The sequence below is a fragment of the Loxodonta africana genome, chromosome 8 (assembly GCF_030014295.1).
Source record: "Loxodonta africana isolate mLoxAfr1 chromosome 8, mLoxAfr1.hap2, whole genome shotgun sequence".
NCBI classification, from domain to species: domain Eukaryota; kingdom Metazoa; phylum Chordata; class Mammalia; order Proboscidea; family Elephantidae; genus Loxodonta; species Loxodonta africana.
The window spans coordinates 7,948,091-8,009,038 of NC_087349.1; the positions used below are offsets into that span (position 1 = coordinate 7,948,091).

The window sequence follows — 60,948 nt, forward strand, 5'->3', positions numbered from 1 at the left end:
AAGGAGGAAGCACCCTTCAGTGGATGTAGAGGGGGATCCAGGAGGATCAGGCCGCAGCCCCTAGCGCAGGGGGCACCTCACCCAGTTGGGGGCCAGGTCTGATATGGAGCTGACCCTTACACGGGGGCTGCAAGAGAGTAACAAGAGGCCCCTGGGGGCATAAGCCAAAAGGACTGTTGGGGAACTGAGTGTGGAGTGGACTTCAGTGTCCTGAGTTGGCCACATGCACCTCCTGACTTCGAGGGGCAAACCTGAGGCGCCCCCACACCCCACCCACCTGCCTCTCCCAGCCACGGCTCGCGCCTCCGACAGCAGCCTCCGGCTTCAGCAGAGTCACAGCTCCCCCTGCCGGCCAAATGGGCGCATTGAGCAGACCTGACCCCAGGCCTCCTGCTACAGCAGTGAAAACCACACACACACACACACACACACACACACAAAAAAAAAAAAAAAAAAAAAACCACGTCCTGGAGTCAATTCGGACTCACAGCGGCTCTATAGGACAGAGGAGAACTGCCCCGTAGGGTTTCCAAGGCTTTAAGGAAGCAAACTGCCACATCTTTCTCCCTAAGAGCATATATAAAGGGATTCCACAGGAAAGGGTAAGTTACCCGAGACCTTGACTCACAGCGCCCTCATGTGGATCAGAATGGACCTGTGCCCCACAAGGTTTTTCAGTGGCTGATTTTTCAAAAGTAAATCCCCAGGCCTTTCTTTTAGGCATCTCTGGGGAGACTCGAACCGCCAACTTTTGAGTTAGCAGCTCAGCATGTTCACTCTAAAACAGCACGAGCCAATCAGGGTAGATCACTCCAGAGGTTCCCTAGGCTGAGGCATGGGGACCTCCCAGCGTTCCTTACTCTTATCACAATGCTTAACACTCAGTCCTTGGGACTGAACACACGCTTGCTGAATTAACGAAACAATAAATGAATGGAGTGGAAAAGAGTAACAGACCACATATAACAGGTGAGTTACATTAAAACAGGGTGTCTCAAATGTGCCGTTGTAGACATCGGCGTATTTATTTCCATTGTGGCTTTACAAAAGTTAGGGGTAGCGTCTCAGAATACCGGCTGAATATAACTGATAAAAATAAATTTTCCTGGCATGTGGTGAAATTTTAAAGGAGAGTTGTAGGGTAATTTAGCCTGTGAAGACCTATGGGGCAGTTTTGCTCTGTCCTATAGGGAATTTACCCGACAGCACACAACAAGAACACAGGTTAACCATTTTTTGAAGTCTATTAAGCATTGTCCAAAGGATGTATAGGAATAGAGGAAAAGTTTTCCTTCCGAGCAAGACCTTCTGTTCAGAGATTCAGCTTCTCCGTGTCTGAAATCGGCTGCCGTTGAACTCGGTTCTCTTCCAATTGTTGGTATTTGCTCCGTTAACCATATCAAGCAGACTTCCAGTAGGTATGATTCATATTTTATTTCTCAATTGGAAATTAAACCTTTTCTGTGCTGGACCAAGCAGTCCTATTTGTGCATCTTTAGCAACTGCTCTGTGCTCTCCATCTGCCCACGCGATCACGCTTCTCCTGTGCTCTGTCCCCACCAACCGCGTCTCCTTCCTCCGGAGAAACACCCAAGGCTGAGTGTGCGCGTCCTAGCGGCTGTGGGGGCACAAGGCCCATTTTCCAAACAGTGCAGCTGGGACCAGGTAAGGCAGCCTGCTCCCAGCCTCTTGCTCTCCACCTTTATGAGCTGTTCTTACTTTTTTATCATTTATCTTTGGGATCTTATCTGTTGACTTAAAATCCTTTAGTAATTTATCAATCATCAGTGCTTAATCTAGAAAAAAAGTGAAATTCAAGTGTGAAAAAGAAAAAGTAACAAAATGATAATATATGCAGGCACATATATATATGGATGCATATTTAATATTGAGTATTTTTTTAATGTGAAGCCCTGTTGGTGCAGTGGTTAAAAGCTATGGCTGCTAACCAAAAGGTTGGCAGTTCAAATCCACCAGCTGCTCCTTGGAAGCTCTATGGGGCAGTTCTACTCTGTCCTATAGGGTCACTATTAGTTGGAATTGACTCTATGGCAAGAGGTTTGGTTTCGGTTTATTTTTTTAATGTAAAGAGGACTCACAGCTGTGAGGGAGGGCGTGGGGAGACTGCTTTCCAAGATTCTCCATGCCTGAAGCTGGAATTTTGTAACCTAAAAAAAAATTTTTTTTTTAGTGTTAAGGACTGTGCTTTTTTAGAAGAATGTTCTACTTAAGAAAAGTTTGCTGGGGTCTATAGATTTCAGCTTTAGGCCCCTGGGTGGTACAAATAGTTTGCACTTGACTACTAACCTACAGGCTGGCAATCAAACCCACCCCACAGCACCAAGAAAAAAAGCCTGTTGATCTATTTCCATAAAGATTACAGCCAAGTAAACCCTATGGTGCACAGTTCTACTCTGTGGTACATGGGATCATCATGAGTGGAAAGCAATCTGACAGCAGCGGGTTTGGTTTTGGTTTATAGGTTTCAACAGATTTTTCAAAATTGCCCAGAGTGCAGAAAAAGAGCAGTGAACTTGGGTTAGAATCTACACAAAGAAAGTTGAATGTCTTCCCCCTCCAGTTGTCACTCCAGGGAGTTCCTCACCCTTCACGGCAGATTCCTGAATTCCAGAGGTCACATCTGCAGCCTGCAGGCCAAGCCTGGTCCCTTGACTTAACGGGACTCACCCTTTTGCTTATGTATGGTCTGTGGTTGCTGTCCTGCGCCAGCGACAGGGGTGAGGTGTTGCAATAGACACCCTACAGCCAGTAAATCCTAAACTACTTGCCATCTGTCCCTTTACAGAAATTACCCTGCCAACTGCTGCTTTATTCCCTTCTTAGATGAACCCCCAACACCAGTCCTCATGGACAAGTTAGCAGTTACAGGGTTAAAGCCATCTGGCTGGACTTTCAGTAAGAAAATTATTCCAGAGTGAAAGTCTGAGATGCAAGAGAAAAGAATGAACAAAGAAATTGATAAACTTCAAGATAAATCAAGACAAATATTGCTTGTAAAAATCATTACTGTCACCATCACCATCATCATCATCATCAAAAGTAGAACTGAAAAACTGAACAACAGTAGCATGTAAGCCAGGGTGGAAGTGATTGTGTTCAAAGGTAATACTTGGCAAGGAGTCGAGAGGTTAACTTAAGACTTAAACTCTGGTTAAAAACAGAAATTGTCAGATTGATTAGAATAAAACATGAAGTCCAACTCTATGCTGTTACAATAAAAACCCAGAAAACCAAACCCGTTGCCACCAAGTTGATTCCGACTCATAGCGAGCCTGTAGGACAGAGTAGAACTGCCCCATAGGTTTCCAAGGAGCAGCTGGTGGATTGGAACTGCTGACCTTTTGGTTAGCAAACCAAAACCAAACCCAGTGCTGTCGAGTCAATTCCGACTCATAGCATCCCTATATAGCCAAGCTCTTAACCACTGCACCACCAGGGCTCCATGATATTACAATTAAAAAAAGGACAATCTTAAAAACAAGGATATTAAAAGGGCTGCAAAAAGAAACGCTAGGCAAATACTAACCCAAGAAAAGCTGGCATAACTACATTTTATCAGTCAGAATACACATTAAGAAGAAAAAGCCCTATATTAGGCATAAAAAAGATTCAATTTGCCTGGAAAATATAAAAATTAAAACATATGGATCAAATAAAGTAGCTCACGAAAAAGCAGAATTGAAAAATTATAAAATGCAATTGAAACATTAACCATGATTTAAAAAATGAATATAGTTGTCAGTTACTAAAAGACCAAGCAAACAAGCAAATCAAAAAAAGACTAAAGATATAAAGAATCTAAACAACATAATTAACAAATTTCATCTACCAAATTGTATAAAACCCTATAGCTCACATTTATGCAATACACATTTTTAAGCACACTTGATACATTTACCAAAACTGAGTACAAACCAAACCACCAAGCCAGACTCAACATATTTCAACAAATTGGCGTGACGCTGTTAAGAATAAGGAAATTCAGGCCCAGACTGACACAATGATTAAGGCTTCAAAAGCCCTCTTTGTGATAAGAAGTAGTCTTGGCCCTTGTTTCCTGAGAACATAATTCTAAGTCTTTGGAATTTCCTGAGCAGTTGAGGTATTTTTATCATTTTAAAACCTCTCCAGTACACCAAGATTTGTGCAAATGAATGCCCCTCCCCATCCAGGGAGAGATCACCTAGTAACCGGATGCCAACTGATCTCAATAAGGGGGGAACAGAGTCAATTGATCACATTCAGATTAGCCAATAGTTGACTTTCTCTTCTATTTCCTCCTCTTCTCCATAAAAACCCCATTGTAACTAGCCTGCTTTAAGCCATTTACTTTTTCAGAAACAAAATGGTCTCCCTTTTTTCATATGGATTAACTGCTCAAATAAACCCCATATGTTTTCATTTCTTTGTGCTTTATTTATTTAACCATACAGACCATAGATATTCTATGAATCTGTTTTTAAAATCAATAATAAATATTGATTTATGTAGGAGTAATAAAAGCATAAAAGTAAAACTCCATACATTTGAAAATTAACATATTTTAAGAGGCCCATTGTAGAATCAATGTATTATGGAAATTTAAGAAACACTCAGCACAAAATAGTAACAAAAATTCTAAACATTAAAACTTGAGATTCTGCAAAAGTGGTCACATGAGGAAAATCTATAGCTCTGATTAAAAATTGCTCACATTAAAAGGAAGAAAGAAAATAACGGACAAGGCACACACCTTACAATTTCAGGAAAAAAGAAACGAAGAAGAAAAAGGCTGCTAGTGATTGGTCTGGAGGTCAGTGGTGCGGATGCACAGTGTTGCTGTGCGGGGCACACTCAATTCTCAACAAGGCACCTGGGTTCTTAAAGCCCACCCCAGTAAAGACGGCTACTGCACAAGTTGCAAAGAAACCGCGCTAGTTCAGTCTTCTGACAGCTAGTTATTTCACTTCACAGTGTGTTTACTGTATAATTTGCAGCACCTAGCAGACGGCGGTCACCCATGGACGCAGCAGTAAATCAAACGACGCATTTGCGTTGGGCAAATCTGCTGCAAAAGACCTCTTTAAAGTGTTAAAAAACAAAGATGTCACTTTAAGGACTAAGGTGAGCCTGACCCAAGTCATGGCATTTTCAATCGCCTCCTAAACATGTGAAAACTGACAAAAAATAAGGAAGACCAAAGAAGAATTGATGCCTTTGAATTGTGGTGTTGGAGAAGAATATTGAATATACCATGGATGCAAGAATATGAATACATCTGTCTTGAAAGAAGTACAACCAGAATGCTCCTTAGAAATGAGGATGGAGGGACTTTATCTCACTTACTTTGGACATGTTATCAGGAGGGACCAGCCCCTGGAGGACATTCTCCTTGGTAAGGTAGAGGGTCAGTGAAAAAGAAGAAGACTCTCAATGAGATGGATTGACACAGTGGCTACAACAATGGGCTTAAACATAGCAATGATTGTGAGGATGGCACAGGACTGGGCAGTGTTTAGTTCTATTGCACATAGGGTAGCTATGAGCCAAAACCAACTCCATGGCACCTAACAACAGCAGGAGGTGGAGGTGTGGTAGGTGTTTCAGAAATTGGCCTCAATGTCTCCTATATAGGAGTCCCTGGGTGGTGCAAATGGCTTACACTCTGAGCTGCTAACCGAAAGGTTGGCAGTTCTAATCCACCCAGCAGTGTCCTGGAAGACAGGCATGGAAATCTGCTTCTGAAAGGTCAGAGCCATGAAAACCATATGGAGCAGATCTACTCTGCACACAGAGGTTGCCATGAGCCAGAATAAACTCGATGGCAACTGGTTTGGTTTTTTGGTTTGGTCTCCCACATGCTCTAGCAGATCTCCCCATATACAGAGTGATGGTTGCAGCCACTGAGCAGGCATTTGATTTGGCTGAGTGCCTCTGAGCAATTTGCAACTCTCTTTTCTTTTTCACCCTGTCCTCTGGGAATCGATGTCAAATTCTCAGTCTTGAAGGCCCTAGACTTTCCACCCCCTTCCTCCCATACTATCACTTTATTACTGTGTGCGCTTGACTCCCCTCCCAGGTGGTATCTCATTAGGGTCACAGGCTGTATCTTAATCAAGCTCTTTCTCTCCCATCCTAGCACAGCCCCTTCTCACCTGCCAGACTTTGCATAGCACCTCTTAGGCCCACACCCCCTGCCAGAAACACAGCTGTCCTGATAGCCCAGGCCATGCCTCTCACACTTGGTCCCTTCAAAGTGGAAGCTGGGGTGCCTCCCAATATACCCAGGTGAGCAAACACTCTAATCACCATTCATTCATCTTTCTGGGACTACAGGCCTTAGAACTACCACCAGATGGTTTCTTCTCAGCGTTTGAGGTCCTGCCCTGAAGTCTCGGGCTCTCCCATACTGGTCCCACTCAATGTCTGTTCACCAAACACCATTCATTCCATTGACCACGTCTCTATAGATGCACCTGCTTGCAGTGCACCCTGTCTGGAAGGGGGAAATAAAACAATAAAAATAAAAAAACATAGAATCTTTTTATTTGTGTGGATGAATATTCTAGATGGCTAATATTTATTCCATTGATGGTGAATCTATAGAAGCACCTGGTTGCAGGGGGCACCGTGTAGGAGGAGGAAATAAAACAACAAAAATGCAAAACCATGGGATACACATCTGTGTTTTTGGTGTGTGTGAATATTCTAGATGGTGAGACACAGTCAATATCAACATGAGGCAACTGAAAAAAATTTGACTAATCACAAAATAATGGGGTAAAACTGTATTCATCAGTATTGGAGGGATACGTAAAAAACCAATTATAACTTAGGGATTGTCACAGTTGGATTATGCACATTGAATACACCATGGACTGCCAGAAGAAGGAACAAACCTGTCTTGGAAGAAGTACAGCCAGAATGCTCCTTAAAAGCAAGGATGGCGCAACTTTGTCTCAAGTACTTCCGGCATGTTACCTGGAGGGACCAGTCCCTGGAGAAGGACATCATGCTTGGTAAAGCAGACGATCAATGAAAAAGAGACTCTCAATGAGATGGATTGACACAGTGGTTGCCACAACAGGCTCAAACATAGCAACAATTGTGAGGTTGGTGCAGGACTTGGCAATATTTCGTTCTGTTGTACATAGGGCTGCTATGAGTCGGAACCGACTCAGCAGAACCTAACAACGTGAATTGGAACCAGCTGACAGCACCTAACAGCACAACAGCGACACAGATGGAGAAGGCTTTTCATAGGAAAGGAGTTTAAGTTAGGTCTTAGAGCAATCAATTAGACCTGTAACAACTCATTCCTTCCAAGAATTGTTTCTGCTAAGTTTTCTACCAAGGACCCAGCATCTTACTTCATCTAGAATCTGGCGTGTCATTTTCCAGTAAGGTGAAGAACTAAGCCTGCCTTTCAAGATTTGTTCCTGCAAAACAGTCTCTGTTGGGCTGAAGTCTTGGCTCATCTTGACTCTCCTGACTACCATTTCACAACCCACAATCTCCCACCAACTTTGGCCTCTGGCGTTCTTACTCTGGCTATCCTGATCCTGTGTTTCTAAGGGACAGGACTAAGAATTGATGGTTAGAAACACTAGAGAGGTGTTTTTCTCATTCAACATAGGGAAGGATTTTCTAGCAGGATGATCTAGAAGGCACTTTGGTGTCCTCTTCAAATAGAGACTGGCCAACCTTTGTGAGGATGTTGCTCAAGCATTTGATGGGACGAAGGGGAGCTGAAACATTGAAGGGCTCCTTAACCCTTGTAAGACCCACCAGGGATTTTTCATTTAACCAATAACCATAGACTGAGCACATACCCAGAAGAGCCCTTGTGGTACAGTGGTTAAGAGCTCGGCTGCTAACCAAAAGATTGGTGGTTCGAACCCACCAGCTGTTCCACAGGAAAAGATGTGGCAGTATGCTTCCACAAAAATTATAGTTTTGGAAACCCTATGGGGGAACTTCTATTCTGTCCTATAGGGTTGCTATGAGTCAGAATTGACTCAACAGCCATGTTTGTTTGTTTGGTTTAAGCACCTAATCTATTCCAGAGGTATTGTTACAAACTGGAGATTTAAACGTAAAAACTCTTGCTTTGGAGGATCATAACCTAGTTGAAGAAACAGACAAGGAAATCGAAACTTGCAACAAAATAGAAAAGCTGAAATAGGGATATAGACAGGGCACTGAGAGAGTGCAGAGAGGCATCGGAGAAGGCCAGGCAACTAGCTCATCACGGCAGCAAGAGGTGGCATCAGCTTAATGTCACAGGCTAATGCTCAACAGAGGTGATGCCTAAGGCGAATTTTACTGAGTGAGCAGAAGTCTGCTGGACAAAGAAGTGAGGAAAGTAATCCCATTAATGTATTCTTCAATTATTGACTGACTAATTACTAAGTCTAGGTAGATGCTAACTTTGGGGTGTAATGGTGATCAAATTAGACGTTATTTGTGTCCTCAGGAATTTTAAACCACCTGGAAAACAGACTTTAGGCAGATATCCATACAATCGATATGTTACTAGAAATAAATGTAATGACCACCACCGTCTGTCAGTTTATCATACTGCAATGGCTTGCATGTTGCTGTGATGCTGGAAGCTATGCCACCAGTATTAATACCACTAGGGTCACCCATGGTGGACAGGTTTCGGAGGAGCTTCCAGACTAAGACATACTAGGAAGAAAGGCCTGGTGATCTATTTCCAAAAAAATGGTTGTTGTCATCAATAAAATACAGGTAAATATTAGCCAATGAAAACCTTATGGATCACAACAGAATATAGTCTAATATAGTGCTGGAAGAGGAGCCCACTACCTTAGAAGGCACTTAAAATACATAGTGGCTGAAATAATGTTCTCAAAGATACTAATGATCATGAAGATAGATGCTCTTGCCATCCTTGCATCTAAGGAGCATTCTGTCTGTGCTTCCTCCAAGAGAGATTGTTCGCTCTTCCAGCAGTCCACGGTATAGTCAATATTATTTGCCAACATCATAATTTTAAGGTGTCAATTCTTCTTTGGGTTTCCTTATTCATTGTTCAGCTTTCACATGAGTAGGCAGCAGTTGAAAACACCATGGCTTGGGTCAGGCTCACCTTAGTCCTTCAAGTGATATCTTTGCTTTTTAACACTTTAAAGAGGTGTTTGGCAGGAGATTTGTCCAATCCAAGTGCCCTTTGATTTCTTGCTGTGGGTATTCGTTGGGAATCCAAGCAAAATAAAATCCTTGACAACTTCAATCTTTTCTCTGTTTATCATGATGCTGTTTATTGGTTCAGTTTTGAGGATTTTTGTTTTCTCTGTGTTGAGGTGTAATCCTTACTGAAGGCTGTGGTCTTTGATCTTCATCAGTAAATTCTTCAAGTCGTCTTCACTTTTAGCAAGCAGGGTTGTGTCATCTGCATAATGCAGGTTGTTAATGAGTCTTCCTTCAATCCTGATGCTCCATACTTCTTCATCTAATCCAGCTTCTTGGATTATTTGCTCAGCATACAGATTGAATAGGTTTGTTGAAAGGATACAATCCTCACCACACCTTTCCTGATTTTAAACTACACAGTATCCCCTTGTCCTATTGCAACGACTGTCTCTTGATCCGTGTACAGGTTCCTCATGAGTACAATTAGATGTTCTGGGATTCACATTCTTTAAAATGTTATCCATAATTTGTTATGATCCACACAGTTGAGTGCCTTTGCATAGTCAATAAAACACAGGTAAACATCTTTCTGGTATTCTCTGCTTTCAGCAAGAATCCATCTGACATCAGAAATGATATCCCTGGTTCCACCTCCTCTTCTGGATCCAGCTTGAATTTCTGGCAGTTCCCTGTCAATACACTGCTGCAGCTGCTTTTGAATGATCTTCAGCAAAATTTTACTTCTGTGTGATACTCATGATATTGTTTGATAATTTCCACATTCTGTTGGGTGTCTGTCAGTTTGTCATACTGTGGGGGCTTGCGTGTTGCTGTGATGCTGGAAGCCATGCCACTGGTATTCAGATACCAGCAGGGTCATCCATGGAGGACAGGTTTCAGCGGAGCTTCCAGACTAAGACAGACTAGGAAGAAGGACCTGGCAGTCTACTTCTGGAAAGTGTTAGCCAGTGAAAACCTTATGAATAGCAGCAGAACATTGTCTGATATAGTGCTGGAAGATGAGCCCCCCCAGGTTGGAAGGCACTCAAAAGATGACTGGGGAAGAGCTGCCCCCCTCAAAGAAGAGTCGACCTTAATGACATAGATGGAGTAAAGCTTTCGGGGCCTTCATTTGCTGATGTGGCACGACTCAAAATGAGAAGAAACAGCTGCAAATGTCCGTTAATAATTGGAACCTGGAATGTACGAAGTATAAACCTAGGAAAATTAGAAATCATCAAAAATGAAAAGGAACACATAAACATAGATATCCTAGGCATTAGTGAACTGAAATGGACTGCTATTGGCCATTTTGAATTGGACAATCATATAGTCTACTGTGCTGGGAATGACAACTTGAAGAGGAATGGTGTTGCATTCATTGTCAAAAAGAACATTTCAAGATCTATCCTGAAGTACAATGCTGTCAGTGATAGGATAATATCCATACGCCTACAAGGAAGACCAGTTAATATGACTATTATTCAAATATACCCACCAACCGCAAGGGCCAAAGATGAAGAAATAGAAGATTTTTTTCAGCTGCTGCAGTCAAGATGAATTGATTATTACTGGTGATTTTAATGTGAAAGTTGGAAACAAAGAAGAAGGATCAGTAGATGGAAAATATGGCCTCGGTGATAGAAACAATGCTGGAGATCGAATGATAGAATTTTGCAAGACCAACGACTTCTTCATTGCAAATACCTTCTTTCACCAACATAAACGGTGACTATACACATGGACCTCACCAGATGGAGCACACAGAAATCAAATAAACTACCTCTGTGGAAAGAGACGTTGGAAAAGCTCAATATCACCAGTCAGAGCAAGGCCAGGGGCCAACTGTGGAACAGACCATCAATTGCTCATATGCAAGTTCAAGTTGAAACTGAAGAAAATCAGAACAAATCCACAGGACCCAAAATATGACCTTGAGCATATCCCACCTGAATTTAGAGACCACATGAGAATAGATTTGATGCATTGAACACTGGTGACCGAAGACTAGATGAGTTGTGGAATGACATCAAGGACATCATCCATGAAGAAAGCAAGAGGTCACTGAAAAGACAGAAAAGAAAGAAAAGACCAAGATGGATGTCAGAAGAGACTCTGAAACTTGCAGCTGAAGCAAAAGGAAGAATTGATGAAGTAAAAGAACTGAACAGAAGATTTCAAAGGGTGGCTCAAGAAGACAAAGTATAGTATTATAATGACGTGTAAAGAGCTAGAAATGAAAAACCAAAAGGGAAGGACATGCTAGGCATTTCTCAAGCTGAAAGAACTAAAGAAGAAATTCAAGCCTCGTATTGCAATAGTGAAGGATTCTTTGGGGAAAATAATAAACGACACAGGAAGCATCAAAAAAAGATGGAAGGTATACACAGCGTCATTATACCAAAAAGAATTAGTAGATGTTCAGCCATTTCAGGAAGTAGCATATGATCAGGAACTGACGGTACTGAAGGAAGAAGTCCAAGCTGCTCTGAACGCATTGGTGAAAAACAAGGCTCCAGGAATTGATGGAATATCAATTGAGATGTTTCAACAAGCAGATGCAGTGCTGGAGGTGCTCATTTGTCTATGCCAACTGACTGGAAGAGATCCATATTTATGCCTATTCCCAAAAAAGGTGATCAAACCGAATGTGAAAATTATGGAACGATATCATTAATATCACACGCAAGCAAAATTTTGCTGAAGATCATTCAGAAATGGCTGCAGCAGTATACCGAGAGGGAACTGCCAGAAATTCAGGCCAATTTCAGAGAGGACGTGGAACCAGGAATATCATTGCTGATGTCAGATGGATCCTGGCTGAAAACAGAGAATACCAGAAGGATGTTTACCTGTGTTTTATTGACTATGCAAAGGCATTCGACTGTGTGGATCATAACAAATTATGGATAACGTTGCAAAGAATAGGAATTCTAGAACACTTAATTGTGCTCATGAGGAACCTTTACATAGATGAAGAGGCAGTTGTTCAGACAGAACAAAGGGATACTGATTGGTTTAAAGTCGGGAAAGGTGTGTGCCAGGGTCATATTATTTCACCATACCTATTCAATCTGTATGCTGAACAAATAATCCGAGAAGCTGGACTATATGAAGAAGAACGGGGCATCAGGATTGGAGGAAGACTCATTAACAACCTGCGTTATGCAGCTGACACAACCTTGCTTGCTGAAAGTGGAAAGGACTTGAAGCACTTACTAACGAAGATCAAAGATCACTATGGATTGTACCTCAACATAAAGAAAACAAAAATCCTCAAAAATGGACCAATGAGCAACATCATGATAAACAGAGAAAAGATTGAAGTTGTCAAGGATTTCATTTTACTTAGATCCACAATCAACAACCATGGAAGCAGCAGTCAAGAAATCAGAAGATGCTTGCATTGGGTAAATCTGCTGCAAAGGACCTCTTTAAAGTGTTGAAGAGCAAAGATGTCACCTTGAAGACTAAGGTGCACATCACCCAAGCCATGATATTTTCAATCATATCATATGCACATGAAAGCTGGACAATGAATAAGGAAGACCGAAGAAGAATTGATGCCTTTGAATTGCGGTGTTGGCAAAGAATATTGAATATATCATGGACTGTCAGAAGAACGAACAAATCTGTCTTGGAAGAAGTACAACCAGAATGCTCCTTAGAAGCAAGGATGGAGAGACTGCATCTTAAATACTTTGGATATGTTGTCAGGAGGGATCAGTCTCTGGAGAAGGACATTATGCTTGGCAGAGTACAGAGTCGGTGGAAAAGGAGAAGACCCTCAACGAGGTGGATTGACACAGTGGTTGCAACAATGAGCTCAAGCATAACAATGATTGTAAGGATGGCGCAGGACCAGGGAGTGTTTTGTTCTGTTGTGCATAGTGTCGCTATGAGTCAGAGCCAACTCGACAGCACCTAACAACAACAACACCATTCATTGAAGTGTACACAAACATGAATCTCTTCCAGTTGGTTGGCCAGGTAGCTCCCTTCCAAATTTCTTGGTGTAGACGAGTGAGCACATCCTGCACTGCATCCATTTGTTGAAACATCTCAATTGGTATTCTGTCAATTCCTAGAGCCTTGTTTTTCGCCAGTGCCCTCAGTGGAGCTTGAACCTCTTTTTTCAGTACCACTGGTTCTTGATCATATACTATCTTCTGAAATGATTGAGCAATGACCAAATCTTTTTGGTACAGTGCCTCTGTGTATTCCTTCCGTCTTCTTTTGATGCTTCCTGTGTTATTTAATATTGCAACTTGAGACTTCAATTTTTTCTTCAGTTCTTTGAGCTTCAGAAATGCTGCCTGTGTTCTTCTCTTTTGGTTTTCTATCTCCAGGTCTTTGATGATCTACTTCCAAAAAGTCAGTCACTGAAGACCCTATGGAGCCCAGTTCTACTCTGACACACATGGGGCCACCATGAGTGTGGGTCAATTCCACAGCAACTGGCTTGTTTCTGCCCCTGGGGGCACATGGCCCCTCTGGGGAGTTTGGAGGAAAGGGGCACTGGGAGACGTGAAGAAGTCCATCTTTGTGGAAGGGGTGTCACTCAGCGTGTGTGGATGACAACTATCACCGTGTCCTCTGCTGAGGAGTGGGATTCCCCACCGAATATGGAGGTGAGAGAGAAAAAGGGCTGGAGCCAGGCTCCCCACCTCCCTGTAGTGCCTGGAGGCCCCCGTGCTCCCTGATGGCATCTGCCGCCAAGTCTACCCCGCCTGATCAAGGCCAGCATGATCTGCCTGAGTTTCCTGGAGGTGGCAAGGAAGCTGCCAGGTGAGTGTGCCTGCTGCATTCAGGGCTCCCCTCTGCTCAGGGACGGCACAACTCTGACCTTCTCCTCCCTCAGAGAGACTCAGTGGGCCTGTGGTATGCGGTAGGGCACTTCAGGGCATTGTCTCCTGGGTCACAGGCTGTGCCCTCAAAAGCATGCCTGACATCTACACCAAGGTCTGCAACCATGTTAAATGGATCCAGAACACCATGGTGGCCAACTGAGGCTCCCTCCCTCCGTCCCAGGTCCAGGTTCTGGGGTGGAACCTACCTTGACTCTGCCTCCCCTTGGAGGGGCTCAAACCTCTCCCATAGTGAATAAAACACGCTTACTCAAACTTGTGTCTCTATCCTTCAAATGTGTCCAGGCTTTGGGGAAAGGCTTAGATGTCTTTCACTCAATGAGGTCCTAGCAGATCCCATTCAGAACCTTCTCAAGGAGCTGGGTGAGGCTTCAGATATGGGCCTGCTAGTAACCAATCCCCCTGCACTCCCATCTACCTCCTCTGATGCTTTGCCCCCAGGGTGGGAGAGCCTGTGGCCCAGAGAAGATCTGGCTTCCTTGGGTGCCCTGCTTAGCTTAGCCTGTGGCCTTGAGGACTGCAGTGCCTGGTCAGGGCATTGCCAATTTTTTCAGCCTTCCCCATGGGCAACCATGTCATGGCATCTCAAACACCAAAATACACTTGTTTACACGAAAGAGTAAACTTTTTGAGTAATAAACATCAAGACAGAACAAAGAGCATCAAAGCCTCTCTTGAAATTATAAAAGGACTTTATGGCTCTTCTGTCCAGCCATGCCTTGTAGAAGGGCTGCCTGTAACACAAATACCACAAGAGGTGGCTTTAAAGAACAGAAATGTATCGTCTCACAGCTCTGGAGGCTACAAGTCCAAATTCAGATTGTAGCTGCAAGGGAAGGTCCTTTCTTGTCTATTTCACCTTCTAGAAGCTTCCAGCAATCCTCGTAGGTGCGTCTGTCTCCATTGTCTGTCTCCTCTTCTTATGTGTGTGTCTCTGTGTCTAATCCACTGTTTTTATAACTCATAAGTGATTAGGCTTAGGAACCACCCTACACTGGAACGGCCTTGTTAATATAACAAAAGAAAAAAAGAGGGTACTATTTACAGAAGTTAGAATTCCAGCATATATTTTGGGGGAACACAATTCAATCCATAACAGTCCCAGCCCTGTCTTCAGAGCTTTGTTACGTAACTGTGTTTTCTGGCAGGCAGTGCTTCAGATACTTGATGTTAACAACCACATCTCCTTGGGGTCTCTTCTCCGGGCTCATCCTCTCTAGCCAACTCTGAGTGACAGGGTCTCCATCCCTCTCACCAGGTAGGTTCCCCTCCTGTAGACAGAGCTCCTTTTGGCCACAGCTGTTTAACTGAGAAATGGGCAGTAGGAAGCAGTTACGACAGGCAGATGAACCCACAGGGAAGTCAATCGCAAGACTGGGGAGGCCCAGGAAAAGATCTGTCAGGGGAACAGAGAGTAGTAACTTGCGTTTACCAGTAGCAGTTTTTGTCGAGTGGACTCCGACTCATGGAAACCCCACACGCGTCAGAGTACAACTGTGCTCCATAGGGTTTTCAATGGCTGATTTTTCAGGAGATCACCAGGACTTTCTTCTAAAGTGCCTCTGGGTGGACTGAAACCTCCAACTTTTCAGTTAGCAGCCAAGTAAGTTAACATTTGCTCCACCCAGGGACCCCAACTTGGGCTTAGGGTTTGACGGTTTGGTCCCAGGGACTGCCAGGAGCAAGACTGAACACTGTCTCTAAGGAATTGGGACACCAAGTGGGTATTAACTCAAAAATCAGGGGACAGAAGAACACCAATTTACTGGAAATGGAGTGTCTGGTGAGGACTTGGTCACAAGGAACATGACAAGGGCTGGGATGCTTGGGCAGAGAAGAGAAAGGAGCCCAGTAGGATGGCCAGCAAGGGTTGATGCAGAGTGGCTGGGCTGGGTCCCCTGAAAGGCCAGGGATAGCACCTCCCTGAGCCCTGAGTCAGGACTGAGTCTGGTGTCAGCGCTCCCGTGTCTGGGAGGGTTGGAGAGCTACTAGCACAGTCCAGCAGGTTTTCACATGGGAAGTGATTTCTCCTGTGCCTTGATTTAGTCACCTGTGGCTCCAGGATTCCTCTCAGCTCTGGGTCGTTAGCAAACTGTATATTTGACCTTCTGTGTTCTCAAATTGGAGTCCCTGGGTGGTGCAAATGTTTAATTCGCTCAGTTACTAATTGAAAGGCTGGAAGTTCGAGTCCACCCAAAGGCACCTCAGAAGAAAGTTCGGGTGACCCACTTCCCAAAACTCAGCCACTGAAAACCCTGTGGAGCCCAGTTCTGCTCTGACACACACGGGATCGCTGACTTGGTAACAGCTGGCGGTAGTGGTTTTCAGACGAGATTGTCAGGGGTTCCTCACTATTTTCTCATTGGTTCTAAGCCAGCACTTGGAGACTGCTTGTTCATCAGCTGTGACTCTGCACCAATGGCCTGCATCCTCGCTTAACACCAAAGCTATCATGGAGGCATTGCCAGGGACTTTGCTGAAACCAAGGTATGCTGGGTTCCATGTTTTCTCCTATTTCCTCAACCTAATTGTTGTTGTTGCTGGGTGCTGTCAAGTCGATTCCAACTTGCAGTCACCCCACATGACAGAGCAGAACTGCCCCATGGAGTTTTCTAGGCTGTAATCTTTACAGGAGCAAATGGCCAGGTCTTTCTCCCATGGAATCCTGGGTGAGTTCAAAACACCAAGCTTTAGGTTAGCAGTTGGGTGCTGAACTGTCACACCACCAGTGCCCCTTTTCCTCAATCTAGTAAACTTTCCCAAAAGAAATGGGGCTAATTTGATGTGACTTGCTCTTAGTGAACCTGTGTCTCTACTATGCTCACTAAATACCTCTACTCAAATAACTATCACTCAACAGAAGAGGAGATAGAGAGCAGCCAGGACCTAGTGCTCCGAGGACACAGTGTTGGTGGGTGGTTTGCTCACTTCCTATGTCCCACAGGACATATGCGATTTCCTAGAGTGGAACTCAGGATGCCCATGTGTTTCCTTTTTCTACTCCCCAAACTGCAGTTTCCAAAATTACAATAGAAAAATATTTCTGAACTGAAAAATATTCCTCTTAGGATATCAATTTATTTTAATTTAGGAAATGTATCCCATAAAAGAAAGATGACAAGGGAGTTGGGATGATGGAATTTAGAGACGATCACCAAAAATAATAATAATAACATGTTTTCCTGAGTTCCTTTTAAGTGCTCAACACTGTGCTAGGAGAAGTAGCTCTATTTGACAGAAAATAGTCTTCATTAAAAATTAATCTGGAGTATGTTTTGTAACTTGTTTCTCTATATGTTTCTCATACTTCTACACTTGGGGGACACCATTTTGACTCTCATATTCATCTCCACCTCCATCTCCATTTCTGTTTCTCTTCTTCATTTCCTTTGCTTCCTGTTCAACAGAAGGTTTTTTTTTTTCTCTCCATAAATCCCGCACTAGCTCATTGTCTTCAATGGTGACTAGTTCCAAATTATTTCATGGTGGCATCCACATACGTTCTGACAGCTGTGGTTTCACGTATTCATACCTGTCAGCTTCTGTGATAAAACTTAATTTTTCTTTTGTTGATTATTCTCCACCATCTAATCTTGTGGAAGAAGTGGCATCTGACTGCAAACAGGAAGACATAGCAAGGTGAAGCAAAGTCTTACAGCGACCAGTTAGTTCTGTTGGCAGCTGAACAATACTCTGACGTATGGATCAAAGATTGTGTCCACTTGTCCTACTGCCCCACACTTTTCTGTGGGTAACTACATTTGGATTCATGAGAGAATGTCCTAGAGCTGGGCTAGGAATTGAGTCCTATCAAACCACAAAATATGCTTGGGGAGCCCAAGGTAGACAAAGGCATGATTAAGGGTCTACTGATTAGTTCAGAAAAAGAGCAGGGAATTGCCAAGAGAGGCTGGCAACTCTTGCTCCTGCCAAGACAAATGTCAATATATTTGCTGGAACCCAATCAGCCCCCAGTCAGGGTATGTAGTTAAACAGTGGTCCAAGGCCACTACACCATGTGCATGGGACGGAGATGTGACAAATGCAGATTAATTAAACACAGACACTTGCCTTGGACAACTTTGGGCTTGAAGTTAGGAAACAACCTATAGGTAGCAACTCACTCTGCTGGGCCCAAGTAAACCCATTCCTCATAATCCATGGTTCATATTACCAGAAGAGGCAGAACTGAGGAAGGGGATGCCTGCCCACACACACTCTGTAGCATATTGAGAATTGGTTATAAATGAGAATTTACTGACATTATTGAGAACAGAAATTTTGGACACATCAAATGCAGACAAGATTATTGAGTCTGGGAGCTCCCAACACAATTCTCTAGGTTCAAACAGAAAGGTTCATAGTATCTCAGAAGTGAAAGGTAGCTTGTAGATCTAAGCTCCCACACAATAATGCAAGGGTATCTCCTTCAGATTTGTTCATCCACTTTGTGTAAATGACAAGAAAGCATACATACATACAGAGACTCCTTACACCCATCCTGTCTTCAACTGGCCTCTTCAACAGGGAGTATTCTCCTAGTCACTTTCTCCTAGTGTCCAAATGGGCTCTGCTTCATTCTTCTTCCAGCTACAGGCAACCACCAGAGCCACCACCATCAGCAATCCTTGGCTTCCCCACCCCCATTTAGACAAAGGAAACCCTGGCGGCATAGTGGTTAAGTGCTACTACAGCTGCTAACCAAAGTGTCGGCAGTTCGAATCGTCCAGGCACTCCTTGGAAACTCTATGGGGCAGTTCTACTCTGTCCTATAGGGTTGATATGAGTCAGAATCGACTCGACGGCACTGGGTTTGGTTTTGGTATTTAGACAAAATGCGGAGCACCATGTTTCCCCAAGTGTAGTGCGTGTATCACTAGCAGTCTTCAACACAATAATAAGCAGTACACAGGTGAACATTTTTATTCAAATAGCGTGGGTTCATTTTAATGTCCATTAGATAAAAAGTCATTAAAAGATGGAGTAGAAATGTTATTGCTTAAGAAGAAACTAAGGAAGTCTATAATCAAAATGTAACCACAGGCAGGACCAAGATGGCTGACTAGGTAGAAGCGTCTGCTGATCCCTCTTGCAACAAAGACTCGAAAAAACAAGTGAATCAAATATATACATGACAATCTACGAACCTTGATCATCAAACACAGACCTGAGGAGTTGACCTGAGTGACGGGGAGCAAAAAGCCATGCGCTGAAGCAGCGACCAATTCCGGAGCTGGTGCGCTGTGCCACAGCCTTGAGCCCTTGCGGTTCCTTGGTGCCAGAATGGTGGCACTGATCATAACTTACTGAGCTGGGGCAAGCACGGAACACAGCCCTAACCCCTGGAATAACCTCAGCAGGGACCCAGCCAGAACGCGCAGGCTGCACACTGAGGAGGCTGACAGGTGAATGAGAAACCACAGGGAAGCAGCGACTGGTTTCAGAGCCTGGAGCACAGAGTCCCAACCAGGAGACCTTGGTGCTGGGCTTTGGGCTAAGCGTGGCAGGGTTGATCACAGCTTCCTGAGACAGGGCAAGCACAGGACGCAGCCTAACCCTCTGGGGCAATCTCAGCAGCTACCCAGCCAGGGCACACAGGTTACACACCCCTCTGGAATCTCAGATAAAACAGCCCTCACCAAACAAGATAAGTAACTTTGTCTATCTTCCTGTGCTACTCTCTCTTATCTATCTGATCCCTCCTCTAGCTGGCTTCGTTAACATTGGAATTCCCTGGGCCAGAGAGTGAAGTGCTCTGTGGGTTTTTTTCTTTTCTTTTCTAACCTACTCTCCTGGACCGAGAGAAGCAGCAATTAACAATCAGGGGAGAAATCCTTCCGTGACTTCCCTAAACTGAGATAACAATACAGAACTAGCTCCATCCAGACATAAGAGATCCACAATCTTTGGCTTTCACACCTACAGGGAACTAGGTGGCTATTATAATGCAAAGGCAATTCTGATAGTGATCTGACTGTAATTGTTTTAGCGGAGCAGTGGAAAGGCAAGTTTTGGAGGTCAGATACCTCTCTACCTATTAAACAGACCCCTCACTGATCCACAGCAGGGAACTGAGGGCTGAGGCTCCATCCACACCACCTAGCCAACTGCTAAAGGGGTCTGAGGATAGTGATGCCTACCAATCTTTAGAGGTACAAACATTGGGTGCCTAAGGTACAGCTGCAGAGCCCACCCACCAGAGTGCTGTAGAGAATAGACACACTCCTACCTCACTGGCACTTGGCAGAAGGCTGTCAGCATCCTGCGCTCCTCAGAGTGTGACCCCCTGCCACAACTAGAAACTGGAGCATACAACCACCACCACTACTCCTCTAAGTTAATAGGTGAGAGCCTACACCACACACTAAGTGACCCACTATCAGGACACCTGAGCTGATTCTATTCAAGAATAGTGAATGGACTCATAGGCTCATACACCTGGTAACAGCTCAAACCAGCTGATAAAAGGACATAAGTGATTCAAAGGCTACAACAATCAAGATAGCACAATCTAGTAGGCCACCTGGGTGTATTGAAACAAACAAAAAAACCAAGAAGATAAGACTCAGTGAGCAAATATAAAATAAATCATTACAATATCTTATAGATGGGTCGGAGACAGCAGTCAATATCAAATCACATAAAGAAGCAGGCCATGATTGCTTCCGCAAACCACCAAATCAAAGAATCAAAACCTTTCCCAGATGAAGATACATCCCCGGAATTGCCAGATGTAAAATATAAAAAACTAATATACAGAATGCTTCAAGACATCAGGGATGACCTCAAAAATGAAAAAAGGCAATCTACAGAAAAAGCCAAGGAACACACAGATAAGGCAGTTGAAGAAATCAAAAAGATTATTCAAGAACATAGTGAAAAATTTGATAAGATGCAAGAATCCATGGAAAGACAGCATTCAGAAATTCAAAATATTAACAGTAAAATTACAGAATTAGACAACTCAGTAGGAAGTCAGAGGAGCAGAATCGAGGAATTGGAATGCAGAGTGGGGGAGTTGGAGGTTAAGGCAAATGATGCCAATATAGTTGAAGAAAAATCAGATAAAAGAATTTTTTTAAAAAGAAGAACAACAGAGAACCCCCGAGGGAGCAGGAGAACAGTGGGATGCAGACCCCAAATTCTCATAAAAAGACCAGACTTATTGGTCTGACTGAGACTAGAGGAATCCTGGCGGTCATGGTCCCCAAACCTTCTGTTGGCCCAGGACAGGAACCATTCCTGAAGACAACTCATCAGACATGGAAGGGACTGGACAATGAGTTGGAGAGAGATGCTGATGAAGAGTGAGCTACTTGTATCAGGTGGACACTTGAGGCTGTATTGGCATCTCCTGTCTGGAGGGGAGATAGGAGGGTAGAGAGGGTTAGAAACTGGCAAAATCGTCACAAAAGGAGAGACTGGAAGGAGGGAGAGGGCAGACTCATTAGGGGGAGAGTAAGTGGGAGTATAGAGTAAGGTGTATATAAGCTAACATGTGACAGACTGACTTGATTTGTAAACTTTCACTTAAAGCACAATAAAAATTATTTTTTAAAAAATGAAGATGTCATGAAAGGAGAGACTGGAAAGGCTGACTCATTAGGGGGAGAGCAAGTGGGACTACAAAGTAAGATGTATATAACTTATATGTGACAGACTGACTTGATTTGTAAACGTTCACCTGAAGCTCAATAAAAGTTAATAAAAAAAAAAAAACAATGAAGAAACCCTAAGAATCATGTGGGACTCTATCAAGAAGAATAACTTACGTGTGTTTGGAGTCCCAGAACAGGGAGGGATAACAGAAAATACAGACAGAATAGTTGAAGATCTGTTGGCAGAAAACTTCCCTGGCATTGTGAAAGATGAAAGGATATCTATCCAAGATGCTCATCAAACCCCATACGAGATATATCCCAAAAGAAAATCACCAAGACATATTATCATCAAACTTACCAAAACCATAAATAAAGAGAAAGTTTTAAAAGCAGCCAGGGATAAATGAAAAGCCACATACAAAGGAGAATCAGTAAGAATACCTTGGACAACTCGGCAGAAACCATGCAGGCAAGAAGGCAATGGGATGACATATATAGAGCACTGAAGGAGAAAAACTGCCAGCCAAGGATCATATATCCAGCAAAACTCTCTCTCAAATATGAAGGTGAAATTAAGACATTTACAGATAAACAGAAGCTTAGAGAATTTGCAAAAACCAAACCGAAGTTACAAGAATTACTAAGGGAAATTTTTTGGTCAGAAAATCAATAATATTGGATACCAACACAACGCAAGGTCACAGAACAAAACATGCTGATATCAACTCAGACAGGGAAATCACAAAAACAAAATAATATTAATTTTTAAAAAAGCTCAAAACAGGGAATCATTGATGTCATTATGTAAAAGATGACAATAATCAAAAAAGAGGGACTAAATACAATTAATGTAATCTACCATATAAATAAAACAAAAGACAAGAACCACACGATTTCATCAATTGATGCAGAAAAAGAATTTGAAAAAGTCCAACATCCATTAATGATAAAAACACTCAGCAAAATAGGAATAGAAGGAAAATTCCTCAACATAATAAAGGCCATTTATACAAAGCCAACAGCTAACATCATCCTAAATGGAGAGAGTCTGAAAGCATTTCCCTTGAGAACGGGAACCAGACAAGGATGCCCTTTATCGCTGCTCTTATTCGACGTTGCACTGGAGGTCCTAGTCAGAGCAATTAGGCTAAACAAAGAAATAAAGTGCACCAAGAATGTCAAGGAAGAAGTAAAATTATCTCTATTTGCAGACAACATGATCTTATACACAGAAAACCTTAAGGAATCCTCAAGGAAACTACTGAAACTACTAGAAGAGTTCAGCAGAGTATCAGGTTACAAGATAAACATACAAAAATCAGTTGGATTCCTCTACAGCAACAAAAAGAACTTCAAAGAGGAAATCACCAAATCGATACCATTCACGGTAGTCCCCAAGAAGATAAAATACTTAGGAATAAATCTAACCAGTGATGTAAAAGACCTATACAAATAAAACTACAAGGTACTGCTGCAAGATAGCAAAAGGGAACTACATAAGTGGAAAAACATACCTTCCTCAAGGGTAGGAAGACTTAACATTGTAAAAATGTCTATTCTACCAAAAGCCATCTATACATACGATGTAATTTCGATCCAAATTCCAATGACATTTTTTTAGTGAGATGGAGAAACAAATCAACAACTTCGTATGGAAGGGAAAGAAGCCCCAGATAAGTAAAGCATTCTGAAAAAGAAGAACAAAGTGAGAGGCCTCACTCTACCTGATTTTAGAGCCTATTATACCGCCACAGCAGTCAAAACACCTGGTACTGGTACAACAACAGACACATAGACCAATGGAACAGAATTGAGAACCCAGATATAAATCCATCCACATATGAGCAGCTGATATTTGACAAAGGCCCAGTGTCAGTAAATTGGGGAAAAGATAGTCTTTTTAACAAAAGTTGCTGGCATAACTGGATATCCATGGGCAAAAAAATGAAACAAGACCCATACCTCACATCATGCACAAAAACTAACTCCAAATGGATCAAAGACCTAAATATGGTCTAAAACAATAAAGACCATGGAAGAAAAAATAGGGACAACAATAGGAGCCCTAATACATGGCATAAACAGAATACAAAACATTACTAAAAATGCCAAAGAGAAACCAGATAACTGGGAGCTCCTAAAAATCAAACACCTATACTCATCTAAAGACTTCACCAAAAGAATAAGAAGACCACCTACAGACTGGGAAAAAATTTTCAGCTACAACATCTCCGACCAGTGCCTGATCTCTGAAATCTACATGACTCTGCTAAAACTCAACCACAAAAACACAACAACCCAATTAAAAAATGGGCAAAGGATATGAACAGGCACTTCACTAAAGAAGACATTCAGGTGGCTATCAGATACATGAGGAAACGCTCTCAATCATTAGCCATTAGAGAAATGCAAATCAAAACTACAATGAGATTCCATCTCACTCCAACAAGGCTGGCATTAATCCAAAAAACACAAAATAATAAATGTTGGAGAGGCTGTGGAGAGATTGGAACACTTCTACACTGCTGGTGGGAATGTAAAATGGTACGACCACTTTGGAAATCAATTTGGCACTTTCTTAAAAAGCTTGAAATAGAACTACCATATGACCCAGCAATCCCACTCCTTGGAATATATCCTAGAGAAATAAGAGCCTTTACACAAACAGATACATGCACACTCATGTTTATTGCAGCACTGTTTACAATAGCAAAAAGAAGGAAGCAAGCAAGGTGCCCATCAATGGATGAATGGATAAATAAATTATGGTATATTCACACAAGGGAATACTACGCATCGATAAAGAACAGGGAGGAATCTGTGAAACATTTCATAACATGGAGGAAACTGGAAGGCATTATGCTGAGTGAAATTAGTCAGTTGCAAAAGGACAAATATTGAATAAGACCACTATTATAAGCTCTTGAGAAATAGTTTAAACTGAGAAGAAAACATTCTTTTGTGGTTACAAGAGGGGCGAGGGAGGGAGGGTGGGAGAGGGGTATTTACTAATTAGATAGTAGATAAGAACTACTTTAGGTGAAGGAAAGGACAACACTCAATACAGAAGAGGTCAGCACAACTGGACTAAACCAAAAGCAAAGAAGTTTCCAGAATAAACTGAATGCTTTGAAGGCCAGTGTAGCAGGGGCAGGGGTTTGGGACCATGGTTTCTGGGGACATCTAAGTCAATTGGCATAATAAAATCTATTAAGAAAACATTCTGCATCCCACTTTGAAGAGTGGCATCTGGGGTCTTAAATGCTAACAAGCAGCCATCTAAGATGCATGAATTAGTCTCAACCCACTGGATCAAAGGAGAATGAAGAAAAACAGAAATAGATGGTGACTGGCCACAACTGATGACTGCCCTGACAGGGAACACAACAGAGAACCCCTGAGGGAGCAGGAGAACAGTGGGATGAAGACCCCAAATTCTCATAAAAAGGCCAGACTTAATGGTCTGACTGAGACTAGAAGGACCCCGGTGGTCATGGCCCCCAGACCTTCTGTCGGCCCAGGACAAGAACCATTCCCGAAGCCAACTCATCAGACATCGATTGGACTGGACAATGGGTTGGAGAGGGATGCTGGTGAGGAGTGAGCTACTTGGATCAGGTGGACGCTTGAGACTAAGTTGGCATTTGCTGCCTGGAGGGGAGATGGGATTGTAGAGGGGGTTAGAAGCTGGCAAGATGGACACTAAAAGAGAGAGTGGAGGAAGGGAGCCGGCTGTCTCATTAGGGGGAAAGTAATTGGGAGTGTATAGCAAGGTGTATATAAGTGTTTACGTGAGAGACTGACTTGATTTGTAAACTTTCACTTAAAGCACAATAAAAATTATTTTTAAAAAATGTAACCACATTACAGGCTCTGTGCTAAGTGGTTTGCAGAGAAAAAGAGTGAGAGTTGTATGGGAATAACTGAAGTCTGGAAACCATGGCTGGGCATTGTTCCCACATCCTCACTGCTGCTTCAGATGACTGAAGGGTCATCGTACCACAGCGAGATAGGCCGATGTTCCTTCATTTCTAGGTGTTTATTTGGGAAATTGCAATCAACCCTAGATAATACCCCTTATCTGGCAGGCCTGGCTCTTTTCCCTTGCTGGAAGAAGGGGTTCATGTGACAAATCGCAAGGGGTCCCAGAAGGAGCTCTCTATGACACTGCAGCGTATAAGCCAATGATTGGGAAAAGCTGCAAGATGCTGTCTTTCCCGCTAAAGACGGGAGGTCTGATGACGTTCTGGGGGAGTGCAGGGTGAGACAGAATCTTAGAACTCCCAGTACCTCATGGGTGGATGTGTGTTCACACTGGAAGATAATGGAAGAGGACAAGGATTCTCCCCTCTCGTTCTGGGCCCTGGCCTGGCTGTGCTCAACATTTTCTGATTCTTACAGATCCATGAGTGGCAGTTCTGTGCCTTGAGTGCCATTCATTCAGCAGCTATTGAGGGCCCATATTGTCCTGAAGCTCAAGACACTTTCTTATGGTTATAGCCTTAGAAGTACAGCCCCTTTGCCCATCGTTCTCCTTAGAGCAGTTGTTCTCAACTGGGGGCAATTTTGTACCCCAAGGAATATTTGGCAATGTCTGGAGACATTTTTTGTCATCACAACTTGATGGCAGGGAGTACTACTGGCATCTAGAAGCCAGGGATACTGACTAACACCCACAGTGCACAGTACATTTCCCCCAAAACAAAAAATTATCTGGTCCCAAATGTCAATAGTGCTGAGGTTAAGAAGCTCCACCTTACAGTAAATCATCTTCATAGAAGCAAAATTTCAAAAGTAAAGGAAATAGAAGCTACTTCAAGAGTGATAATTTGCTAAAGCAGAAATGGTATGCTGGCAGGGCATTTCAGGTATATTGTGTAGGTGCTGATGTTGGTTTTGTTGTTAGGTACCATAGAGATGGCTGTGACTCATATTGACTATGCCGTACTGACCCAGAAGCTAGTTCTCACTGAGATTCACTCATTCTGGTTATTGCTGCCATGTTCCATTCTGATGAGTCCTGCTCTAGGAACCCATTCCTTGTATCCTCCAGAATCCCATATGGTCTTTGGAGTCAGCCCTAAGTTTGGCAGCGTTCAAATTCTTTCCCTGGTGGTGTATTGTGGTATCACAGTCGAGGCATGGACTCTGAAGTCATGTTGCTTGCTGCTTGAATTTGAACCTTGGACTGATTACTCAACAGCTATAGAACTTTTAATTTTATTATTATTACTTTATTGTGCTTTAAGTGAAAGTTTACAGCTCAAGTTAGTTTCTCATAAAAAAAATTTATGCACACATTGTTATGTGACCCTACTTGCTCTCTCTATAATGTTACATTGCACTCCTCCTTTCTACCTCGAATTTCCTGTGCCCAATCAACCAGCTCCTGTCCCTTTCTGCCTTCTCATCTCTCCTCCAGACAGCGGCTGACCATTTAGTCTCATGTATATACTTGAACTAAGAAGCACACTCTTCACGAGTAACTTTATGTCTTATAACCCAGTCTAATCTTTGTTTCGAGAGTTGGCTTCAGGAATGGTTTCAGTTCTGGGTTAGCAGAGAGTCCAGGGCCATGTTGTCTGCTCTTCCTCCAGTCTCAGTCAGACCATTAAGTCTGGTCTTTTTACTGGAATTTGAGTTCTGAACCCCACTTTTCTCCTGCTCCATCAGGGACTCTCTGTTGTGTTACCTGTCGGGGCACTCATTGGTGGTAGCCGGGCACCATCTAGTTCTTCTGGTCTCAGGCTGACGGAGTCTCTGATTTATGTGGCTGTTTCTGTCTGTTGGGCTAATATTTTCCTTGCGCCTTTGGTATTCTTCATTCTCCTTTGCTTCAGGTGGGTTGGGACAAATTGATGTGTCTTATATGGACGCTCATAAACTCTGGTGGGGTAGTGGTTAAGAGTTCGGCAGCTAACCAAAAGATCAGCAGTTCGAATCCACCAGGTGCTCCTCAGAAACCATATAGGGCGGTTCTACTCTGTCCTGTAGGGTTGCTGTGAGTAGCAATCAACTCGATGGCAATGGGTTTTTTTTTTTTTTTTCAATATGGCCTCTCGCTAGCTTTTAAGGCCCCAGAAGCCACTCTCCAAAGTGGGATGCATAATATTTTCTTAATAAACTTTGTTATACCAATTGACCTAGATGTCCCGTCAAACCACAGTCCCCAGGCCCCCACCCCTACTACTCTGTACCTTGAAGTGTTTGGCTGTATTCAGGAAACTTCTTAGCTTTTGGTTTAGCCCAGTTGTGCTGACTTCCCCTGTATTATGTGTTGTCCTTCCCTTCACCTAAGACGATTCTTGTCTACTATCTAGTTAATTAATACCCCTCTCTCTCCCTTCCCACCCTCATAACCACCAAAGAATGTTTTCTTCTGTGTTTAAACCTTTTCTTGAGTTCTTATAATAGTGGTCTCATACAATATTTGTCCTTTTGCAACTGATTAATTTCACTCAGCATAATGCCTTCCAGATTCACCCATGTTATGAGATGTTTTGTGGATTCATCATTGTTCTTTACCGTTGTGTAGTATTCCATTGTGTGAATATACCATAATTTGTTTATCCATTCATCTGTTGATGGGCACCTGGGTTGTTTCCATCTTTTTGTCAATAGCTACGAAACTTTGAGCAAAACTCTTGATCTAAGACTCACATTCCCCATTCCTAATATGGTGAGGATAAAGCCACAGTGCTTAGAGGGTTGTTGTGAGGATAGAATGAGGTGGTGCAAGTAAACCTATTAGCACAGTGCCTGAAAGAAAACACACTATATGTTTCACAGGTTATCATCTTCGTTCAAGAGTTCTATATTACCTTGGTCACTAGATGGTTATGAACTAGTCAGGGCAATGTTGCATAGGATTAGGAACACAGACACTGAAGCCAGATTTCCTGAGTTGGAATCTTGACCCTACCATGTACTTGCTGTGCGATTTTGGCTAAGTTCTTTATGCTTTATGGCACTCAGGTTTATCATCTGCAAAATGAGGGTAATATTAGGTATCTTGCAGGGCTGTTGAGGTCACTTGGTGCAAATGGCTAAGTGCTTGGCTACTAAAAGAAAGGTTGATGGTTCAAATCTACCCAGAGGCATCATGGAAGAAAGGCCTGGAGATTTTTTTTTTTCTGAAAAATCAGCCATGGAAAACCCTGTGGAGCACAGTTCTACTCTGACACATGTGAGGTCACCTTAAGTTTGAGCTGACTTGATGGCAACTAGTTTGTAGGGTTGTTAGGGGGATTACTAAGTTACTGTTGGCAGAGGGTTTAGAATATCCCTGTCACATGGTAAGCTCTATATAAAAAAAAAAATTAAAAAAAAATTTTTTTACACATTATTATCGTTTTTTCACTCTCCTCTTTTGATCTCTCGTAGTTTCCAATCAAAACATTTTTCCTCTTCTCAGGGGAACAAGTTGTTCCTATAGGTAATGAAAAATACACATGGATGTTGTCTTGGATTGAATTGTGTCCCCAAAAAATATGTGTCAACTTGGTTAGGCCATGATTCCCAGTATTATGTGGTTGTCCTCCTTTTTGTGATTGGCATAATTTCCCTATGTGTTATAAATCTTAATCTCTGCCTGTGGTTAATAAAGCAAGGTTAGATTATGTTAAAGAGGATTAGGGTAGGATGTAACTTTTGCTCAGGTCACATCTCTGATCCAATGTAAAGGGAGTTTCTCTGGGGTGAGGTCTGCATCAGCTTTTATCTTACAAGAGAGAAAAGGTAAGGGAAGTAAGCAAAGAGTGGGGCACCTCATACCACCAAGACAGCAGCACCAGGAGCAGAGCAGATCCTTTAGACCTGGGGTGCCTGTGCAGAAAAGCTCCTAGTCCAGTGGAAGATTGATGAGAAGGAACTTCCTCCAAAGCTGACAGAGACAGAAAGTCTTCACCTGGAGGTGACGCCCTGAATTTGGCCTTCTAGTTTACTAGACTATGAGAAAATAAATTTCTCTTTGTTAAAGCCATCCACTTGTGGTATTTCTGTTATAGCAGCATTAGAAAGCTAAGACAGATATACAAGAACTGAGTTACCACAATCACAAAGTATTAAAATCATCAAAGACTGGTTGCCACCAAGTCACAATATTCATTACAGATCAAGAGTGCAAGTTTCAAGGTAGTGGTTCAGATGGACATTCACAGCCAGGAGAACCAAGTACCTAAGATTTTTGTTTGGGACTCAGGACACCTGTAGCTGCGTCCTGTGACCTTACTCCAACTTACTTTCCTCTTGTTGGGAATAGTTTCCAACAGGTGGGCTCATTACTTGCATTCCCATAACCTTCTGGAAAAGTGGACAAGAGTTGTTGATTACGTGTGATGCTGAATTATTCTCCACCTGACAAAGATTTGAATTCTAAATTTGGATTTTTGAGTTTCCAGTGAAATCACATTTCCAGCACCTCTGACTAAGGATAGTAATGGCCAATTAGGAAGTATAAATAGCTGTGGAGGAGACTTCTTTAGCCTATTCCCCTTCCCAGATCCAGTGAAGAACCATGAAGGCCTTAATCTTCCTCACTCTCCTGGAAACTGCTGGTGAGTTTCTTGTAATGAATCAGTGGGTGTCTCTCACAGGTGTCTACCATGTGTTTAAGTTTGTGCTCTGGAATACAACAATGAGTATTAAACATAGTTTCTGTAGTCAAGAAGCCTAGCATGTTGGAACAGCAGTAAACTTATAGGTTCTTAAATCCTAAACTTATAGGTTCTTAAATCTCACTTGTTGGGTACAAGTGCTACAGGTCAGGAAGATGATGGTGAGCAGGAATGACCAGGGTGGACGCATAAAAAGACAGTACTAGCTCTGAACTTCGAGCATATGTATTTACCATTGAGTCAATGCCCATCGTGGCCTACCCATGTGTGTCAGTTAGAACTTGTCCCATTGGGTTTTCAATGGCTGGTTTTTTGGAATGAGATCACCAGATGCCTCTGGGTGGAATTGAACTGCCAACCTTTCAATTGGTAGTCAAGTGCTTCACCGTTTGCACCAGTAATTAAAACTAATCTTGTGCTCCTTGAAGAGTCTATTAGTATCAAAGCCCAGGTCTCTCCGTAAAGGCCTTGATGAAAGGAACCTTAGGAGGCAGAGACATTGTATTTTTTATGAATAAAAGCTATGGCTTGTGTTTATAACATTTTAGCCTGTGAACTCTCTGGTGTGAGATTATACGTTTTTCAATCATGAAATAAATAGAAAAGGGCTAGTTCTATTTTTAGATTACTAAATTTTATACCACAAAAACTGAACACTAAATTTTCACAATTTGGGCAAGCAGAATTTCACTACATCTGTCTAGACATCTGGGAACTTATACGTTAAAATTATGTTAAAATACTTGAACAGTAGGGCTCATAAAAATAATCACAAACTTTTGGCTCTGCAGGAATTTTGATGAATTAGAGGGCCAATATTCACAATGTTAGATTAATTGAAGAATGTTATAAAGATAATTGGAATAAGGGGAAAGGCTGTGGAGAGGGACTGGATAATGTTTTGTGAAATGCCTTTGCGAAACCTTTAGGCTAAAAACAAGAAGAGAAATTTGGGGGACAAAAGGGCAGAACTCCCATTTCAGATCAGGTCAGAACTATCTCAGGTAACTCTAAGCCCCTCCTTATCCTTGTCTTGTGGGGCGATCACATGCCAACCACCAAAAACAAACACCCCATGATAATGCAAAGCTTTATTGAAGACCTCTTTGCGGGGCTGCTGAGCAGGGCTCTGCGATAAAAGTGTTCTTTATACACTCAGGTTGTGATGTAAGCATTTTCTGATCCGTGTGTGTGTGTGTGTGTGTGTGTGTATGGTACATGTGGAGAGATCAGCCTATTTACCAAACTCAAGGCACAAATTGAAAATACAATACTTTATCATAATGGTATAAGTAGGGTGCATGTTAAAGATCTTGAATAAATTATGAAATAATAATAAATTATGTGAAAACCACCATTTACTGATTATGTGGGACAAGAAAACATTGACTGCTTTTTTTCTTACTACTCTGTAAGAACATTTAGGGGAGTAGAAATTCCAAGAAGGATAGGTCTAACAAATCGTTCCCAACTTTCTCTGTCAGTTGCTTCCACCACTGATGATGATGACAAGATTGTTGGGGGCTACACCTGCCAGAAGAATTCCCTCCCCTACTAGGTGTCCTTGAACTCAGGCTATCACTTCTGTGGCGGTGCCCTCATCAATGACCAGTGGGTGTTATCTGCAGCTCACTGCTACAAGTCGTAAGTGCTAATACCAATGCCCCTGCGATTGAAGATCTGTGCATCTCCCAGCCTTAACAAAGCCAGGGAGCCCTATAGAGTCAGACATGAAAGGTGAAGCATCCATCTTCTAAGATACCCACTATTCCCCCAGGCATTATATGCTGTGGGGAAGAAATTGCCCACTGAGAGGGGCCCTCAGAGTTCTCTTGATGTACTCCCAAATGACAAGACTAATGACCTGAGGGCGTATGGAGGAGGAGAGGTGGGTGGGGTAGTCTCCCTAGAAAGAGCTTGGGAATATGAATCAGGAAGTAGTCTTAGTCATTACAGCTCAGCCAAAAGAAAATGGCATGTGGGGCTAATAAAGTACATGAACTTTCCAGTGTTACATTAAAAATAAGCATGATTTCTTCTGTCCCCTTAATATTCTCTCTCACCTCGGACTCCTGCCTCATCTCCCTACCATAATCGGTACTCCAACAGAGGAGAAAGAGAAGGTGCTGATCAACCACCAGTGCCCTTTCATCTCCAAAGTTTTTTCTTACCTCTCACTCTTGTCTCATCTCCCAACAATAATCAGTAATTCCATAGAGGAGAAAGGAAGGTGGTAATCAACCACCAATGCCCTTTCCTCTGCCAATTTTTTTTCTGGGTCATTTGTATCTAGTCTAATCTAACAAGATGGAGGCTGTGAGTTTGTGCTTGTGGTGACAATTACCTAAGGACTAGTCTCACCTCACCATGTCCCACAGATCTACCTGGAGTACACAATCACCTGTGTGAGTGAACACTCAAAGGGCTGGTGTTTGTGTTTGTGGTCATGATGAGGGTAGTTGGAGGATGAGGAGACATCAAGTTGGATACTTAGGAAACTTTTAATCCTTTAACCCAGCCGAATTCAGGTGCATCTGGGAGAACACAACATTGAGGTCCTTGAGGGTAATGAGCAGTTCATTAATGCGGCCAAGATCATCCGCCACCCCAATTACAATTCAGGCACCTATGCTAATGACATCTTGCTGATTAAACTGAGCTCTGCAGCTAGCATCAACTCTCGTGTGGCCACAGTCTCTCTGCCAAGGTCTGTGGCTGCCGTCGGCACCCAATGCCTCATCTCCGCCTGGGGCAACACCCTAAGCAGTGGCAATAAGTGGCCCTGGAACTATACTGTCCTGTGTGAGAGTCCTAGAGGAGGCAGGCACAGTGAGGGTCTTTTAGTTCAGGCTGCCACTCAACACAAGGTTTGGAGGCATATGGAGACTTAGAATATATTAATGGAAATGAGGAAGAGCCCTTCACTGGGATCATGCAGAAGACACAGCAAAATGAACCATGATAAAGATGCCATGGTATTCAACTTAGTAATGTTGAGAGGACTAGGCACTGGGGAGGTAAACAGAACAGAGGCTATGGGATTTGGTACTACCTGCAGTGTAGACCTGCTTGAGAATAAAGCTTCTAGACTTAAGGCCTGTGCTCACTGAGGCTCAAGTCAGAGTGAGAACACTTTTCTGATTAGAGCCTTCCAGAACAGCATTGTTCTCCCAAACTAGAAGCCATTGGTAATCTGAGAGAAAGAGTGGGAGTGTTGGGAAGGAAGGGGGAGCTATTGGGAAGGAAATTCCAGGAATTGTGTAGGTAATCTCCTTCCATTTTCATTCTTGCCAACAGCAAACTACCCAGACCTCTTGCAGTGTCTGAACGCCCCCATCCTCTCTGACAGTGTCTGCCGCAGTGCCTACCCAGGCAAGATCACCAGCAACATGATTTGTCTGGGCTTCCTGGAGGGTGGCAAGGACTCTTGCCAGGTTTGTTTCTTTGCCCTCCTTCTCTCCTCAGCTCAGTCTCACTCATATTTCCCTTTTTCTGGAACACAGAGGATTGATTATGAGGGGTGAGGGATAGATATAGGATGAATTATAGATTTTCTTTTTTTGGTAGGGTAACCATTAACCCTAAAGATACACAGAAGACTTTTGGCTAACAGTATGTCAGAGTGGATTTTGCAGGAGTATATTGTGGAAAGGAACCCTTGTGCAAAGAGTAGGGATAGCTGGGTGGCATTAAATCTCCCCAGTCCTCGCTCTTCTTGGCCCCATAGGCCTGCACCTGTGGAAAGGGATGGAGCTAGAAGGGGAGAAGAGGAGGGATAGAGGTAGAACACGGACATTGAAGGTTGGATTTCCAGGAGAAGAGAAGGTGCTTCACTGACATCAGTAGCCTGGGAAGATGGTTCTAGCCTAACGAAGTGTTGTCCTGAGCAGTTGTCCCATCTGGGCCCAGTTGAGGGTCTTGAGTGTTTCTTCCCTCTTTCTCAGGGTGACTCTGGCGGCCCCATAGTCTGCAATGGAACACTTCAGGGCATCGTCTCCTGGGGCTACGGCTGTGCTCTGGAAGGCAAACCCGGCGTCTACACCAAGGTCTACAACTACCTGAGCTGGATTCAGCAGACCATCGCTGCCAACTAGACACCTCCCTGGGCCCACCTGTACCTCTCCATGACCCATTCCCCTCTAGTCAACCTCACCTTCCTGTCATGCCTGAAAACAGTATCTAAATAAAGCATTCCATCATAGACCACACTTCTGTCCGAGAGTGGTGCTTGCTTGATATTATGAATGTTCTCTTGAGATGGCTAGTAAGTAAGAGGGTGCACAGAGAATTAAAAAATTACGCTAAGAGACAATATGAAGATTATATAGTCATTCATTCAGTCAAATAGATATGAGTATACTAATCACCTACTCTCTTAGCTGTGTAGTACTACAACAGCAGAAATACCATAAGTGGGTGCCTTTAAAAACAGGAATTTGTTTTCTCGTAGTTTTGGAGGCTGGAAGTCCAAATTCAAGGTGACCTTTCTCTTCTCTTTTTCTCTAATTCATTTGAAACTCGCTGACCAGAGAAACCACTAGATGGAGAAACTTTAAACATCATAGCTTTCCCTGCATCTCCAAGTGTCCACTTACATCTATGTTCTCACAAGATTATCTTATTTTCCAACTAAGATTCTGAAATTACAGCACACATGGTCTCAGAAAACAGTCTGTCCTCCCTTCACCACCTGTACCGCCAAACCCCACCCCTGCTTATGCACAAATTTAAACTACAAGGAGAAAAAAACTAAAATGTACAAGTGCACGTAAGTTTGTAGAAGAGAGACCCATTCCCCTGCAGTAGTGAAAGTCTTAGAGGTGGCATTTGGTGTCTTCCACCCTGTCCGACTTGTGCACCATAGTGTCCCTTCTCCAAGTAACTCAGGCCCTCTCTCTCCACGCCATTCTTGTTCCATGGATCCCTGGAACAAGGTTTTCAGTAGAAGTCCCTACATGTAATCCCGATGTAGTCCATTGAAACACTAGAGGTTCCTCACCCTGGGTACAGTTGGCCAGGTCTGGTATGGAAAAAGGGAAAGGACATATGGGGTCCGAGTGTGGAGAAGGCAGAGTAGGTTTCAGAGTGGAATATGTCTGAGGACTCAGTGACAAGGGAAAGATGGAGTATCTCAGGAGGAAGACGCGGATACCCATTCCCAAGTCTCTGTCGGTTTGTTACTCTGGACAGCAAATCTCCACACAGAAGTCCTGAACCTTACTGCTGCTTTATCACTGTTGCTTGGACCAAGTCAAGTTTCCCAAGCCTTGTAGCCAAGAATCATATATTTGGACCCAACTGACCTTCCTTCTCTTACCTCCTTAGTTCTTATTAAAAAAAAAAAAAAATTGCTTTTATATTTGTGTGTGGCCTAAATTAATTTTCTGAGGAATATTTTATTCTATTTTTGGTGGAAGTGTACACTGCAAAACAGGTTCCCTTTTGACAATTTCTGCACATACTGTTCAATGACATTGATTACATTCTTCACCTTCTGTCATCATTCTCATTATTTTCAGTATATTTGCTTCATTCCCATTAACATAGTCTCACCTCCCCTCAATCTTCTCATCTAAGCTTTAGGGTAATTGATGACCATTGGTCTCATGTAGATGATTTTTTAAAAGACCAGAGTACTCAAGTGTGGTATTGTTTTACTTTATAGCTAACTGCTGCTTATCTATCTGTTGATAGAGCATTCTTTTTTTAATTGAACTTTAGATGAAGGTCTACAGAACAAACTAGTTTTTCATCAAACAGTACACAAATTGTTGTATGACGTTGGTTAATAGAACCACGACGTATTAACACACTCCCTTCTCAACCCTGGGTTCCCTATTGCCAGCTTTCCTGTTCCCTCCTACCTTCCAGTCCCTGCCCCAGGGCTGGTGCCCCCCTTTAGTTTTGTTTTGTTGCATGGGTCTGTTCAATCTTTGGCTGAAGGGTGAACCTCAGGAGTGGCCTCATTACTAAGCTGAAAGACTGTCCGGGGGCCATACTCTCAGGGTTTCTCCAGTCTCTGTCAGGCCAGGAAATCTGGTCTGTCTTTTTGAGGTAGAATTTTGTTCTACTTTTTTTTCCAGCTCTATCCAGGACCCTCTGTTGTGATCCCTGTCAGAGCAGTCAGTGGTGGTTGCCGGGCACCATCTAGTTGTACTGGCGTCACTGTGGTGGAGGCCGAGGTAGATGTGGTCTGTTAGTTCTTTGGACTAATCTTTCCCTTGTGTCTTCAGTTTTTTTCATTCTTCCTTGCTCCCAAAGGGGTGAGACCAGTGAAGTGTCCTAGATAGCTGCTCACAAACTTTTCAGAGCTCAGATGCTACTCAACAAAGTGGAATGTAGAACACTTTCTTTACAAACTGTCATGCCAATTGAACTAGATGTTCCCCAAGACCCTTGTCCCCATAGCCCTCAGCCCAGCCATTCTGTCCCTCAGATAGTTTGGATGGAGCTACCATGGCCTTGCTTTGTACAGGTTGTGCTGGCTTCCCTAGTATTGTGTGCTGTCTTACCCTTCACCAAAGTTACTGCTTATCTATTGACTATTAAGGGTTTTTCCATCCCTATCCCTTCCCTCCCTCGTAACCATCGAAGATTGTTTCTTTTTGTATGTAAGCCTTTTCATGAGTTTTTACAGTAGTGGTCTTATACAATATTTGTCTTTTGTGATTGACTTATCAAACTCAGCATATGTCCTCCAGATGCATCCATGTTATGAGATGCTTCACAGATTCATCGTTGTTCTTTAGCGTTGCATAATACTCCATTGTGTGTATGTACCACAGTTTATCTATTCATCTGTTGATGGGCATCTAGGTTGTTCCCATCTTTTGGTTGTTGTGAATAATGCTGCAATGAACATGGGTGTACATATATCTATTGGTGTGACGACTCTTATTTCTCTAGGATGTATTCCCAGGAGTGGGATTGCTGGATCATATGGTATTTCTATTTCTACCTTTCTAAGGAGGCGCCATATCATTTCCCAAAACGGTTGTATCATTTTACATTCCCGCCAGCAGTGCATAAGAGTTCTGACCTCCCCACAGCCTCTCCAACATTTGTTATTTCCTGTTTTGTTGATTCGCGCCAGTAATGCCGGGGTGAGATAGTATCTCATTGTGGTTTCGATTTGCATTTGTCTGATGGCTAGAGATCACGAACATTTCCTCATGTGTCTGTTGGCTGCTTGAATGTCTTCTTTGGTGAAATGTCTGTTCATTTCCTTTGCCTATGTTTTAATTGGATTATTTTTCTTTTTGTTGTAGAGGTGCTGGATTTTCTCGTAGATTTTAGAGATTAGACCTTTGTCTGATTTGTAATAGCCAAAACTTTTTTCCTAGCCTGTAGGTTCTGTTTTTACCCTTTTGGTGAAGTCGTTTGATGAGCATAAGTGTTTAATTTTTGAAGATCGCAGTTATCTAGCTTATCCTCTGAAAACTGTGTGTTGTTGCTTGTGATTTGTATCCTGTTAATGTCATATATTAGGGCCTCTGGCATTGATCCTATTTTTTCTTCTATGAACTTTATAGTTTTGGCTTTATATTTAGGTCTTTGATACATTTTGAGTTAGTTTTTGTATATGGTGTGAGACATGGGTCCTGTTTCATTTTTTCGCAGATGGACATCCAGTTTTGCCAGCACCATTTGTTAAAAAGACTGTCTTTTCCCCATTTGTTGGACTTTGGGCCCTTATTGGAGATCAGGTGACCTTAGGAGGATGGATTTATATCTGGGTTTCAATTTGTTCCATTGGCCAATGAATCTGTCGTTGTGCCAGTACCAAGCTGTTTTAACTACCTTAGCTATATAGTAGGTTCTGAGGCCAGGTAGTGCGAGTCCTCTTGCTTTATTCTTCTTCAATAGTGCTTTAATTATCCGGGGCCTCTTTCCTTTCCATACAAAGTTAATAATAAGTTTTTCCATTTCTTTAAAGAATATTGTTGGTATTTGGATCGGTATTGCATTGTATTTGTAAATCGCTTTGGGTAGAATTGTCATTTTCACAATATTGAGCCTATCTATCCATGAGCATAGCATGTTTTCCATATATGTAGATCTCTTTTGGTTTCTGCAGTAGTGTTTGGTAGTTTTCTTTGTATGGGTCTTTTATATCCCTAGTTAGATTTATTCCCAGATATTTTATTTTTTTAGGGGCTATTATAAATGGTATTTTCCTGATTGCATTTTCATCATTCTCTTTATTGGTATATAGCAATCAACTGATTTTTCTAAGTTTATCTTATACTCTGCTATTCTGCTGAATCTTTCTATTATTTCCGGTAGTTTTCTTGGGGAGTCTTTTGGATTTTCTTAGGATTGTATCATCAGCAAATAGTGACAGTATAACTTCTCCATTACCAATTTGTTGTCATTGTTAGGCACCATCGAGTCAGCTCCGACTTATAGTGACCGTATGCACAACAGCTCAAAACACTGCCCAGTCCTGCACCATCCTTAAAATTGTTGCTATGCTTGAGCTCATTGTTGCAGCCGCTGTGTCAATCCACCTCATTAAGGGTCTTCCTCTTTTCCACTGACCCTATACTTTACTAATCATGATGTCCTTCTCCAGGGACTGATCCTTCCTGACAACATGTCCAAAGTATGTGAGACATAGTCATCCCATCCTTGCTTCTAAGGAACATTCTGGTTGTACTTCTTTCAAGACAGATTTGTTCGTTCTTTTGGCAGTTCATGGTATATTCAATATTCTTCGCCAACACCACAATTCAAAGGCATCAATTCTTGTTCAGTCTTCCTTATTCATTGTCCAGCTTTCACATGCATATGATGCAATTGAAAATACCATGGCTTGGGTCAGGTGCACCTTAGTCTTCAAGGTGACATCTTTGCTATTCAACACTTTAAAGAGATCCTTTGCAGCAGATTTACCCAATGCAATGCGTCTTTTGATTTCTTGACTGCTGCGTCCATGGCTGTTGTTTGTGGATCCAAGTAAAAGGAAATCCTTGATAATTTCGATCTTTTCTCCGTTTATCATGATGTTACCCATTGGTCCAGTTGTAAGAATTTTTGTTTTCTTTATGTTGAGGTGCAATCCAAAGGCTGTGGTTTTTTATCTTCATTAGTAAGTGCTTCAAGTCCTTTTCACTTTCAGCAAACAAGGTTGTATCATCTACATAACGCAGGCTGTTAATGAGTCCTCCTCCAATCCTGATGCCCTCACGCACACCTTTCCTGACTTTAAACCAAACAGCATCCCCTTGTTCTATCTGAACAACTGCCTCTTCATCTATGTAAAGGTTCTTCATGAGCACAATTAAGTGTTCTGGAATTCCCATTCTTCCCGATGTTATCCAGAATTTGTTATGATCCACACAGTCGAATGCATTTGCATAGTCAATAAAATAAAGGTAAACATCCTTCTGGTATTCTCTGCTTTCAGCCTGGATCCACCTTACATCAGCAATGATATGCCTGGTTCCACGTCCTCTTCTGAAACTAGCCTGAATTTCTGGCAGTTCCCTGTCAATATACTGCTGCAGCCATTTTTGAATGATCTTCAGCAAAATTTTGCTTCCATGTGATATTAATGATATAGTTCTATAATTTATGAACTCGGTTGGATCACCTTTCTTGGGAATAGGCATAAATATGGATCTCTTCCAGTCAGTTGGCCAGGAAGCTGTCTTCCAAATTTCATCGTATAGATGAGTGAGCACCTCCAGCACTGCATCTGTTTGTTGAAACATCTCAATTGATATTCCATCAATTCCTGGAGCCTTGTTTTTCACCAATGCCTTCAGAGCAGCTTGGACTTCTTCCTTCAGTACCATCGGTTCCTCATCATATGCCACCTCTTGAAATGGTTGAATATTGACTGATTCTTTTTGGCATAATGACTCTGTATTCCTTCCATCTTTTTTATAATATTTATTGTGCTTTAAGTGAAAGTTTACAAATCAAGTCAGTCTCTCACACAAAAACCCATATACACCTTGCTACACACTTCCAATTACTCTCCCCCTAATGAGACAGCCTGCTCTCTCCCTCCACTCTCTCTTTTCGTGTCTATTTCACCAGCTCCTAACCCTCTCCACCCTCTCATCTCCCCTCCAGGCAGGAGATGCCAACATAGTCTCAAGTGTCCACCTGATCCAAGAAGCTCACTCCTCACTCCTTCCATCTTCTTTTGGTGCTTCCCGCATAGTTTAATATTTTCCCCCATAGAATCCTTCACTATTGCACCTCTAGGCTTGAATTTTTTCTTCAGTTCTTTCAGCTTGAGAAATGCCAAGCATGTTCCTCCCTTTTGGTTTTTTATCTCCATCTCTTTGCACATGTCATTATAATACTTTGTTTCTTGAGCCACCCTTTGAAATCATCTGTTCAGTTCTTTTACTTCATCATTTCTTCCATCTGCTTTAGCTGCTCAACATTCTTGAGCAAGGTTCAGAGTCTCCTCTGACATCCATCTTAGTCTTTTCTTTATTTCCTGTCTTTTCAATGACCTCTTGCTTTCTTCATGTGTGATGTCCTTGATGTCATTCCACATCTCATCTGGTCTTCTGTCAGTGGTGTACAATGGGTCAAATCTATTCTTGAGATGGTCTCTAAATTCAGGTGAGATATACTTAAGTTCATATTTTGGCTTTTGTGGACTTGCTCTGATTTTCTTCAGTTTCAGCTTGAACTTGCATATGAGCAATTGATGGTCTGTTCCACAGTCGGCCCCTGGCCTTGTTCTGACTGATGATATTGAGCTTTTCCATAGTCTCTTTCCACAGATGTAGTCAACTTGATTCCTGTGTGTCCCATCTCCTGAGGTCCATGTGTATAGTCGCCATTTATGTTGGTGAAAGAAGGCATTTGTGATGAAGAAGTCATTGGTCTTACAAAATTCTATCATTCAGAAATTCTATCTAATCAGAACCTGGAATGTACAAAGTATGAATCTAGGAAAATTGGACATTGTCAAAATGAAATGAAATGCATAAACATCAATATCCTAGGCTTTAGTGAGATGAAATGGACTGGCATTGGCCATTTTGAATAGGACAATCATATAGTCTTCTATGCTGGGAATGACAACTGGAAGAGGAATGGTGTTGCATTCATTGTCAAAAAGAATGTTTCAAGATCCATCCTGAAGTACAAAGCTGTCAGTGATAGGATTATATCCATACACCTACAAAGAAGACTAGTTAATACGACTATTATTCAAATTTATGCACCAACCACTAAGGCAAAAGTTGAAGAAATAGAAGATTTTTATCAGCTGCTGCAGTCTGAAATTGATGGAACATGCAATCAGGATGCATTGATAATTACTGGCGATTGGAATGTGAAAGTTTAAAACAAAGGATTGGTAGTTGGAAAATATGGGCTTAGTGATGGAAACAATCCCTGAGATTGTATGATAGAATTACCAGTTTGGATGACCTTTATTTCTGTGTCTTGCCTTATTCCTCTAGCTAAGACTTCCAACACAACATTGAATAAGAGTGGTAATAAAGGGCATCCTTGTCTTGTTCCTCTTCTCAAGGGGAATGTTTCAGCCTCTCCCCAATGAGAACGATGTTGGCTGTTGGTTTTGCAGATACCCTTCATTACGTTGAGAAATTTCCCTTCTATACCTGTTTTATTGGATTTTTTTTTTCAGAAACTTCTGTTCAACTTTGTAGAATGTCTTTTCTGCATCTTTTGAGATGATCATGTGATTTTTTTCTTTCCTTTTATTTATGTGGTAGATTACTTTGATTTTCTAAAGTTGAACCATCTTGCGTGCCTGGTACGAATCCTACTTGATCATGATGTATTTTTTTTTTATATGATGCTGAATTCTGTTGGCTAGAATTTTGTTGAGAATTTTTTTATCTATATTCATGAGAAATATTGATCATGAGTAATTTTCTTTTTTGTGGTGTCTTTGCCTGGTTTTGGTATCAGGGTTATGCTGGGTTCATAGGATGAATTCCGAAGTATTGCTTCCTTTTCTATGTTCTGAAATAGTTTGAGTAGTACTGGCATAAGCTCTTCTCTGAATGTTTATCCAGTGAAGCCATCTGGGCTGGGGCTTTTTTTTGGTGGGAGTTTTTTTTTTTTATTACCTTTTCAATCTCTTCTCGTTATGGGTCTGTTCAGATTTTCAACACGTCATTCTGTGTTGGTTTGGGTAGGTAGTTTATCTCTAGAAATTTGTCTATTTCCTATAGGTTTTCAAAACTTTTGGAATATAGTTTTTCATCACACTCTGTTATGATCCTTTTTATTTCAGCCGAGTCTGTTGTAATGTCCCCCATTTCATTTCTTATTTGGGTTATTTGCGTTCTCTGCTGTTTTTCTTTCGTCAGTTTTGCCAGTGGTTTGTTGATTTTGTTGATCCCTTCAAAGAACCAACTTTTGATTTTGTTGACTTTACTGTTTTTTATTTTCTATTTCATTTTTTTCTGCTTTGGTATTTATTTTTTCCCTTCTTCTGGTGGCTGTGGACTTCAAGTTGTATTAACTAATGTTTTGATTTTGTCCCTTTCTTCTTCTTCTTCTTTTTTTTTTTTTTTTGATGTGTGCATCTAGTGGTATAAATTGACCTGTGAGGACTGTCTTTGCTGTGTCCCAAAGGTTTTGGTATGGTGTGTTTTCATTCTCATTTGATTCTAAGAAATTTTTGATTCCATCTTTGATCTCTTCTATTACCCAGTGTTTTTTAAGCAGGGCGTTATTCAGTTTCCATGCAATTTTTTTTCTTCCTTACTTTTCCTGTTGTTAATTTCTACTTTGATGGCGTTGTGGTCAGAGAAGATGTTTTGCTTTATCTCAATGTTTTGGAATTTGTTCAGAGTTATTCTGTCACATAAGATGTGGTCTATTCTGGAGAATGTTCCATGTGTGTTGGAAAAGAATGTGTGCTTTGCAGCTGTTGGGTGCAGTGTTCTACGTGTGCCTATGAGATCAAGTTGGCTGATTGTGCTCTTTAGCTCTTCTGTATCTTTGTTGAGTTTCTTTCTAGATGTTCTGTCCTTTACTGACAGTGGTGTGTTGAAGTCTCCTACTATTATTGTGGAACTGTCAATTTCTATTTTCAGTGTTGTTAGTTTCTTTTATGTATTTTACAGCCCTGTCATTGAGTGTATAGATGTTTATTATGGTTAAGTCTTCATGATGGATTGTTCCTTTAATCATTATATAGTGCTCTTCTTTGTCTTTTATGGTGGACTTTGTTTTGAAGTATTTTATCTAAGGCCAGTATTGCCACTCCTGCTCTTTTTTTGGTAGTTATTTGCTTGATATATTTTTTCCATCCTTTGAATTTTAATAAATTTACATCTTTGTTTCTAAGATGTGTCTCTCATAGACAGCGTATTGATGAATCCTGTTTTTTTTTTTAATCCATTCTGTCACTCTTTTTCTCTTTATGGGTGCATTTAGGCCATTTACAGTCCATTGTAATTATTGATAGGTGTGAGTTTATTGCTATCATTTTTTGGTGCTAACATTTTCTTTGTTCCTTTTACTCTCCTGTGCTGAGTTCCTTTTTGTGTGTGTGTGGATTTTTTTTTTCTTTTCTTTGTTTTTGTAGATTTTGTTTTTATTAAGACTTTATGTTTTTCTTCTTTATGTTGATGAGTAGGTTAACTTTCTTTGCTGTTACCTTGAAATTTACCCTTATCTTCCTAGGTTTGAACCAGTCTATTTTTATTTGTTGTCACCTTTCCTTCTTCTCCATTAGAAAGTTCTATACCTATACTGTTTATTCCTTTTTTTTGTTGTTGTTCTGACCTTGTTGTCATTTATAAATTAACCTCTCTGATACCCTGTTGCAATTGTTTGGTTTTGGATAGTCCTTGAGCATTGATTTCCTATGTTGATATCTGGCTGGTACAATCTTGCATCCTAGATTCAGGCTGTGGTCTGATGTTGTTTGTTCTCAGACTGAAGGACTCCTTTTAATAATTCTTGTAAGTTTGGTTTGATTTTTTACATATTCCCTTAATTTTTTTTATGTGGAAATGTCCTAATTTCACCATCATATTTGAATGAAAGTTTTGCAGGATACATTATCCTTGGTTGGCAATTTTTTTCTTTCAAGGTTTTATATGTGTCATTCATTACCTTCTTGCCTGCATTGTTTCTACTGAATAATCAGAGCTTAGTTCTATTGTTTTTCCTCTGTATGTGACTTTCTGTTTTTCTCAAGCTGCTTACAGAATTTTTTCTTTGTCTTTGGTTTTAGTGAGTGCGATTATGATATGCCTTGGTGTTTTTCTTTTGGGGTCTATCCTATATAGGGTTCATTGAGCTTCTTGGATGGTCAGCTTCTCATCATTCATGATATTAAGATATTAAGGAAGTTTTCTGTCAGCAACCCTTCAATGATTCTCTCTGTGTTTTCCATTTTCTCTCCACTCTGGAATTCTTATCACTTGCAAATTTTTGCTTTTGATTGTATCCCACATAATTCTCAAGTCTTCTTTATTTTTCTTTGTTCTTTTTTCTGATTTTTCCTCAGAGTTGTATCCAAGTCTTTGTCTTTAATTTTGCTGATTCTGTCTTCCACCATTTCAAACCTTTTCCTCAGCCCTTCTATGACACTGTCCATTTCTGAAATCTTGTTGTTTATGTTTTGGATTTCTAATTCTTATTTTTGTATGATTCCTAGTTGTGAATTTACTTTGGCATTTTATTCCTGTATTACTTTCCTGAATTATTCCACTTTTCTTCTGTATTTTCCACAAATTTGTCTGCCTTTTCCATAAATTTGTCTTTTTTTTTTTCCTGTTTTTCATCTGCTTTTTCCTTCATTGGAGCTTTGATTTGCTTGGATTGCTCTGAATATTAGAAATTTGATTTCCCTGTCAGGTAGTTCCAGTGCCTTTTCTTCTACTGGAAAGTCATCTGCTGTTTTATTTTGGATGCCTTCTGGAAACATCCTGTCCTCTTTTTCTATATTTTTTATATTGTCTGCTGTCTTTGGGACATTCAGTAGTTATTTTCTTCATTTCTTGATTGTAGATTTGTTTGTTTTGTCCTTTTTTTGTTTTATATGGTTACATCTGAGCAGGAGGGCTGTGCATTCTTTGTTGTTCGCTCATCTGTAGTCATGATATTTTTCAACTCTTGTCCAATGGGCAGGGCCAGACATTCAGCTATGGTGGAACAGGGTGGTCCAGCTGAAAGGGAGGGGCTGGGATGGGTCTTTTGTGGCACCTATGTGGGCCAGGAATCAGTGCTGGGCAGGTTCCAGTAGACCCTGCCTGTGCTGCTTGGGGGTGTTATATTCAGTGCACGGTGGAGGTAGACAGGACAGAGGGGGTGTTGTAATGTGTGGAGCTGATAGGGGTATGGGAAAGATGAGAGAGAGGAGAAACAGGAGCCAAAAATAAACAAGCAAAGAAAGAAAGAAAAAAGAAGGCTAAGGGAGCTTACTGTTGGAGTGGAGAGATGAGAAACTGAGAAATGGAGAAAAGCAAAAAGCCAAAAAAAAAAAAAAAAGAGTAAAAGAAAGAAAAAATAACTAGATAAAAATTTGGAAAAGAAAATAAAGGCTCCCAGGAATCCTGGAGTCCAACTGGTGGGGCTGCTAAGAATGGAGAACTGGCTCCCAGGCTGCATAGTATAGCCTGACTAGAGGGGGTATAGACGTCACACAGCACCAGGTATTCAACAGATAGGAAAAGAAGATAAGTGTAGAGAGACAAGAACCGAGAAATGAAGAAACACAGAAAAGGAAAAAGAGAAAAGGAAAAAAAAAAAGTAAGAAAGAAAGAAGAAAAAAACGAAACTCCCCCAGGGATCTCACCTAGGCAGCTGCGCAGATTGGGGGAGTGGCTCCTAAGCCATGCAGTACAGTCCAGCTAGAAGGGGCTCCCAAGCTGTGAAAAGAAAAAGAAAACAGACAAGAAAAACAAGGGGAAAAAAAGCCCCAGGGATCCCACCGGCATGGTGTCTTGGGCCGGAATAGCGGTTCCCTAGCTACACACAGCTTCACAGGCTTTTAAGAAGAAAAAAAGATGGCACACGGAGCCAGGTGTTCCAGAGAAAGGAGGGGGAGGTGGTAAGAGGCACAGAAGAAACCAAAAGAGTTGGGAAGAACCAACACTAGCTCAGAGGCCTGGCCAATGTGGGCAGGGCAAATACAAGCAGCCAGAGGCCAAAGCAGTTGCCTCCTGGCCAAAAGACTGCAGCTGGTGGGAAGCAAAGGAGGCTGAAGGAGAGGGGAAAGGTCGGGGGAGGCTAGGAAAGCTTGTATCACTCATTACCAGGTGCTATGTCTCCTGCTGGGAACTTCGTGTAACTGGTTTCCTTTACTTCTTGTGTGTTGATCTCCAATATGGGTGGATTGAATCCAAGCAGCACAGATGCTGCACTTCCTGGCCAGCTGGGCTACTGCAGCCAGCCAGGACACTCAGAGGTAGAGCGGCAGGGATAGAACGGGGCGGGGGGGAATCGTGTATCGCTGGTTACTGGGTGCTCTGTCTCCTGTTGGGAGTTCAGAGAAGCTGCTTTCCCATGCTCCCTGTCTGCCAATCCCTGACAGGAGTCCGAGATGGTGGATCCGTGCTGCATTAGCTGATGGGGTCCTACACACGTATCTCTCCTCACTCTTTGTCCTCAGTTTCTTATTCCATTTGGTGCCTAGCTGAGTTCTTTATCTCTTCATTTGATGCTTCAGGTTCCTGGAATGACGTTTGTCTGTGTTTTACTTAGTTTTTCAGGTCTTTGCTGTGGAGGGATGGTGTGGTGTTTCTGTCTATGCAACCATGTTGGCCAGAAGTGGCCGAGCTAACTGATATTTAGCTAAAAGGTGACATGAGGAGACAGTTTCAGTTCAAGGTTTGAAGCGTATATCAAGGCAATAGTTTGGGGGAGTCCTTCAGTCTTAACAGGTCCAGTAAGTCTGGATCTTTTGAGGACTTAAAGTTCTGTTCCACGTTTTTCTCCCTTTTTTATCAGGATCCATCTTTTGTGGTCTTGATTAGAATTTTTCATAGTAGTATCCGGCACCATCTAGTTCTGGTTTCTCAGGGAAGAGGAGGCAGTGGTTCGTGTAGACCATTAGAACTCTTCTGTGAGTCTTGTGTCCCTTCTTCCCTTTTGGCTCCAGAGATGTAGATCAAAAATTATATCTTCGATGGCCACTCACAAGCTTTTAAGACCCCAGATGCTACCCACCAAACTAGGACATAGAACATAAACTTTATGACTATATCAATTGACAGAGCTGTTCCATAAGTCTGTGAGTCTAAGTCTTCAAACAAGAAAATTGATCCTGTGAGGTGATTGGTTAAGTCTAAAAAGTATCACTTTCTGTGAACTTTATTTGTTTTATTATACATATGTATGTTTTTGTTGTTAGGTGTTATTGAATCAGCTCAGACTCATAGCAACCCTATGTACAACATAACAAAACAGTACCCTGTCCTGTACCATCCTCACAATCATTGTTATGCTTGAGCTGATTGCTGCAGCCACCGTGTCAATCTATCTCCTTTAGGGTCTGCCTCTTTTTCACTTACCTTCTACTTTACCAAGCATGATGTCCTTCTCCAGGGATTGATTCCTCCTGATAACACGTCCAAAATATGTGAGATGTTTCATGGCATATTCAATATTCTTCGTCAACACTATAATTCAAATCTTCTTCAGTCTTCCTTATTCATTGTCCTGTTTTCACTTGCATGAGAGGTGATTGAAAACACCATCCCTTGGGTCAGTGGCACCTTTGCCCTCAAAGCGACATCTTTGCTTTTTAACACCAAAGAGGCCTTTTAAAGCAGATTTGCCCAATGCAATGCATCCTTTGGTTTCTTGACCACTGTTTCCACAGGTGTTGATTGTGAATCCAAGTAAAATGAAATCCTTGATAACTTCAATCCTTTGCCCACTTACTGTGATATTGTTTATTGGTTGAGTTGCAAGGATTTTTGTTTACATTATGTTGAGGTGTAATCCATACTGAAGGTTGTAGTCTTTCATCTTCATCAGTAAGTGCTTCAAGTCCTCTTTACTTCCAGTAAGCAAGGTTGTATCATCCACATATCACATGCAGGTTGTTAATGAGTCTTCCTTCAATTCTGATGCCCTATTCTTCTTCATACAGTCCAGTCTCTCGGTTTATATTCTCAGCATACAGATTGATTAGGTATGGTGAAAGGATCCTGACTTTAAGCCAGGCAATATCCCCTTGTTCTGTTTGAATTACTGCCTCTTGATCGATGTACAGGTTCTTCATGAGCACAGCTAAGAGTTCTGGAGTTCTGTTCTTTGCAATGTTATCCATAATTTGTTATGATCCACACAGTAGAATGTCTTTGCATAGTCAATAAAACACAGGTCAACATCTCTGGTATCCTCTGCTTTCAGCCAGGATCCTTCTGACTTTGGCAATGATGTCTTTAGTTCCACATCATTTTCGGTATTTGGCTTGAATTTCTGGCAGTTCCCTGTTGATGTACTGCTGCAACCATTTTTGAATGATATTCAGCAAAATTTACTTACATGTGATGTTAATAATATTGTTTGATAATTTCTGCATTTGGCTGGGTCACCATTTTATGGAATGGGCACAAACAGGGATCTCATCCAGTTGGTTGGCCAGGTAGCTGCCTTCCAAATTTTTTGGCTTAGATGAGTGAGCACCTCCAGCACTGCGTCGGCTTGTTGAAACATTTAATTGGCATTCTGTCAATTCCTGGAGCCTCGTTTTTCACCAATGCCTTAAATGCAGGTTGGACTTCTTCCTTCGTTACCAACGGCTCCAGATCATATGCTACCTCCTGAAATGCTTGAAGGTCAAACAATTCTTTTTGGTGTAGTGATTCTGTGTATTCCTTCCATCTTCTTTTGATGCTTCTTGTGTCATTTCATATTTTCTCTGTAGAATCCTTCAATATTGTAACTTGAGGCTTGAATTTTCTCTTCAGTTCTTTCAGCATGAGAAATGCCAAGCACTTTCTTCACTTTTGGTTTTCTAACTCCAAGTCTTTGCTCGTGTCATTATAATACTTTGTCTTCTTGAACCACCTTTGAAATTTTCTATTCAGCTGTTTTACTTCATCATTTATTCTGTTTGCTTTAGCTACTGGATATTCAAGAGCAACTCTCAGAGTCTCTTCTTACATCCATTTTGAACTTTGCTTTTTGGCCTGTTTCTTTTAATGACCTCTTGCCTTCTTCATGTATGATGTCCTCGATGTCATACCACAACTTCTCTGGTCTTTGGTCCTTAGTGTTCAACATGTCAAATCCATTCTTTTGTGTGTGTGTGTGCTTTAAGTTTACAATTCAAATCAGTTTCTCATACAAAATCTTATACACATATTGTCATGTAACCCTAGTTGCTCTCCCTACAATGTGACAGCACAATCCTTCTCTTTACCCTGTATTTCCTATGTCCATTCAATCAGCTCCTGTCCCCTTCTGCCTTCTCATCTCCCCTCCAGATTCGATCTGCCTGCGTAGTCTCATGTGTCTACTTGAGCTAAGGAGTAGACTCCTCACCAGAATCATTTTATGTTTTATAGTCCAGTCTAATCCTTGTCTGAAGAGTTGCCTTCAGGAATGGTTTTAGTTTTGGGCTAACTGAGAGTCCAGGGACCATGACTTCTGTGGTCCCTCCAGTCTCAGTCAGACCATTAAGTCTGGTCTTTTCACTAGAATTTGGGGTCTGCATTCCATTTTTCTCCTGCACCATCAGGGATTCTCTGTTGTGTTCCCTGTCAGGGCAGTCATTAGTGGTAGCTCGACACCATCTAGTTCTTCTGGTCTCAGGGTGATGGAGTCTCTGTCTTATGTGGCCCTTTCTGTCTCTTGGGTTAATATTTTCCTTGTGTCTTTGGTGTTCTTCATTCTCCTTTGCTCCAGGTGGGTTGGGACCACTTGATGCATCTTAGATGGCTGCTTGCTAGCTTTTAAGACCCCAGATGCCACTCATCAAAGTGGGTTGCAGAACATTTTCTTAATACACTTTGTTATGCCAACTGACCTAGATGTCTCCTGAAACCAGTGGTCCCCAGACCCCAGCAACCTGTTATGCTGTCCCTCGAATTTTTTGGTTGTATTCAGGAAACTTCTTAGCTTTTGGTTTGGGCCAGTTATGCTGATAACTAGATAACTGGGAGCTCCTAAAAATCAAACACCTACGCTCATCCAAAGACGTCACCAAAACACTAAAAAGACTACCTACAGACTGGGAAAAAGTTTTTAGCTATGACATTTCTGATCAATGCCTGATCTCTAAAACCTACATGATACTGCAAAAACTCAACTACAAAAATACAACCCAATTAAAAAATGGGCAAAAGATATGAATAGACACTTCACTAAAGAAGACATTCAGGGAGCTAACAGATACATGAGGAAATGCTCATGATCATTAGCCATTAGAGAAATGCAAATCAAAACTACAATGAGATTTCATCTCACTTCAACAAGGCTGGCAGTAATCCAAAAAACACAAAATAATAAATGTTGGAGACGCTGTGGAGAGATTGGAACACTTCTACACTGCTTGTAGGAAGATAAAATGGCACAACCACTTTAGAAATCAATTTGGCCCTTCCTTAAAAAGCTAGAAATAGTACTACCATAAGATCCAGCAATCCCACTCCTTGGAATATATCCTAGAGAAATAAGAGCCTTTACACAAACAGATATATGCACACCCATGTTTATTGCAGCACTGTTTACAATAGCAAAAAGATGGAAGCAACCGAGGTGCCCATCAACAGATGAATGGATAAATAAATTATGGTATATTCACACAAGGGAATACTACGCATCGATAAAGAACAGGGAGGAATCTGTGAAACATTTCATAACATGGAGGAACCTGGAAGGCATTATGCTGAGTGAAATTAGTCAGTTGCAAAAGGACAAATATTGTATAAGACCACTATTATAAGAACTTGAGAAATAGTTTAAACTGAGAAGAAAACATTCTTTTGTGGTTACGAGAGGGGCAAGGGAGGGAGGGTGGAAGTGGGGTATTCATTAATTAAATAATAGATAAGAACTACTTTAGGTGAAGGGAAAGACAACACATGATACAGGGGAGGTCAGCACAACTGGACTAAACCAAAAGCAAAGAAGTTTCCTGAATAAACTGAATGCTTGGAAGGCCAGTGTAGCAGGGGCAGGGGTCTGGGGACCATGGTTTCAGGGAACATCTAAGTCAATTGGCATAATAAAATCTATTAAGAAAACATTCTGCATCCCACTTTGAAGAGTGGTGTCTGGGGTCTTAAATGCTAGCAAGCAGCCATCTACCCAAAACCCAGTGCCCTCGAGTCGATTCCGACTCTAAGATGCATCAATTGGTCTCAACCCACTGGATCAAAGGAGAATGAAGAACACCAAGGACACAAGGTATTTACGAGCCCAAGAGACAGAAAGGGCCACATGAACCAGAGACTACATCAGCCTGAGACCAGAAGAACTAGATGGTGCCCGGCCACAACCGATGACTGCCCTGACAGGGAACACAATAGAGAACCCCTGAGGGAGTAGGACAGCAGTGGGATGCAGACCCCAAATTCTCATAAAAAGACCAGACTTAATGGTCTGGCTGAGACTAGAAGGACCCTGGTGGTCATGGCCCCCAGAACTTCTGTTGCCCCAGGACAGGAACCATTCCCGAAGCCAACTTTTCAGACATGGATTGGACTGGACAATGGGTAGAAGAGGGATGCTGGTGAGGAGTGAGCTTCTTAGATCAGGTGGACACTTGAGATTATGTTGGCATCTCCTGCCTGGAATGGAGATGAGAGTGTAGAGGGGGTTAGAAGCTGGTGAAATGGACATGAAAAGAGAGAGTGGAAGGAGAGATCTGGCTGTCTCATTAGGGGGAGAGTAATTGGAAGTATGTTGCAACGTGTGTATAAGTTTTTGTGCGAGAGACTTGATTTGTAAACTTTCACTTAAAGCACAATAAAAATTGTAAAAAAAAAAAAAGAAAGAAAAGTGGCCTTAGCTTTACCATACTAAACATCTAAGATTTCTCCCCAGAACCAAATATGCTTAAAAATTTCCCATTTCCTCCAAAACGTCTTTTTGCTCCACCCCATCACCACCACCAATACACATACCTACTCACCTTACCACTTCAGGTAATGGAAAGACTCATAGACCTAACAAGGTAACTGATATTTATAAAAGAAGAGAAATCAGAGCAGAAGAAAAGGGAGAAAAGGACAAACAAATCATTTGTTCTCGATGCCCTTCAACAATCCCTTTTGAACACAGTCATCATTTATGTCTTTTTCTTTTTTTTAGACCTACTCTTTGTAATTTCTGAATTTCTTTTAAAATGTAAATTCTTTGACTTTACTACTTAACTTCTAGGTATTTTTCCTATAAAAATATGGGTATAAGTTCAAAAGTTGTAAAAATGCAATCATATGACTTAGGATGAATTCAGCCATAACTAACTTAAGTAGTCAAATCACATGTTAAAAATCCTTTAAAAGTGAAGACAGTTATAATCTTAGTATTATTTTAGCTGTACTTTAAAAGTCAACCAAGAATGTCAGTCTCATTAATGGAATATGTCTTACTCTGGGTTCTCTAGAGGAGCAAAACCAGTGTAGTGTATATATATACACATGTAACTATATATATATAGAGAGAGAGAGATTTATTTCAAGTAAATTGCTCATGCATTTGTGGAAGCAGCAAATCCCAAGTTGATGAGTTGGGCGTCATGCTGAGGAGTTCTCCTGACTCGCATCATTGAAGGGTTGAGGCAAAGTTGGCAGTCAAGTGGCAAGACACTGGCTCATGTACCTAGAACCAGAGGTCAAAGGATGATGAGACAGATGCAGGATCAAGAAAGGGTGAGCTTTGCCAGAACATCCATATACATTGGATGCAGGCCTCACCCCCAAGGAAACTCTCCTTTCAACTAATTGGCTGATCACATTGGGTCACAAAAGAGAGGGTGATTACATATCTGACAAATCACTGAGAATCATGGCCTAGACAAGGTGGCACGTAATGTTAACCATCACAAGATACAAACGCAAAATTCTTTGCCTTATGGAAGTTCATTTATTCTGAAAAGCACAATCTAATCACTTTCTACTTGTATCCAAAGTAATCTATGGAATTTCTCCACCTCTTAGGAAACCGTCGTTTTCAACAAGCTATGAAACTGTGACCAAAATGGTTGTCTTCTCTAAGGCTCCCCCGTCTCCATCCCTAAAATGGTGAGAATAAAGGCACAGTGCTTACACCGTTGTCGTGAGGATAGAATGAGGTGAGGCATGTAAGCCACTTAGCGCAGTGCCTGAAGTAGGAAACACTATACGTCTCACGAATTATCATCTTTGTTCAAGTGCCTAACATAGAAAACACACATCTTTGTTCAAGAATTCCTTATTACCTTGGTCACTGGATGTTGGTGAACCGACTAGGGCAGTGTTGCATAGGATTAGGAGCACAGGCTCTGAAGCGATATTTCCTGGTTTGAAACCTGACCCTACCATGTACTTGCTGTGTGATTTTGGCTAAGTCCTTTACTGTCTTTTGTGCTCAGTTATATCATCTGTAAAATGAGCATACTATTAGGTATTTTGTAGAGTTGTTGGATTCCTTTGGTGGTGCAAATGGTTAAGTGCTTTGCTATTAACCGTAAATTTTGTGGTTTAAATCCACCCAGAGCCATCTTGTAAGAAAGGCCTGGGAGTCTATTTCTGAAAAATCAACCACGGAAAGCCCTGTGGAGCACAGTTCTACTCTGAAACACATGGGTTTGCCATAAGTTGATGACTTCATGGCAACTGGTTTGTAGGGTTTCAGGGGAACAAGATACTCCTATAGATAATGAAAAGTTCACATATATGTACAAGTACTGAGGTACCACAAGACAAAGTATTAAAATTATCAAAGACCCATTGCCATTGAGTTTTAATATCAACTGAACATCAAGAGTGCATGGTTCTAGATAGTGCTTCAGTGGATGTCCACAGCCAGAACAACTAAGTACCTAAGATTTTTATTTGGGAATCAGGACATCTGTATCCTGTGGCCTTACTCCAATTTATTCTCCTCTTGTGATGAACAGTTTCCACCAGGTGGACTCAAAACTTCCATTCCCATAACCTTCTGGAAAAATGGACAAGAGTTGGTGATTACATGTGGTGCTGAATTATTCTCCACCTGACACAGATTAGAATTCTAAATTTGGATTTTTGAGTTTCCAGTGATATCATGTTTCTGGCACCCATGACCATGGGTGCTAATGACCAGTCTGGAAGTATAAATAGCTGTGGAGAAGACCCTTTTATCCTATTCCAGAGCCCAGATCCAGTGAGCAACCATGAAGGAGCTCATCTTCCTCACTCTCCTGGGAGCGGCTGGTGAGTCTCTCGTAATGAATCAGTGAGAATCTATCACAGGTGTCTATGACATAGTTAAATTTGTGCTCTGGAAGGCAACAATGAATATTAAATGTAGTCTCTGCAGTCAAGAACCCTAGCATGTTGGAACAGTAGTGTAAAATATGTAAGCTTATAGGTACTTAAATCTCACTCATTGGGTACAAGTGCTACAGGTCAGGAAGATCAAGGTGGGCAAGAGTGCCCAGGATGGAAGCATAAAGAGGCAGGACTTGCTTTGAACTTCAAAGGACAGGTACAAGCTATGAAGAAGGAGAGACAAGGAAAGGTAGTCCACATTAAGTATCTCTCTTGATCTTTTTAATGATTTGGTATTATTCAATATATGTGTCTATATATAGTTATATATATATAAAATTTATATAGATACATATACTTTCTCATTGTGTCAACTTCAGTCATGGCACAGCCACATGTGTCAGTTAGAACTGTGTTCCATTGGGTTTTCAGTGGCTGATTTTTTTGAAGTAATCACCAGGTATCTCTGGGTAGACTTGAACTGCCAACCTTTCAATTGATAGGAAGAGCTCAACCATCATTTCCTGGTTATGTGGGACAAGAGAACGTTGAACTCTTTTCTCCTACTACTCTACAAGAACTTCATGGTGGAGTAGAAATTCCAAGAACTATGGGTCTAACAGAATGTTCCCAACTTTCTCCCTGTCAGTTGTTTTCTCCAGTGATGATGACGACAAGATAGTTGGGGGCTACACCTGTCAGAAGAATTCTATCCCTTACCAGGTGTCATTGAACTCGGGCTATCACTTCTGTGGTGGTGCCCTCATCAGTGACCAGTGGGTGTTGTCTGCGGCTCACTGCTACAAGTCGTAAGTGCCAATACCAATGTCCTTGTGATTGAAGATCTATGCATCCCCCAGCCCTGCCAAAGCCAGGGAGCCCTGCAGAGTCAGGCTTGAGGGGGTGAAACATCCAACTTCTAAGAGCTCCACTATTCCTCCAGGCATTGTATGGTGTGGGGAAGGACTTCTTGGTGGAGAGAGACCCTCGGAGTTCCCTTTATGTCCTCCCTAATGACTGGAACATGGACTGGGGGGTGTGTGAAGAGGAGTGGTGGGTGGGGAAGTATCCCTAGAAAGAGCTTGGGAACATGAATCAGGACATAGCCCTAATCATTATAACTTGGCCAAAAAAAAAAAAAAGCAGGCGGAGGTAATAAAGCACATGAATTTTCCAGTATAACATTAAAAATAAGCATGATATCTCCTGTCCCCTTAATGTTTTGTCTCACCTCTGATTCCTGCCTCAACTCCCTACAATAATCAGTAGTCCAACAAAGGAGGAAGGGCAGGTGCTGATCAACCACCAGCACCCTTTCCTCTCCTACGCTTTAATCGTGGTCATTTGTATCCCCTTTCTATACCTGTCTAGTCTAACAAGATGCAACACTGTGAGTATGTGCTCATGGTGACACTTGGGACTAGTCTCACTTCACTGTGTCCCATAGGCTTACCTGGAGTATACAATCACCTGTGGAAGTGGAGACTCAAAGGGGCTCTTGTCTGTGCTTGTGCTCATGATGGGGATAGTTGGGAGGTGGGGAGATCTCAATTTGGATACTTAGGAAACTTCTAATCCTTTAACCCAGCCAAATTCAGGTGCGTCTGGGAGAACACAACATTGAGGTCCTTGAGGGTAATGAGCAGTTCATTAAAGCGGCCAAGATCATCCGCCACCCCAATTACAATTCAGGCACCTATGATAATGACATCTTGCTGATTAAACTGAGCTCTGCAGCTAGCATCAACTCTCGTGTGGCCACAGTCTCTCTGCCAAGGTCTGTGGCTGCCGTCGGCACCCAATGCCTCATCTCCGGCTGGGGCAACACCCTAAGCAGTGGCAGTAAGTGGCTCTGGAACTATACTGTCCTGTGTGAGAGTCCTAGAGGGGGCAGGCACAGTGAGGGTCTTTTAGTTCAGGCTGCCACTCAACACAAGGTTTGGAGGCATATGGAGACTTAGAATATATTAATGGAAATGAGGAAGAGCCCTTCACTGGGATCATAGAGAAGACACAGCAAAATGAACCATGATAAAGATGCCATGGTATTCAACTTAGTAATGTTGAGAGGACTAGGCACTGGGGAGGTAAACAGAACAGAGGCTATGGGATTTGGTACTACCTGCAGCGTAGACCTGCTTGAGAATAAAGCTTCTAGACTTAAGGCCTGTGCTCACTGAGGCTCAAGTCAGAGTGAGAACACTTTTCTGATTAGAGCCTTCCAGAACAGCATTGTTCTCCCAAACTAGAAGCCATTGGCAATCTGAGAGAAAGAGTGGGAGTGTTGGGAAGGAAGGGGGAGCTATTGGGAAGGAAATTCCAGGAATTGTGTAGGTAATCTCCTTCCATTTTCATTCTTGCCAACAGCAAACTACCCAGACCTCTTGCAGTGTCTGAACGCCCCCATCCTCTCTGACAGTGTCTGCCGCAGTGCCTACCCAGGCAAGATCACCAGCAACATGATTTGTCTGGGCTTCCTGGAGGGTGGCAAGGACTCTTGCCAGGTTTGTTTCTCTGTCCTCCTTCTCTCTCCAGCTCAGTCTCACTCTGTTCCATCATATTTCCCTTTTTCTGGAACATGGAGGATTGATTGTGAGGGATGAGGGGTAGATATAGGATGAATTATAGATTTTCTTTTTTTGGTAGGGTAACCATTAACCCTAAAGATAAATAGAAGACATTTGGCCAATAGAACATCAGGGTGAATTTTGCAGGAGTAACTGATAGAAATGAACCCATGTGGAAGAAGTAGGAATAGCTGGGTGATATTAAGACTCCCTAGGCCTCACTCTTCTTGGCCCCACAGGCTTGCAGCTGTGGAAAGAGATTGAACTATAATGGAGGAGAAAGAGGGATGGGGTAGAGCATGGACACTGAGAGTTGGATGTCCAGCAGAGAAAATGCTTCATTGAGATCAACAGCCTGGGAAGATGATCTTACCCTAATGGAGGGCTGTCCTGAGCCATTGTCCCACCTGGGCCCAGTACAGAGCCCTGAGTGTCTCTTCCCTCTTTCTCAGGGTGACTCTGGCGGTCCCGTAGTCTGCAATGGAGCACTTCAGGGCATCGTCTCCTGGGGCTACGGCTGTGCTCTGGAAGGCAAACCCGGCGTCTACACCAAGGTCTACAACTACCTGAGCTGGATTCAGCAGACCATCGCTGCCAACTAGACACCTCCCTGGACCCACCGGTACCTCTCCATGACCCATTCCCCTCTAGTCAACCTCACCTTCCTGTCATGCCTGAAAACAGTATCTAAATAAAGCATTCCATCATGAACCACACTTCTGTCCAAGAGTGGTGCTTGCTTGATATTATGAATGTTCTCCTGAGATGGCTGGGAAGTAAGAAGGTGCACATGTAATTAAAAAATTATATTAAGAGAGATTTGAAGATTATTTTGTCAGTCATTCAGTCAAATCAATAAAAGTTTACTAATCACCTAATCTCTCAGCTATGTAGTGCTGCTATAACAGAAATACCATAAGTGGGTGCCTTTAACAAACAAAATTTGTGAGAGGTGGGGCCAAGATGGCAGAATAGACAGACATTTCCAGAGAGCCCTCTTACAACAAAGACCTGAAAAAAAACTAGTGAAACGAGTATATTTATAACAAGCTGGGAGCCCTGAACATCAAAGGCAGAGTTTGAAAAAGAATTGAGTGGCGGGGGAGGAAGAGACAGTTCAGAAATGGACAAGAGTTACTGGACCTGAATCACCAGATCTCTCAGGCAGCATACCCGGAAGTGGCTGCAGCAGGCTGGTACTAGCATTCAGGCGCAGTTTCCTCAGGAGAAGCAGCCAGCCATGCAACCTACTCACACCTCCGGAACCATAGAAGAACGGTACTCTCGGCAAAACTTAAATACTTGCTTATATATTACCTTGCCCCGCACTCCCAAGTCGGCTTCAGACGCTGTTGATTTTCCTGGGCCTGAGAAAGGCCCTGTTGAGTGCCTAGCACCATCTTCCCAGCCTTGGAGAAAGAATAAACTTGCAATTGGGGAAAAGATAATTTGTCAGCTCCACTAACCTGGGGAGCTCAGGACAGAAGCAGCTCCAGTCTAGGCATAAATGGCCCATGGACTTTGAGTACTTTTCTCCCCTGCATGGACATGTGTGGACCTATTTTAGGAGAATAGGCCCCTGTTGTCAGACTACGACTGTTTCAGCTGTGTGGTGGAGAGGTGGGTATTTGATATTTGACACTGCTTTGCCTATTAGACAGAGTCCTCACCTACCCATATCAGGGGCATAAGGACTGGTGGCTCCACTCAGGTCACCCAGTCACCGACAACACAGGTCCAAGGGTAATTGGTACCTCCCAGTCCCTACAACCAAAATCTTTGGGAGCCCATGGTCCATCTGCAGAACCCGCCCACCTGTACACTCTAGGGAAGAGAGACACTTTGGGGATGATTCTCAGTCACCTGCCCTGTTCAGAGCATGACCCCTTGCTGCAACCAGATACTGGTACCTACACTAATCACACCTGCCCCTCTAAGACTGTAGGACAGAGCCTGTACCACACACTTGATGAAAAGCTACCTGAACACCTGAGCTGAATCCATACAAGAAAAGTGAATGGACTCCTAGACTGAAACACCTGATAACAGCTCTAACCATCCAGTGACAGGACATCAGCTTCAAAAGTGAAAATAATCAAGCTAGCTCACTCAAGCAACCCATGTGGACATATCAAAACAAAACAAAGCAAGAAGCTAGAATACAGTCAGCAAACATAAAATAAACTAATAAAATAACTTAAAGGTTAGAGAGGATTAGAAACTGGCAAAATCATCACGAAAGGAAAGACTGGAAGGAGGGAGCGGGCTGACTCATTAGGGGGAGAGTAAGTGGAAGTAAGGTGTATATAACCTTATATGTGACAGACTGACTTGATTTGTAAACACCCACTTAAAGCACAATAAAAATTATTAAAAAAAAATAACTTACAGGTGGCTTGGAGAAAAGAGTCAACATCAAATCGAATAAAGAAACAGACCATCATCACTTTAACAACCTCTCAAAACTAAGAATCAAGGGATCTTCTAGATGAAAGTTGCTTCCTGAAATTGCCTGCTGCAGATTACAAAAGACTAATATACCGAACTCTTCGAGACATCAGGAAGAAAATGAGGCAATATGCAGAACAAGCCAAGGAACACACAGATAAAGCAGTTGATGAAATTAAAAAGTTTATTCAAGAACATAATGAAAAATTTAATAAGCTACAAAAATACATAGAGAGACAGCAATCAGAAATTCAGAAGATTAACAATAAAATTACAGAAGAAGACAAGTCAATAGAAAGTCAGAGGAGCAGAATCAAACAAGTGGAAGGAGAATTAGTGAACTTGAAGATAAAGCACTTGGCACGAATATATTTGAAGAAAAATCAGATAAAAGAATTTTTAAAAAGTGAAGAAACCTTAAGAATCATGTGTGACTCTATCAGGAGAAATAACTCTATGAGTGATTGGAGTACCAGAACAGGCAAGGATAACAGAAAATACAAAGAGAATTGTTGAAGATTTGTTGGCAGAAAACTTCCCTGATATTGTGAAAGATGAGAAGATATCTATCCAAGATGTTCATCGAACTCCACATAAGGTAGATTTTAAAAAAGATCATCAAGACATTTTATGATCAAACTTGCCAAAACCAAAGATAAGGAGAAACTTTTAAGAACAGCTCAGGATAAACGAAAAGTCACCTACAGAGGAGAGTCAATAAGAATAAGCTTGGACTGCTTGGCAGAAACCATGTAGGCAAGAAGGAAATGGGATGGCTTATATAATAATTGAAGGAAAAAAATTGCCAGCCATGAATTATATATCCAGCAAAACTGTCTCTTAAATATGAAGGTGAAATTAGGACATTTCTACATAAACAGATTTTTAGGGAATTTCTAAAATCCAAGCCAAAACTACAAGAAATACTAAAGGGAGTCCTTTGGTTAGAAAATCAATAATATCAGGTATCAACCCAAGACTAGAACACTGGACAGAGCAATCAGACAGGGAAATCACAAAAATAAATCAAGATAAAAAACGCTCAAAACAGGGAAAAAGTGGTGTTATTATGTAAAAGAAGACAGCATTAAAACAATAAAGAGAGACTAAGAAATGTAGTCATAAATCTTTCATATGGAGAGGAAGACAAGGTGATACAAAGAAATAAAAGTTAGGTTTAAATTCAAAAAATAGGGGTAAATATTAAGGTAATCACAAAAGAGAATAACTATCCTACTCATCAAAATAAAATACAAGAAAAAAACAGATATTCAGCAGAAACAAAATCAACAATGAAAAAGAGAAAAAAAACG

General features: G+C 41.9%; 2 protein-coding genes across 4 annotated transcripts; both read left to right on the forward strand.

Annotated features, from left to right (window-relative positions):
• The first annotated feature begins 13,861 nt into the window (after positions 1-13,861).
• LOC100660809 (trypsin-like) lies at positions 13,862-34,337 on the forward strand. Its single transcript, XM_064290359.1, has 4 exons — positions 13,862-13,947; positions 32,762-33,045; positions 33,541-33,677; positions 34,188-34,337. The coding sequence occupies exons 1-4, from the start codon at positions 13,862-13,864 to the stop codon at positions 34,335-34,337; spliced, it is 657 nt and encodes a 218-aa protein (XP_064146429.1).
• Positions 34,338-54,523: 20,186 nt separating this feature from the next.
• Positions 54,524-58,806, forward strand: LOC100659862 (cationic trypsin-3-like). 3 transcript variants are annotated; one of them, XM_003420248.4, is made up of 5 exons: positions 54,524-54,563; positions 55,270-55,429; positions 56,209-56,462; positions 56,988-57,124; positions 57,640-58,806. In XM_003420248.4, the coding sequence occupies exons 1-5, from the start codon at positions 54,524-54,526 to the stop codon at positions 57,787-57,789; spliced, it is 741 nt and encodes a 246-aa protein (XP_003420296.3). In that variant the 3' UTR covers positions 57,790-58,806. The 3 variants fall into 3 exon arrangements, with proteins under 3 accessions (XP_003420296.3, XP_064145691.1, XP_064145692.1); XM_064289621.1 differs by lacking the exon at positions 54,524-54,563 and adding an exon at positions 55,521-55,523 and having other exon boundaries at positions 54,737-55,429; XM_064289622.1 differs by lacking the exon at positions 54,524-54,563 and having other exon boundaries at positions 54,737-55,426.
• The last annotated feature ends 2,142 nt before the right edge of the window (positions 58,807-60,948 follow it).

What these genes read in the sequence shown, in the direction of transcription:
- LOC100659862 (XM_003420248.4), top strand. Translation starts at nt 54,524, where the DNA reads ATGAAGGAGCTCATCTTCCTCACTCTCCTGGGAGCGGCTG. An exon ending in CAACACCCTAAGCAGTGGCA is followed by an intron (nt 56,463 to 56,987) that starts GTAAGTGGCTCT and finishes TCTTGCCAACAG; the next exon opens with CAAACTACCCAGACCTCTTG. An exon ending in GTGGCAAGGACTCTTGCCAG is followed by an intron (nt 57,125 to 57,639) that starts GTTTGTTTCTCT and finishes CCTCTTTCTCAG; the next exon opens with GGTGACTCTGGCGGTCCCGT.
- LOC100660809 (XM_064290359.1), top strand. Translation starts at nt 13,862, where the DNA reads ATGGCATCTGCCGCCAAGTCTACCCCGCCTGATCAAGGCCAGCATGAT. An exon ending in CTGGAACTATACTGTCCTGT is followed by an intron (nt 33,046 to 33,540) that starts GTGAGAGTCCTA and finishes TCTTGCCAACAG; the next exon opens with CAAACTACCCAGACCTCTTG. An exon ending in GTGGCAAGGACTCTTGCCAG is followed by an intron (nt 33,678 to 34,187) that starts GTTTGTTTCTTT and finishes CCTCTTTCTCAG; the next exon opens with GGTGACTCTGGCGGCCCCAT.